Source organism: Henckelia pumila, chromosome 4 (genome assembly GCF_033568475.1).
Source record: "Henckelia pumila isolate YLH828 chromosome 4, ASM3356847v2, whole genome shotgun sequence".
NCBI classification, from domain to species: Eukaryota; Viridiplantae; Streptophyta; class Magnoliopsida; order Lamiales; family Gesneriaceae; genus Henckelia; species Henckelia pumila.
In genome coordinates, this window is record NC_133123.1 from 126,164,303 (window position 1) to 126,236,391 (window position 72,089).

General features: G+C 34.5%; 1 protein-coding gene across 1 annotated transcript; it reads right to left on the bottom strand.

Moving 5' to 3' along the window:
- Window positions 1-6,749: 6,749 nt before the first annotated feature.
- Window positions 6,750-9,966, bottom strand: LOC140865597 (uncharacterized). Its single transcript, XM_073270277.1, has 6 exons — window positions 9,735-9,966; window positions 9,585-9,638; window positions 9,387-9,460; window positions 8,785-8,902; window positions 8,004-8,062; window positions 6,750-7,692 (listed from the first exon to the last, which is right to left on the bottom strand). The coding sequence occupies exons 1-6, from the start codon at window positions 9,822-9,824 to the stop codon at window positions 7,614-7,616; spliced, it is 474 nt and encodes a 157-aa protein (XP_073126378.1). The 5' UTR covers window positions 9,825-9,966; the 3' UTR covers window positions 6,750-7,613.
- Window positions 9,967-72,089: the final 62,123 nt, after the last annotated feature.

Here is a 72,089-nt window from a genome sequence, read left to right on the forward strand (position 1 = left end):
CACACAAATTTAAAATATGACATGTGCATCTAATATGAAAAAATTTGCCACCTAGTGATGGTTTACATATTTTAATAAGCTCACTAATACTAGAAGTATTTGCACTAGTATTATCAAAAGACATTGAAAAAACTTTGGTAGTTAGACCATATTCTTCAAAAATAACAAATATAAGTTGCGAAATATTTTGTGCCGTGTGTGATTCGTTGAAACATCTATATACAAGCAACCTTTTTTGAATGTTCAAATTATTATCAATCCAATGACATGTAATACCCATATATGAACAACTTTGCCAATGATCACTCCAAATATCGGAACACAAAGAAACTTTATTATTCAAACTATAAAATTCCTTAATTAATTCTTTCTTTTGATCAACGACTAACTTTTTCATTGTGCGTTTGAGACTATTTCTTGGAATACGTCTAATAGAAGGATTTGCACTTGTAAAAAGCCAATTTTCAAAAGATAATTTATCGCTAAAAGTAAAATAAAGTTGTTCAACCGCACAAAATTTAGCCGTTTCTTCTCTAAATCTAGCTTCGTTATATATTTAAATAGTTGAGATTCATTATCCGATTGAGAAGAGAATGCCAGAATTTGAGTGTTTGACCACGATCAATACCAATTTCCATCGGATGATTTTTCTCGATATGCCGCGTTAAAGTTCCATAACCACCTCCTTGTTTAAATTTGTAACATTTTGAACAATATTTGCATTTGGCTTGCAAATCACCGGAGGAAAGCGTCACCTTGTCGAAGTGTTTGGTGAAGATATCGGATGTCGGGCAAGGCACCGCTCGAGTTTGTCTTTGAGAGGTCGTCGAATCGTTCATACTTTCTTGACTTGCATGATGACGTGGTGGTGGTGGTGGTTGTTGTTGTTCAACTTGTTGTCTTTGTTGCGCCTCTTGTCTAATTTCTTGAATTTCATCATCGGAATATTCAAGATCAAATCCATCGACATTGAATTGAGGATACTCGACCTCAGGTGGTATGATGCTCTTTTCCTTTCCTTTTCGTTTGTCACCCCTATGACTTGATCCCGCTCCGGACATTTGTAATTGTATAAATATGAAAATAAATCAACAATTGACAATAAACCAATAATCGAAACTTGATATTTTTGATAATTCAAGAAATTAAAAGGAATTGAGAATAGAGAGAATGAAGATAGAATTGTGTAAAAAAAATGAAAGAAGGTTGGGGGTATTTATAGATAACAAATAGGTTTAAAAAAAAAATCCGATTGACCCGCCGGGTCGGGCGGGTTTCAACGGCCACGAAATCGTGGCCGTTGAGAGATCCAACGGCCACTTGCTAGTGGTCGTTGGATCATCTGGCGCCCCGATGGGGTCACGTGTCCAACCCGGCGGGTCAGACCCGCCGGGTTGCCGGTTTTCCTAAGGGAAAACCGGGACCGAACCGCCTAGTGTCCGGTCCGGTCCTAGTTATGGGTCGGGCCCGTTGACCCGGTTAACCGGCCCGTTGACCATGGGTCGGTTCCGGGCCGGCTCCGGCCCTTGGCCAGGTCTAATATTAACTCCAACTCGTATGCAATATGTAGAATCGAGAAACCACCTGCTATTCATGTTTATGCGGAATTGGAGGCGATTAGAGGGGGGTTGCAGTTTGTGGTTAACGTAGGAGTGCAGATTCACCAAATATCAATAGATTCTATCTTGGCGGTGCAAACAGTTACTAGTTTTGAGAAAGATTTGAGTTACACGGGTTCCATGGCCGATGAAATCCGAATTCTACTTGAGATGAGCCCCGTCACTAACTCAGGTGCGCATGACGACAAATGTAGTGGCTCATTCTCTTGCTTCTTTTGATATTTCTTCCCCTATTCCGATTGTTTGAGAGTAGGGAAACTTTTCATTTTGGTTGATAGATCTTGTAACGAAAGACTTGATTCTCGATTAATAAATTAGCAACCTTTACCGTAAAAAAAGGAGGACGAGATCATCATGAGGATGAGTTAGTCTGTTGTGAGACGGTTTCACGAATTTTTATCCGTGAGACAGGTCAACTCGACCCATGTTTACAATAATAAGTAGAGTAACACTTCTGTGAGACGGTCTCATCCGTGAGATTAGTCAACCCTACCCATATTTATAATAATAAGTAATACTTTTGGCATAAAATGTAATACTTTTTAATGGATAACTCATATAAGAAACCAATTTCAAAAAAATGGCCTTTGAGACCGTCTCATAGTAGTTTTGTCTAATAAGTAATATTTTGTCCATAAAATTTGATATTTTTTTGTAATGACCCAATTAAAATATCCGTCTCACATGATTTTTTTTTTTTTTTTTTTTGTGTGTATGAGAATCGATATTGGGTACAATATGGAGTTTCAACATGTCATCATCATCACGATGATAACTTTCCTACAATAGGAGAAATACTACATACGATAAGATAATGTATTCGTGAGCTCGCAACCAATTCAAGGGGTGGGGTTATGTTAGGAGTGCTACTCTGTAGTTAGGGCTGATTAAAAATTTTTAAAAACCGTCTGAATCGACTGCACCACATTGTATCACACCACACTGTACTGCACCGTTATATCTCATTTTTTTAAAATAACCGCGGTTAAGGAAAAAAAAGATAAAAATATTTGGCCAAAACCGCACCGTCCCGCACCGCCATGTACAATTTTATTTAGCTAGAGTTGTATTTAATAACGAGCACTATACATAATAGATTTTCTACTTTCGCCGCCATCACTCTCTCAACTCTCCTTCAATTTTTTTTCCTCTTTCTCTCTTGTTATTTTGTCGCTTGATTGTTATTTTATATAGTTTTATTTATTTTGTTTATTATAGTTTTCATTCATTATTCTAAATAATTTGAATAGTTTTATTTTTTTAAATTATACTTATCATCCAAAAAAAATCGCGAACCGACCACCACCACCACTTAAAATCGCCCAAAGCCGCGAAATTGATTTTACATACAAAACCGCCAAACTGCAACTTGCAGTTTGGTTTGAATTTATTCAAAAAAAAATTACAAAACCGCACTATGATCACCCCTGTACACTAAAAAAAGGTTTGAATTTCTTAAAAAAAAAAATCGCAAAACCGCACCATGGTCACCCCTGTCTGTAGTGTAGGTCATGGTACGAGAATCACACTTGTTGAGTTTTGTGCTACTTTTGGTTCTAAGTCGCAAAACTTGTTATTTCTTTTAAATTTATTTATTTAGAAGTATAAATTTAATTTGTTTGAAATTTTAGTTGTGCAATTGTTTCAGTTAATTAAAACTAGCAATTTTGCACACGTACGTGTGTTATATATTGTATACAAATATCAAAATATAAATGAATGTAATTTAGATGAGTTATTTTAAATTGATAATATACATAGAGAATGTTATCTTAAAATAAAGTGATGTAAGAATAATTTTAAAAAAGAGAAATAAAATTTATTATATAAGACGATAAGAAATGCAAAAAAGTTGGAAAAAAATTTAAAAAATTGCAAGCGGTTTGCAAATTTGATGTGGATTTTTGGATTAAGAAATGGGTTAGTGGGATTTTCAAATTTGATTTAGGTTTGAAGTTTTAAAGTTACGAAATTATATTCAAATATTACTTGTGAAATATCATGACAATTTATTATTAAAAAAGACCAATTTAGTCTCACCGCTTAATTTACCATGACAGTTTTTCTAAGGAATTGATGTATTATAATATGGTAAGATGAAAGTATTAATAAATTTATACATTTATAATGGTATGAAATGATTTCAAATACAAATATAAATATTATATAATAACTTACTTATATATTAACGTATATACGGTGTAACTAGGGTCCTATATTTATATTATATATTATATTATAAGCATCATAATATCAATTTTTAGTATCTTGGTGTAACTAAAAAAATACCTCTATCAAACTGAAAAAAAAAAATTCAAATTTTATTTTACAAAATGTTTTAAAAACGTATTTTAGTAAATATCTATTATTTATTATGACTTTTTACTAAAGTTAAAAATGGTCTTTACTAACTACTTTGTTATGGTGGTGAATTTTTTTAAAATAGTTCATAAATACCTTGCAACCTCCACTATATATTTACACTACATTTAAATCAAATTTTGGTTTGAATTATCCTCAAAATTTTGGTTTGCTCATCCGATATCATTAGAGCCGTCAATTTAAAATAACTCAATTTGTGAAATGGGTTAGGCCTGTTGGGTCGGCCCGGTCCGCCACATAATTTAAGTGGGTTGGATTGAAATTTTTTTAACCCACCAAAAGGTGGGCCTAGATGGGCCAACCCGTCAAGGCCCGCGACCCGCGCGGGTTGGCCCGCGGGCCTGAAGAATTAATAATTTATTTTTATTTTTATTGTGATATATGTATTTTTTAATAAAATTTGTGAATTTTTTTTGTATTAATTACTTTATATAAAATTTACACACATGAAATCAATAATTAAACTTTTTATTAATATGTTTTTATTAATATTTATTTATGAAATGATATTTATAATTAATTATAATATTTATTTATTTATTTTTATTTGTCGTAAGCCAACCCGCGGGCCGGCCCGCCTAACCCGCAACCTACATTGGGTTGGGTTGAGTATTTCCAGCCCGCTAGGATGGTGGATCGGCCCGCCATCGACCCGCCAAAAGGTGGATTTTTGGTAGGCCGCCCCGCCCCGCCATGAGTTGGCCCGTTTGACAGCTTTAGATACCATCTTCCATAATTTTTACCCTCTTTTGAATTCTTTTTTTATCTCATACGGATCAAAATACCTGCATGTTCATATGTATTCATAAAAGAAAAAAAATTGTCGATTAACTTGTCAATTTTTTAATTTAGTCCATTAGTTTTTCAAAGTTTGATTTTTGGTACACCAACATTTATTTCGATCATTTGGTTAAATTGCTAATGTTACACCAGAAAATGCTGACATGTCAAGCTGCGACGAAAACTGGATCAAATAACAGAAAATTAAAATTTAGTGTATAAAAATCAAACTTTGAAAAGTTAATACAATATAAAAAAAAAACTGACAGATTAATAGATAAAAAAATCATTTTTCCTTCAATTTTTTTTTTAAAAAAAACAACACAATATATATACATGCATATATATATGTATATGTAGAATAGAATATTCTCAAATCCTCATTTAGTCATTTATTTTAAACTTTCTTCAAATTTATCTCCAATAATATCACATTACTTATCCATGTTGGTTACAAACCATTATATAATCTACATCATCTGATTTATTAAATTTTCAAATATTTATTTTCATCCAAATTAAATGATTTTTTTATGATAAAACTTTATTACAATAATATATATAAATATAAGAAGTTTATGCATAACACACACACAACATATGTTGAGTACGAGTATATATATAATTATAATAGAAACCTACGTAGTCACTAATTTTTAATTGATTTGGTGATTATTTATTTAAAATTACAATCATATCCTCATCATATTTTTTATTGGTGGGGTGAGGTTGAATATCATTATCACAAAATTGACACGTGAACTCATGGAAGTTTTTGTGCGAGTAAGTTTCGTAGAAACATATCTATATCCGTTAGATGGATCGACCTAATCCATAAGAGTTTTTTTGCATGAAGAAACGGTGCCGTGGTTAAATGTGCAACTTTTAAAGACCTCGGTACAATCAGATCAAGACAAATTGATTAATCTTAATAGCATAGTTAAAATTAATTACTTTAATAATATCAAAACTTTGCCTTCTAGGGCTTTAATATCTCAATAATATATTAATGGTCAACTATTAGGTACTTCAATCACATTATTATTAGCTCTTGACTTTACCACAAAGATCTTTCTTTATGCACCAACAAATTTCCCAGAACTAACCCAAAACGTTCCTGATAATATTACATCCATTTGCCTCTTTTTGCCCCACCATATTATTTCTTTTTTTTTTTTTTAGAATTTTCTCCCAGTTAACTAATATTTTTTCCCCATATTTCATAATTTTCAACATAATTCTCGACCAAAGGACAAATTAAGTTCACTATATGAAAGTTTTGTTTCATGGTCAATCGTTATGCTTGATCTTTCATGTCATTAATCAAATCTAATAAACAAATAGATACTACCATATGTTTCTTGGTTAGTTAATTCTATACCAATAAGGAAGAATCATAGATTCTAATGCTTTGATCAATACTACGAGTCTACTTCCAATCACCATCAAAATTTCAACTATATAATTTGATATATTCTACGCCGAAAAAAATTTAATTTCGTGTTGGTTTCTATAGTTTAAAAATTTATCATAGTATCTATATATAAGATTATGTACCGAATATTCAGTCAATGTAATAAAGACTGTTAATATATTAATACACACGATTAACCCAACAACTAATTAAGAATACTTAGCAACTTCACCTACCAATTCAAGATCTACTATGCCAACCACCCAAATGACCAATGAATGAACGAATTATCGATTGAATGGATCCTTGGTGGAACAAACCACGGTCAATGTGGGGTTTACATTCTCAACATCAACATACAACTATGACAACAAAACCGCTTGATACGTGCGATGAAATGATGATTGATGAAAGATGAAAAGATAAATTGAAAGATAAGGATAACATATCTATTTTTAAACTGTAATTATTATAAAAGATTAAAATCAAACAGATATGATGCAAAATTAATCAGATGCATACATTGTCAAATGCAATTTCTTGAATAATAGAGAATTTTGGAAGATATGTTCTGCATCCTTTCGGGTCCTCCAAAGTCGTGGGGACGCTTTTGCTGCTTTTTTCTTTTGACCCCTATTCTTTTTTTTGGTAAGGATGTGTAACACAACCCGAAAAAGCATGCTGGCAACTCCATTTTCTTGGTGGTTGAGACTAAGACTTGGGCACCTACTATCTAGCTCACCATGGTAGGTGGATGTGAGTCATTGAAACACGTTTTTTCTTGGGTAGTTATCCATGGAACGACAAATATATTTGACGTCGATTGCCACACCTTTGTCTCTTGTCCGTGGTACAGTAGCAAGCACGAGTTTGCTACACCATTGTGCTTGATTTGCTAGCATGCAGTTCTAAGATGAAATGATATATTATACTTCAAATCTGTAATCAATAGCAGTGTCAAACAACAGTATTTCGCTTTAACATGTTCCTTCATGTGTAAACCAGAACGTATGTAGGTTCGAAATGGTAAAGAAGACTTAGAAATAAGCACTGGAGATGGTATGAACGTAAAAGCTCAAACAGAAAAGATGTCTTGTTGCTTGAAAGTTGAATATATATAGCAGGATATATATACCAGAAACATTGGAAATAAATATAATCAATCTTTCAACATGATTGCTTTTTTAATGTTGTGAATCACTCTCCAAAAAAAAAATGTTGTGAATCAAACTCCCCGGTGATGTAAAATGTTTGAAATCACAAAAAATCAGCAGTCCCATGAACCAAACTCGAACACTTATTAAACATGACTGTGAAAGAATCAAAAGGAACTCGTCACATTAGAGAAGGTCAAGAATTGTTAAAACAACATCACTTCACATGTATATGACCAAGAACACCGTCGTACAACGAGTCATCTATATCTCAGTGTCAAAGAGACGGATGGTCAGTCCAGAAACCATACTGCGAGCGAAAGGAATGTAGCTCAAACTGTACCTGAAATTTCCAGTAATGGTTGTGAGAATGCAAGTGTTGTCGTTAAGTCAACAGACAATACGTTTAAGAAAAACTATTGGCTCAGATCGAGCAACATATTATTTTCTAATTCCCCACTAAAGGAATTTTTACGAAAAATCAACTCTGGAATGAATACTCTAGCTGGTTTGTACAAGTGATAGTAAGTGACTAATTGTACATTGTAAAAATAGTAAAACATGTTAATAAAAGTGAACTCCAAAGTAATCCTAAGAGTTGATTAAACTGCAGGAAAATGATAAGGATAGAATTAATGTTTTAATCTGACTTACCAAATAAGAGCAACTATTTCACATATGATGGCAATGATTGTAAGAATCTTGCTGTGTATCTGCAAATTTAGAACATGAATCTCTAGTGAAAGTACATCCAAATGCTACATTGACTGAAATTCGCATAAAATATTTCACGTTTTAATATCTATCTTAATTATGAGAAGGAGGTCAACAGACTAAAGCGAGTGCAGTTTGGATATAATATAACTTCGTTTTAACAAACTATTTCAAGTGCTTTACAAATAGCAGCCAAACAAGTTTTATATTTAGTTCTAAGGTTAAAAGTATAAAAATGGCTGTGTTTCTTGGCTTATTAATTTCTTGGCTGCTTTACAAATAGCAGCCAAACAAGTTTTATATTTAGTTCTTAGGTTAAAAGTATAAGCACTAATGGCTGTGTTTCTTGGCTTATTAATTTCTGTGTTCAGGGTTTCAAAACTGTGGAAAGCCCAGCAAATCATCCATATGACATTTAAAAGTATTTTTAATTATAATAATAATCACTTTTTTAAAATGAAAATCAGTACATGTCTCGCACACATTCATTTCTACAAAATTATGATAAAATAAGATTGTTCAAATAAAATGGATAGCTGGACAATGCAATTACAAAGTTGGATAATACGAAAATTCTTATTGAGGCCTAGCATAAATGGAACTAAAACAGTTTTTATAGCAAAAAAGTTCCAAACAAATGTGTCAAGAATTAACCTCTTCCTACCCAAACTCTCGACTATTGACAGTTCTGAATAACTGCAAAAGTATAAGATAAACTTACCAATAGAGCACAAATGAGAGCCACAACAACACAACCAATATAAATTGCTGTAGCATATACTCGGACAGGATCAAGCATCATTCTTAACTGTTGGGCAGGCCCAATGAGGAGAGCCGTGCTGCCAATGCATATCCAAATTCAAAAATTCAAGAAAGAAAACACAAATACAAAAAAGTCCAGGAGCATTGAAGAAAATGGCCAATGTACAAAAGCAAGCACTCTGCTTATCTTCACACAATGTCAAGAATACAATAAACAATGTCTATCCAACATTTGCCTGCTACAATCAACTTTCAGTTAAGTATTTTCATATTATACTTATATTTTCCATTGACAAGCTTTGCCCAGAATACTAATATCCACTAGAATACAGACTACAGTTTTTGCAAAAAAAAAAAAAAAAAGAAGTGAATTTGTGGGTGTAATTTTTAAGATACACATGTTTTGCCCAAAAAATCTATTGAATTGCCCCAACATCTCGATCACCTTTCAGTCTTGCTGAATCCTAATTTCACATTCATAATCTAAGCTGATATAGTTTCTTCCAATGCAGAGCCCAAAAGAAACAAAACAACATTAATTAGCATATCTGAGCAATTTACCTTCCAACAGCCAGCACATTGCCAAAGGTGAATAATAAAGCAAATTTGATGGGCTTTGCAAACACAATCAGCGACTGCAAAGAAACACCATATATATACTTTATGTATTCAACTCTTAACTCGTAATAATAGTAAGTTTATGTAATAGAATTCGATCATCAGTCTATAAAGATTCAAAATTTCCAAGGGATTTCATACCAGGAACATACAAACAAGTCCAGCTAGCAAAAATGCAGCAAACCCATAAACCCTCTGCTCATGGGAATCGAAATTGCAAAAAAGAAAGGGTAAAAAATCAAGAAATTTCCAATCATCGCGAGCTGTTAGAACATTAAATTCTGATTATACCTGCATTGGGGAGAGAAAGCAGAGGCTCTCTGTCCCTTCCAGCAAGTAATCTTGCTGTTCTTCATCTGCATCTTCTGTAAACTTCCACATTACCGAAGATTTACCCACTCCTTTTGATCATCAATCGCTGAGTTTTAGATCATCTTTCATGGCTGGTCGGGGATCCAAAAGTCGTGTTTGCAGATTCGTTGGGGCTTTTCTGCAAAAACGGAAAAGTATTACAATAAGTCAATAATCACTAAGAATCCAACTGTCCAAGTGCGTTTTTCTTTTAATATTTTATTTTATTTTTTCTCACGCAACAACATTTCACATTTAAGCACGGATGTAAACGAGCCGAGCCGAGCCGAGGCGAGCCGAATTTTTGAATGTTCAAGTTCGGTTCATTTATAAACGAGCCGAGCCCGAGTTTATTTAACGAATATATTCATGGCTCACGAGCTTAAACGAGCTTTTATCGAGCCTAAACGAGCTTAATATATTTAAACTATAAATTTAAATATTCATTAAATTAATTAAAAAATAAATTATATATTTGAAAAAAATATAATATTATTATTAAAATTTGTAATTTTATTATAATAAATTAATTTTTATAGATTTTTCAATATTTTTCATAAGTTAAATGTAAATTTATATATTAAATATCAATACTATTATTTTTTGCGTCTAATAGATGACTTACAAGCTTGTTAACGAGCCTGTTAACGAGCATGTTCATGAGCTAACGAGCTAAATATTGTAAAGTTCGAGCTTGGTTCGTTTGCCTTAACGAGCCTCATTAAACGAGCTCGAACGAACTTTTAACGAGCCGAGACCCGAACTGTTCGCGAACTGTTCGTCTCATTTACATCCCCACATTTAAGGGGGGGAGTTTAGATATATTTAACTTAAAATAAATACTTAAATAAATTTTTTTTAAGGTTTCATCTTGAAACGACCCTAACTCTATAATAAATAAATATGCGGAAATTTTTTTTTTTTTTTCTACTAAATAAAATATGTACATATATGCCCATACATATATGCACAGAATAAAATCTTAAAATAAATTCATGACTAAATAAATAAACAATTTAAATACTTAAGAAAAATTGCATTCTTGAAAATAATTAAACATCTGAGTCAAGCCTAGAATTAAAAATCTACTGCATAAATAAAATAATTAAAATATGTGCATGCACTAAAACATTTAATAAAATATTCCCATAAACCTCAACCACTAAAAAAATATAATGTATCATGACAACATGCACGGTGACTCAGAGGCTGTCACGGTCACGGGGCTACTGCAGCGCTGCTCATACGTCCTCACCACCGGTAGGAGTAACCTGCTCCTCTACGTACTCACCTGCACCATATCAGTGTAGTGAGCCTAGAGGCCCAACATGCATACTAACAAGGGTTTAAAATAATTTAAATCAATTTAATACTAATACCTACATATACATGAATGAGCATGCTTAAAAATTTCATAACATAACTTACATAAATAAACATAAATAACATAATACATAACAAACATAATATCATACATACTGAGTTGTTGAGCACTTATTTTCTTAACATCGAATGGTCCTATCCGTAAGTGTGACCCATAGTGCGACTGATCAGTCTAAGAAACCATCGTACGAGGCTGGTGGCGAACCACCCATACATAAATGGCAGAAAACTGCCCATACATAAATGGCCACACTACTTCAATTTCCACCTAAAATATTTTATTTGCTCAACCATAGAAATTAAATCATAGCATAAAAATTGATTTCATGAATGCATGTACTTAAATAAATTGTGTGTCCTTCATATATATTTAATTTAATTTTCTTACTAACATATAAATATTAAAATAACTTAAATGCATAAAAATAATTAAATATATAATCAGGACACATGCAATTTTTCTCATGGATGGTTCTGGACTGCTGGCCCTACACTCATGCCCAATAACTTAACTTTAAGACTTGGCCCATTAAGACTAAATTAGGCCCAATAACACTGACCCTGGCCCAATGGGCCCAAAAACCCATTAACATGCCCAATAACTTTCATGGGCTCCCAAGCCCATAAAAATTTCTGGCCAACTTAAAAATTTAAATAAAAATTATTAAAAGCCCAAAAATAATTAAAATAACCCAAAATAATTTAATGTAACCCAAATAAATTAAATGGTACTAATTAAATTTTTTGGGAATTTAATTAGTCCATTTAACTCCTAACTAACTTAAAAAAAACTTAAAAATAAAGATACCCGAGCCCAATTAAAATAGCCCGGACCCGGACCCACTTAGCTTAACCCATATTATTTTAGACTCGACCCGGACCACATGACCCGACCCGGATCCACCAACACCCAAAAACCCGAAACCCTAATCTTCCTCTTCCTACCCTCTCGGCCGCCGAGGGCTTGGGCAGCAGGCCTTCAACGCCTGCTGCCGCCCTGCTCCGGCCACGACCGGCCGGAGCGCCGCCGGCAGGACCTCCCCAGGGTCCTGCCGGTTCGAACCCCACCATGGTTCCAACCCCATGCTTACCCTACGCTGAACCCGATGCTTCCCAACCCAAAACCCTAATCTGCTCTCGGCCGAGCACTTGAGTGAAGAAGGTGACCACCTGGGCTCGTTTGGCTCGAACCACTCGAGCCACCCGAGCCCAGACCACATACCCACACCCCAGGAGACCTAGCCATCAGCCGAACCATGCATGGAGAGAAAGAAACCGTGAGCATGCCATGAATTCGAAGCACAATGCACAAACAACAACATTAAATCGATTTTTTTTTCTGAAAAATACTAAAAGGATTTAGATGCCTACCATAACTTACATGATATATATACTGATATGGCGTAAAAATGAGAAAAAGATCATGCCTTTCACCGTAGATATGGATTTAACACGTGTAGGAAGGACTTCGGGACGACGGGACGACCTTGGCTTGCTTGGAACCTTGAAACCGATCTTCTATGGAGTTTTAGGGCTGAAGATCGATGAAGAAGATGATGAATGGTTGGGGTGGGTGTCGGCTGAGTGAATTATCGTGGGAGGTAGGGATAGGGTTAGGTTTTGGTTTATTAGAAAATAGGGTAATTAAGTATATAATTAAGGATATAATATATATATAAAATATAACTTAACCAAAACTCTAAAAGAAATCTTTAAAAATCTGAAATATTATTGAAAATCCCGAAATTAAAATTTAGGGAATTTTTAAAAGTGATTAAAAGTCATTATCTTGACTAATTTTGGATAAAATGACCCCTAAAATTAAATAAAATTAAATACTTAAAATTTTGAGATAATAAAACTCAAAATAATATTTTAAGGCTCCAAAAAGGCTCATAAAATAATTTGGCTAGAAAGTTGTCATCTCGTCCGTCCACGGTCCCGTCTACGCGATTAAATAATAAAAATACTAAAAATCATAAAAATCACTAATTATGGGTTAAATGCTTAAAAATAAATTAAATCATGCATAACTAATTCACATAATTATTTAACCCATAAATCATAAATTTAAATAATTAAATATCCTAATTATGCAGGCGGATTTATGTAATTAAAAATACCGGGTATTACAGTTCTCCCCCCCTTAAATTGAATTTCGTCCTCGAAATTAAAGTACTTACCCGAACAACTCCGGGTAGCGAGTCCTCATATCCTCCTCGGTCTCCCAAGTAGCTTCCTCCTCCGAGTGATTCAGCCACTGGACTCTGACCATCGGTATGACCCGCGTCCTAAGCCTCCGCTCCTCCCTAGCCAAGATCCGCACTGGTCTCTCCTCGTACACAAGATCTGGTGGCAACTGTAAGGGCTCGAAATCCAACACATGCGACGGGTTGGAGACATATCTCCGAAGCATGGATACATGGAAAACGTTGTGCACTGCCGCTAGCCCTGGAGGTAGAGCTAAACGATAGGCCAACGTGCCAACTCTCTCCAAGATCTCGAATGGCCCTATATATCTCGGATTAAGCTTGCCTCTCCGTCCAAAACGCGCTACTCCCTTCATAGGTGACACCTTCAAGAATACGTGATCACCTACTGCGAACTCCAAATCGCGTCGTCTGGCATCTGCATAACTCTTCTGCCGACTCTGCGCAGTCCTCATCCTATCTCGAATCTGCGTCACAATGTCAGCTGTCTGCTGCACAATCTCCGGACCCAACAAAATTCGCTCACCAACCTCATCCCAATGCACAGGAGATCTGCATCTCCTCCCATAAAGTGCTGCATAAGGAGCCATACCTATAGACGACTGAAAACTGTTGTTATAGGTAAACTCCACTAATGGCAGTCTAGTCTCCCAAGATCCTCGAAAATCGATGACACAAGCTCTCAAAAGATCCTCGAGAACCTGGATCACTCTCTCGGACTGCCCATCTGTCTGGGGATGAAATGCTGTACTGAACAAAAGTCTAGTCCCCAAAGCTGTGTGCAGACTCTTCCAAAACGCTGAGGTGAACCTCGGATCTCTGTCTGACACGATAGACACTGGTATGCCATGCAGTCTAACAATCTCTCTGACGTAAAGCTCTGCATACTGTGTCAAAGTGTAAGTAGTTCTTACCGGCAAGAAATGAGCTGACTTGGTGAGTCTATCCACAATCACCCAAATCGCTGTACACCCTCTGGTACTCCTCGGTAAGCCAACCACAAAGTCCATCGTAATATTCTCCCACTTCCATTCCGGAATAGGGAGAGGTCTAAGAAGTCCTGCTGGACGCTGATGCTCTGCTTTGACTTGCTGACAAGTCAAGCACTCTGACACCACTCTCCCGATGTCACTCTTCATCCCAGGCCACCAATACAATAACTGCAAGTCTCGGTACATCTTCGTACTTCCGGGGTGAATGGAGTACGGAGATGCATGAGCCTCTGCTAGAATCTCGGCTCTCAACTGATCAACGTTCGGTACCCACATCCTCCCACGGTACTGAACGATGCCATCCTCCACTGTATACAAGAGATTACCTCTGGCCTCATCTCTCTGTCTCCATCGCTGTAGCTCCTCATCAGTGGACTGTCCCTCTCTAATCCGATCTCGCAGAACTGGCTGCACCGTCAACACTGACAAGCTCGGTGCATGGCCACTCGGATAGCACTCCAAACCAAATCTCTGAATCTCGGTCTGTAGTGGTAGCTGTACAGTCAAACATGATACCACTGACGACTTCCGACTCAAAGCATCTGCCACTACATTAGCCTTACCCGGATGGTAGCTAATGTCACAGTCATAGTCCTTAACAAGCTCAAGCCATCTGCGCTGCCTCATGTTCAACTCCTTCTGGGTGAAGAAGTACTTGAGGCTCTTGTGGTCTGTGAAAATCTTGCACTTCTCGCCGTAAAGATAGTGCCTCCAGATTTTCAACGCAAATACCACTGCTGCAAGCTCCAAATCATGCGTCGGATAGTTCTGCTCATGAATCTTCAACTGTCGCGACGCATATGCGATAACTCTGCCACTCTGCATAAGTACTGCGCCCAACCCAAGCTTGGACGCGTCGGTGTAAACCACTAACTCCTCATGTGGCACTGTCATAGCTAACACCGGTGCTGAAGTAAGTGCATCCTTCAGCTGATCAAAGCTCCTCTGACAATCTGGACTCCAACTATACTTCGCGTTCTTCTTGGTCAAGGAAGTCAAGGGTACTGCAATAGAGGAAAAACCCTTGATGAACTTCCTATAGTATCCTGCTAAACCCAAGAAGCTACGAATCTCCGAAGCATTCTTTGGAATCCCCCAATCCCTCACTTCCTGCACCTTGGACTGATCCACTGCAATCCCATCCCTAGAAATAATGTGGCCTAGAAACGCCACCTGCTCCAACCAAAACTCACACTTACTGAACTTTGCAAACAGTCGATGCTCTCTCAAAGTCTGCAAGGCTGTATGCAAATGCTGTGTATGCTCCTCAATGCTCCTCGAGTAGATCAATATGTCATCAATGAATACAATGACAAACTGATCTAGATACGGCTGGAAGACACGATGCATGAGATCCATAAAAACTGCTGGAGCATTGGTCAACCCAAAGGGCATCACCAAGAACTCATAGTGCCCATATCGTGTCCTAAAGGCAGTCTTAGACACGTCCGAATCTCTGACTCTCAGCTGATGGTAACCAGATCGCAGATCGATCTTGGAGAATACCGAAGCTCCCTGCAACTGATCGAATAAATCCTCTATCCTCGGTAGCGGATACTTATTCTTCACTGTGACTCTGTTGAGCTCTCGGTAGTCAATGCACAATCTCATGCTGCCGTCCTTCTTCTTCACAAACAACACTGGAGCTCCCCATGGAGAAAAGCTAGGACGAACAAAGCCCTTCTCCAACAGCTCCTGAATCTGCTCCTTCAACTCTCTCATCTCTGTAGGAGCAAGTCGATACGGTGCCTTAGAGATAGGCACAGTATCCGGCAACAACTCAATACTGAACTCCACCTCTCTCACTGGTGGAACTCCTGCAACATCGTCAGGAAAAACATCTGGATAGTCACGTACCACCTCTATGTCTGATAAAGATCTGCTAGAAACGTCTGAGGTAGTGACCACACTAGCAAGAAAACCCTGACATCCATTGCGCAACAGTTTCCTCGCACGAACAAGTGATATCATCTGAGGAATACTGCTAGACTGAGATGCAAAGAAAGTAAACATCTCACCTCCTGCTGGCTTCACTGACACTGTCCTACGTCGGAAATCAATCGAAGCTCCATTAACTGATAGCCAGTCCATACCCAAAATCAAGTCAAACCCAGTCAATGGAAGAACCACTAGATCTGCTCGAATGGAGTGTCCCTGCAACTCCAATGCCAGATCCCTGATGACACTAGTGGTAGTGATAATCTGTCCGGATGGCATGGTAACATCGTAATCACTGTCTACAACCTCCGGTGAAATGCCTATCCGTCTGATAAAATCTCGGGAGATAAACGAATGCGTGGCTCCTGAATCTAGCAACGCAAACGTGGAGTTGCCTCCAACTAGAATTCTCCCTGCACGCAGAAGATTCCCAACAATTCATACCACTATGCTCCCAAGGTTAAAACACTAAAATCCTTAATTCTAATCACAAAGAAACAAAATTCTTATTCTAGCATGCTGATAGTTAAACTCAAGTAACAGGCATTCAAATATAATCGCAATAAACAAAAGCAAAGAATTGAAAAAGGTTCTAGGGGTTAGGTATACCGGTGATCAAGGAGGTATCTGGGTCAGCCTCCTCTGCCTGCATCACATATACTCGCCCACTGACGTTCTGCCTCTGCGGGCAGTTGGCAATCTGATGCCCCGGCTCTTTGCAACGATAGCAGACTCCTGCTCCCATAAGACACTGCCCGGAATGCATCTTCTGACACTTCGGACATACTGGATATCTCCCTGGAGTAGGGGCCCCGCCCCTAGTCTGCTGCTGTGGCTTCCCCTGAGGCCTCTGCTGATTCGGGCCCTTAGATGGCCCTGTAGACTGCTTCTTCGCAGGTGGCTGCGAAGATGGTCGCTGATACCCTGTCTGCACAAACTGCCTCTTACCCTGCTGCTCTCTCTGTATCTCCCTCCGTCCCTCCTCGGAACGCAAGGCCCTGCTGACTGCAGACTCATATGTAAAGACGTCTGCCATACGTACGTCATGCCTGATCTCAGCCTTCAGGCCCTCCACAAACTGCCGCAGCTTCTCCTGCGGACTATCAGCAATCATGGGCACAAAGTGACAGCCCCTCTCAAACTGGCTCACGTACTCCACAACAGACCTGTCCCCCTGACGGAGACTCATGAACTCCCGGATCATGCGACTGCGCACATCCTCAGTGAAGTACTTGGCGTAGAAGATACGCCTGAACTCAGCCCACGTCAGTGTAGGTAAATGGACCCCTCTAACTGCACCCTCCCACCAAAGGGCTGCATCGCCTCGCATCATGTACGTAGCACAGCTCACCCTGTCGGCGTCTGTGATCCCCATATAGTCGAAGATGGACTCAAGAGAGCGAATCCATCCCTCAGCCACCAACGGATCGGTGGTCCCCACAAACTCCTTAGGCCCCTTCTTCTGGAACCTCTCTGCGACGTCCTCCTCGTGGGACAGTCTGGGACGGGCAGCCTGCTGCTCCAGCAAGGCAGTAATACCCGCCATCATCGTGGCACTGGTCTGCTCCAGTGCTGTCATGGGGTGCTGCTGAGGTGGCGGTGGAGGTGGAGGTCTCCCACGTCGATTCACCTGTCTGGGAGGCATTCTGCACCACCACATATTTATTTACGTAAATCGCCTTGCATAACTAAGTGTTTAAAATTTAAGGCTAACTTAAATTATAGAAATTAAATCATACTATAAACATTTAAAACTTACAGACCGGTAGCGTGGATTTCTGAGCTCGCAAAGCAGTAGTGACCCTCCAAGAACCTGGCTTTGATACCAACTGAAACGACCCTAACTCTATAATAAATAAATATGCGGAAATTTTTTTTTTCTACTAAATAAAATATGTACATATATGCCCATACATATATGCACAGAATAAAATCTTAAAATAAATTCATGACTAAATAAATAAACAATTTAAATACTTAAGAAAAATTGCATTCTTGAAAATAATTAAACATCTGAGTCAATCCTAGAATTAAAAATCTACTGCATAAATAAAATAATTAAAATATGTGCATGCACTAAAACATTTAATAAAATATTCCCATAAACCTCAACCACTAAAAAAATATAATGTATCATGACAACATGCACGGTGACTCAGAGGCTGTCACGGTCACGGGGCTACTGCAGCGCTGCTCATACGTCCTCACCACCGGTAGGAGTAACCTGCTCCTCTACGTACTCACCTGCACCATATCAGTGTAGTGAGCCTAGAGGCCCAACATGCATACTAACAAGGGTTTAAAATAATTTAAATCAATTTAATACTAATACCTACATATACATGAATGAGCATGCTTAAAAATTTCATAACATAACTTACATAAATAAACATAAATAACATAATACATAACAAACATAATATCATACATACTGAGTTGTTGAGCACTTATTTTCTTAACATCGAATGGTCCTATCCGTAAGTGTGACCCATAGTGCGACTGATCAGTCTAAGAAACCATCGTACGAGGCTGGTGGCGAACCACCCATACATAAATGGCAGAAAACTGCCCATACATAAATGGCCACACTACTTCAATTTCCACCTAAAATATTTTATTTGCTCAACCATAGAAATTAAATCATAGCATAAAAATTGATTTCATGAATGCATGTACTTAAATAAATTGTGTGTCCTTCATATATATTTAATTTAATTTTCTTACTAACATATAAATATTAAAATAACTTAAATGCATAAAAATAATTAAATATATAATCAGGACACATGCAATTTTTCTCATGGATGGTTCTGGACTGCTGGCCCTACACTCATGCCCAATAACTTAACTTTAAGACTTGGCCCATTAAGACTAAATTAGGCCCAATAACACTGACCCTGGCCCAATGGGCCCAAAAACCCATTAACATGCCCAATAACTTTCATGGGCTCCCAAGCCCATAAAAATTTCTGGCCAACTTAAAAATTTAAATAAAAATTATTAAAAGCCCAAAAATAATTAAAATAACCCAAAATAATTTAATGTAACCCAAATAAATTAAATGGTACTAATTAAATTTTTTGGGAATTTAATTAGTCCATTTAACTCCTAACTAACTTAAAAAAAACTTAAAAATAAAGATACCCGAGCCCAATTAAAATAGCCCGGACCCGGACCCACTTAGCTTAACCCATATTATTTTAGACTCGACCCGGACCACATGACCCGACCCGGATCCACCAACACCCAAAAACCCGAAACCCTAATCTTCCTCTTCCTACCCTCTCGGCCGCCGAGGGCTTGGGCAGCAGGCCTTCAACGCCTGCTGCCGCCCTGCTCCGGCCACGACCAGCCGGAGCGCCGCCGGCAGGACCTCCCCAGGGTCCTGCCGGTTCGAACCCCACCATGGTTCCAACCCCATGCTTACCCTACGCTGAACCCGATGCTTCCCAACCCAAAACCCTAATCTGCTCTCGGCCGAGCACTTGAGTGAAGAAGGTGACCACCTGGGCTCGTTTGGCTCGAACCACTCGAGCCACCCGAGCCCAGACCACATACCCACACCCCAGGAGACCTAGCCATCAGCCGAACCATGCATGGAGAGAAAGAAACCGTGAGCATGCCATGAATTCGAAGCACAATGCACAAACAACAACATTAAATCGATTTTTTTTTCTGAAAAATACTAAAAGGATTTAGATGCCTACCATAACTTACATGATATATATACTGATATGGCGTAAAAATGAGAAAAAGATCATGCCTTTCACCGTAGATATGGATTTAACACGTGTAGGAAGGACTTCGGGACGACGGGACGACCTTGGCTTGCTTGGAACCTTGAAACCGATCTTCTATGGAGTTTTAGGGCTGAAGATCGATGAAGAAGATGATGAATGGTTGGGGTGGGTGTCGGCTGAGTGAATTATCGTGGGAGGTAGGGATAGGGTTAGGTTTTGGTTTATTAGAAAATAGGGTAATTAAGTATATAATTAAGGATATAATATATATAAAATATAACTTAACCAAAACTCTAAAAGAAATCTTTAAAAATCTGAAATATTATTGAAAATCCCGAAATTAAAATTTAGGGAATTTTTAAAAGTGATTAAAAGTCATTATCTTGACTAATTTTGGATAAAATGACCCCTAAAATTAAATAAAATTAAATACTTAAAATTTTGAGATAATAAAACTCAAAATAATATTTTAAGGCTCCAAAAAGGCTCATAAAATAATTTGGCTAGAAAGTTGTCATCTCGTCCGTCCACGGTCCCGTCTACGCGATTAAATAATAAAAATATTAAAAATCATAAAAATCACTAATTATGGGTTAAATGCTTAAAAATAAATTAAATCATGCATAACTAATTCACATAATTATTTAACCCATAAATCATAAATTTAAATAATTAAATATCCTAATTATGCAGGCGGATTTATGTAATTAAAAATACCGGGTGTTACACATCTGTATAAATATTTAAAAAAAATTGGGTATGTTTTATAAGTTTGAAAAAACTTAAACTACATGTTTTAATAAAATTTCGTGATATAGCTTTTATTTTTATTATTTTTTTAAAAAACCCAAGTGTTTTTCAAATATAACTTTCAAAAAAATAATTGAGATATGTTTTATTAAAAATAGCAAAAAAGGTTTGACGTTTGTATAATGTTGGAAAATGTTTTTATTTGTTATTTTAATCTTAGGTAGAAGCAAAAACTTAATAATAAACAATAAAATATAGAAAATTATTTTTAAGTGTTTTCTAAAAACAATTTTGTAAGCAATAATCTAATCTAATCTAATATTTAACTATTTTTTTTCTAATCTTCTAATATAAAAATATGAATAAGAATCTAATTGTATATTTATGTATGTGCCTTTCATATTGTTCATTTGCCCATTTTGCCCCTCAGTTTTGAGGACGTTTGTTCTTACGGATTTCGAATATTCATTCAAAGTTGTTTAATTTGTTACTCTTTTGAGTATGTCGTTTGGTATTCCGTATGGATTAGATACATTAATAAATTTTTCTTCTAGTATAAAACCATGAATAAGAATCCAATTATATATTTATGTGTGCCTTTCATATTGTTCATTTGCCCATTTTGCCCTTCTGTTTTGCTGACGTTTGTTATTTCGGATTTCGGATATTCAATCAAAGTTGTTTAATTTGCTACTCTTCTGAGTGTGTCGTTTGGTATTCCGTATGAATTAGATACATTAATAAATCTAATATATAAAATTCAATTGTGTATTTACGTATGTGCTCTTCATATTGCTCATTTGTCCACGTTTCCCCTCCGTTTTGCTAACGTTTGTTATTTCGGATTTCACATATTCATTCAAATTTGTTTAATTTCTTACTCTTCTGAGTGTGTCGTTTGGTATTCCGTATGTATTAGAAGCATCAATAAATCTAATCTAATCTATCTATTTATCATATAAAAGCATGAATAAAAATCCAATTGCGTATTTATTTATGTGTCATTCATATTGTTCATTTGCCCATTTTGCCCCTCTGTTTTGTTGACGTTTGTTCTTTCGGATTTCAGATATTCATTCAAAGTTGTTTAATTTATTACTCTTTGTTTAATTTGTTTCTTTTTTGACTGTGTCGTTTGATTGATATTCAAATGGAACATTAATAAATGATCAAACATATATGTGTCATTTGATATTCCGTATGAATTAGATAAATTAATAATGATAAAGAATACAAATAGATCCGTTTGGTAGACTATATTATTAATCTACGCATAACTTATCTTATTAAATCTCGCGTTCTACTCGTCATATTATTTATTCATCTATTAATTATTTATTTTACATCAATCAAATCATTAATTATTTATCTTACATCAATCAAACATTTGAATTTAAATTATTATATTACTCATTATAAATAATATTATTTATATTTTATTTATTGTTAAAAGAACAAAATGATAATTTATCATTTTATATAAAATTTAATCAATCAAATCAAATAAACTATAATTTATCAATCAAATCAAATATTATATTCACTATCATTTTTTATTTATTTTTATTACATTATATTATTTATCTATGTATTATTTGTCACATCATATCTACCAAACGTTAACTAATATAACTAATAAATGATAATACCCGCACGAATTATTAGTCAACTATTATTGAGGGTAATCAAAGGACATGTAATCGTAAACTAAACGAACGGTCGGAAACCCAATATAAACAATATTAGGCCGCAGAAGAGAAACATTGTGGGTGGCTCTAATTTTGCTTTTCTTCGTTTCTTAGGAAAATTCCTGCGCGTATCCATTGTTTTAATCAAATCCTTGGGTTTGAATGGCATATTCTTTGTTTAATATTTTTGTTTATTTAATATTCTTTGTTTATTTAATCATATTCTTTGTTTAATATTTTTGTTTATTTAATATTTTTTCTTTATTTGTGTTTTTGTTCGTCATTCTTGATTGATTGTTAGTAGGGGTGGAATCGGATCGAGACCCGTACCGTAACTCCCTTATGTGATTTTCGTCCCGATAGGAATTGATATATATTTTTTCTCCCGATCCCGCACCCGAGAAGTGTCGGGATCCGAATGTTCGGTTCGGGATCCGATCGGGTCGAGAGAGGATAATCCCGAATAATATTTTTTAAAAAAATAAATTCTATGAAAATATTTTTAAAAAAAAATTATGTAGAAAATCAAACAATTTCTTAATACATTACAAATAAATTAAATTTTTTTTGTATATAACCATTAAAAAACTAAAACATCTTTTTAGTACATTACAAATAAAATAAAACAACTACTTGATTAATGCAATATATATATATATATATATATATATATATATATATATATATATATATATAATTATTCATAATAATAAAAAACAAAATAAAAATTTATAACTCAATGTTAATATTAAAAAAGATAAATATAAAAAAAATTATGTGATATATAATTATAAACATTAATATTAAAACATAAAATTATAAAAAAATTATTGTTTTAATTTAAAAATATTTTTAAAAAATATTATTTTTATATTCGGGAAGAGTTGCGTATCCCGATCCGATCCCAAAATTGATCGGGTCGGAAAAAATCCCGACCACCCGGTTCGAAAAAATTCGAGACGAGAACGGGTTGAGAATCGGGATGGGTCGGAATTTATGTGAAATTTGCCACCCCTAATTGTTAGCAGGAAGGTTATTTTGTTTCGAGAAAGAGTTGGTTGTAATAGGATTCATGCTGCATGTAGGTATGGCTATATTCATTTAGTATTCAACATTCTTGCTCTATTTTTGCTCTTCTTCATTTCCTTAGGAAATTATTGCATCCAATACTGGGAGTCTACTGCAGACGAGGTCGTTGAAGCATACTTGAAAAAGAATTGATGAACGTTAAAAGAATTGATTTGTTAGACTAATAATAATGACTATTAATGGGAGTTTGATTCCAAAATAACACGGTCTTATTCGAAAAATTTTAATTTTGAATCAGACAAGAGATTATTCAACTAGACACAAGTACATATACGATATAATTATTTGTTATTAGGGCTGTTATATTTCACTTTTAGATTAGATAAATTCTCTATTTTTTTTGTTCTTATTTATCGTTCTAATATCTCCGGGAAGGCGGGAATGGTCATGTTTTCATCAAGGTGTCGCCTATTTTTTTTTAACAAGAAAGACTATCTATTTCCGCGGACTTTAAACATTGCTGAAAGTAAACGAACTATTTAATATTGTGGTGGCGAATTAGCTATGTGAATATTTTTCTAGATGAAATGAATATTTTATTCCCTCGATATTTCTTAAGTTTAAAAGGATTTTATTTAAAGTTTTTTGTGTTTTTTGGACAATAAATATCTTTGAGATTAAGTTTACAACTATTTATTTCCTTATTAAGTAAATTGAGATATTATTGAGTTCATTATACTATTTATTATCATATCTAATTGATTTATTTCTCAATATTTGTAGATTTGATATGATCAATTTTAGAGAAATCCTAGTCATACAAGAAAACAATGTGAAGAAGGATTTTTGTTTATTTAAGGAGATGGATGTGCTCAAGGATTAAGAGAGGACGACCGATACAGAGATTGGTACAAGAGCTTTATGTGCTTGCCACATAGAGAATTCTAAAGATTTTCTAAAGCTCGATTTGTGGTCGTTATTTCTTGATTGCTTTGAAAATTTGAGAGCATTGAAAATCGAAGATTTGTGTTGCTCTCATGACTCGTGTTTTGTCATCAAGATTTCAACTCCTTGCTTCGTTTTCTTTATTCCATCTTGCATAAAATTTTTAGAAGTTGTTTTTATTGTTTATTTTCTCATATGTTTTGAGAAATTTATTTTGAGAATAATTCACTGGTTTTAGGATTTTGTAAATTCTTTGATTTTTTTTTCTAGTGAAAGTTTTGCTCTGAGGCGTTGCAAAAGTATTTTATACTCTTGTTTCAATATCTGAGTCTATTTATTTGGTTACTTGTTTATTTTATTCACACTTTTATTATTTCCGCTGCATCTTACTCAAAAGGTATTATTGAAGGTGTAACATGCGAAATTTTTCTACGTGAATGTCGCATGCATAATTAGGAAATTAATTAATTTAAAATTTAGGATAAATGAGTTAAATGATTTTATGTGAATTTTTGTGAATAATTATTTACTCAAATTATTTTACGAATGCTTTATGAGCCATAAATTATTATTTTAAGATTTTATGTTCTGAAAAATAGTGTTTTAATATGTATATATTATTATAAATCCATTTTTCACCAATTAAAGCCATTTTAAGGGCTTTTAGTACACTTTTAAAATTAAATCAATTTTTTTGGACGAAAATTAAGCATAATTTGTATTATACTAACCATTTCAAATCATTAAATAATGGCTGATGGTGCATGGTTGAATTAGTGATTAATAATGGAGACTAACATGAACGCCAACCACCATGCATTATATTTTTATAAAGGATTCCATTTGTCCACTCAATCATTCATTTTCTTCCATGTGCTCTTGTTCCCCTCATGAACCACCTTCTTCATCCTTTAGCAACTTCGGTCAACAACACACACACACATCACACGAAAATCTTGAAGAAAAATCAAGGTGGTGTACTCCCGTTCGTCCCGGAAAGAAATCATACGCATCGGTATCGCATTTTTGATTGAAATATTCACAAAAGCACGTTTGAATTCTCTTCTTGGGCACCATTTAAGTTCTATTATTCTGAATTCATCATGAAATATTTAACCATGCATATTGGATATGGCTTAGATATGAAATTTTCATTTTTATGTTGAGCTGATTCGTTTTCTTACCTCTTCAAGATTTTTCCTCACGTTTTTCTTGATTGGATCGTTCAAGGTATGTTGGCTCATGACTAAGAGATGTCTAAGGGTCCTTAGGATCGAGCTGGGTCAGATTTTTAAGGTGCAATAGGCTGGAACCGTGGCATTTCTTTTCTGGTGCACAACTCGCGCAGGTTCAGGGTTATGAGGAAGAAGACTTCGTTCTCCTTCCTCAGGCCAATATTTTGGGTGAGGTCTGAAGGGTTTGAACCCTAGATGTTTTCTAGGATTGAGAAGTGGTTTCACACAAAAATATGGTCGGATTAGGGAGAACGATTGAATTTACGACAGACGCTCAGGGCTGGACGCGAGCTGGGGGAACAGCATGTTGCAAGACTTTGTTCTCCTTTCTCTGACCACCGTTTGGGCTGATTCTTGTCTTGTTAGAACCGCCTAGGAGTAGGTTGGTTTTGTGTGGTGATACTCCGGCCAGTGGTGGCCGGATTTGGCCGGCCGAACGTCGGGAGTGACTGATGCTCGCCCAGCCGAGAAGAAGAAGAAAGGGGGTGTCGGGTTGGGGGTTTTGGGTGGGTTCCGGGTCGGGTCTGGGACTGGGTCGGGTATGTGGTGTCATGGGTCGGGTCAGTAGACTCCTCCGGGTCCGGGTTAGATGGGCCGGGCTCGGGTATTTTAATTTTTAAAGTGTTTATTAATTTAAGTAGTCTTTGAGCTTATAATATTAATTAGAAAATTATTTGGACTTCCAAATATTTTTATTTGGTCCTTAAATAATTTATTTAAGTTAGTCCAATGATTTTTATGGGCTCGGAAGCCCATGGGAAATTTTGGGTCAGTCAGTGAATTTTGGGTCAGTCTAGAAGTTATTGGGCCTAAGTCAAATGAGTCAGCAGCCTGAACCAATCCATGAATAAAATTATGCTTAGTCCGTAAATATATAATTATTTATTGCATGAATATTTTAAATATGTAAATGTATTATTTTTATATAAAATAATTAAATATATATATTTACTGGCAAAATTTTATATGATCATGAAAAAATTCTTATGATTGTGCATGATGAATGATTATATATGTATGATATTGGGCATAAGAAAATATTTTAAGGAAGTTGAAGTGGGTGTGTGACAACTACGGGATGAAGATGGGATGCCTAGGCCCGAAGACCATCCATATGCCACGGGACTGTGGGTCGGGGTACTGGAACCCGATTGCCTTTCCATATGATTATGATTATGTTTGCCTACGGATCCGGGGTCAGCCTGGTGAAGGGGCCAAGAGGTGGAGATCCCACCGCCACGTACGTTGGTTCTTTGATTGATCAATCACTTTCACGGTCACACGACATGGATATAACCTTCAAAAATTTTAAATTATGATATGCCCTAAGTATGATATATGATGAGTATGTTATGATATGTCATGATTATGATGAATATGCATGTTAATATTATGTATAATAAGTCTATGTTATAATAATGAAATATAAATTTTAAGAACATGCATATATATAATATGTATATTGCATGTATTCTATGATGCATGGATATTTTTAGCATGTTGTTATTATGAGATAGAACGTATTGAGTCTTTAGGCTCACTAGACTTAATTGGTGCATGTGAACCTGCAGAGGATCTAGAATTTATAGCTCTGACTGGTGGTGATGACGTATGAGTCTTTTTGCAGCGGCTAGCCCGTGACCTATGCTCAAGTTTACGTTGTGAATGATTTTGAATATTAATACATTTTCCGCACAAGTTTCATTATATATTTATGAGTTTATGAATTTTATATGGAGGATTTTAAGGGGTTTTGATTTGAATGTTTTATGCATTAATTTATGTTTATTTTAAAAATACTTAATTGCATGCAATATTATGGAAAAATTTTAAGTAGAGTATTTTATGGAAATTTATTTTGAGTTTAAACATATTTATATATAATTATTATTTTTATATGTTATAGGTAAAATAAATAAAAATAAAAATTTATTTATAGTAGTAGTCGTTTCAGAAGGTGTTGTCAACACCTGGTGACAACACCTAAATCTGTTTACGTGCAACCAACTTTCTCTTACAAGTGGCATCAGAGAAATATTCTTGATACACTAAGAACTGATCTTGGTTTGTTTATATTATTGCAGGGAATAAGATGGACTCATCTACTACTTTAAACTCGTTTTTGAAACCTCCGGTTCTTGATGGCACGAATTATGCTTTGTGAAAGATAAGGAAGCGATTTATCATAAAAACTATGGATGAACGTGCATGACAGAGCATACTTACTGGTTGAACTGCTCCAAAGATCATGGACAAGGATGGTGACTACGTCATTAAGACAAAAACCACATGGACAACCGAAGAATCACAAATTTCAAGCTTTAATGCTAAAGCCATCAACACCATATTTTTCAGCATGGACATGATGATGTTTGACTTTATTGTTGACTGTGTTACTTCCATGGATGCATGAGATATTCTACAAGAGCATTGTGAAGGGTCTGAAAGTGTCAAGAGAACAAGGATGATGTTACTTAATTCAAAGTTCGAGAATCTTCGTATGAGTGAAGAAAAAACTATTTTTGAATATGATCAACGTCTTCGAGAGCTTGTTACCGAGGCATTCACTCTTGGATAACCAATTTCTAATGAAAGACTTGTGAATAAAGTCCTTCGGTCACTACCTGAGAGATTCAATGGTAAGATTTGGGCTCTTGAAGAAGTTAAGGACACTTCAAAGATAAAGCTGACATAACTGATAAGCATCATCGCTACACTTAGCCATACACATCATCGCTACAATTAGCCATACACATAATCGTTAAGGACATAGCTGTAAAATATCTCAATATGTACTGCTTTCACATCATCGCTACACTTAGCCATACAATATTATAAATTTTTAACATTGATAACAATCACTCGCTAGTAAAAACGCTCATTTATATCTTATTTATCAATTTTGGATTTTAGAAAAATAACATTTATGCATATTTAATAATACTTGACATGGTCAACCTATGTCTGACAACTTTTGGTCGAAGCGAAGCGTTTTAAGAAAGCTTTAAGCTTAAATGAGATTAAGAAAGACTTAATCAAACTTTTTAGAACTTTGTTTTTTCCCTGGCTATCCAAAGAATTTTCTATTCCTTTGGTTCGAACCACATAGGAACTTTGCACACAACAATTCTAACACTATTGAACTTAGAAGCTATGTAGATATGATAGTTAGACTCAGTTTGATGTAATAAAGTGAACATGAGAACATAATTCAAATAAATTTCTGGAAGCTCGAAAACTAATCCTCTACATCTCACATTCTTCCCGTTCAGGAGAAGACTATGATCAAACACAACCTTGATACAAACTCACTTCAACTCGATTCACAAATCACAAACTAATGAGCTGAGACTCCTAGTAACAATAAATCAAGACTTACAAAAGAGTTATATTAAGAAACACGTTTTTTTTGTAAATTATTGACTCACTTATCATATCAACTCAATTACAATGTGTTGAGTGAGTGATAGAAATATGTACAGATGTAGATCCTTAATTATCGCAGCGATTTACTTCAAACAACATGTGCAAAACTTAAAAGAATTTGTAAATGATTTTCTTAGAGTGGAAAGAAATTTCAGAGAGAGTTTTTGAATGCAACTTGACTCCTTTTATAGATGCAGGTGCCAACGTTAATAATTTTTTGAACCGCTCACAACCGTAGTGAATAGTTGACATTTGAGTAGAGCATGTCACATTTTTATCTTTGTTCCAAAAATAGTACGAGACAATAATATATTCATGGATACTAGCTAGATTTGGCAATAACGACTCTTTTACACACATACTGGCCGGAAATGATCAAACCAACCAGTTTGATCTTGAGGCAGCTGGACGACTTCTTTTCCTTTGAATCAATATGACTTGATTATCTTTTATAAATAGCTCAATCTGATATATACTATCAAATCTAGTTCCGGCTGAAACTTATATGTAGTTTCCATTTCTCTTTAAGCAAACACGAACTGGCTGGTTTTTGTCCTTTAGCACAGTGGTCCTTAAAGTTTCAACTGTTTTGCTTTTTATTTATTTATCATCAGTCCATCTGAATCTTTTTTCTTTGTCATACAGATTCCAGCTCAAGTTTGATTCTAATTAAATCTTTTAATTTATTGTCATTGGCGAAGCTACATTGGCGAAGCTACATGGTCCTGAAAGTAGGCGACCGCTCCCCCATAAAATTCTAAAAAAAGTTAGTACTATATATATAATATATTTTTAAAATATAAATTTTAATGAGTGATGCTACAAGTACAACGAAATTTGTACATTAAATCTTACGACATAAAAAAATTCAATGCAAGAATTTAATTTATCAAAATCTCACGATATATTAAATATAAAATCTCACGATATTATTGTTGTAAATATCGTTGTACGCGATATTTATTGTACCTTTAGCATTTTTCAATTTTAATTGTACAACTTTCTCCTCAATAACAAAAGATTCACATCCATCTTGACTATCAATGAAAAAATATCATCTTAAGTAATATTGTTTTGAAAGATTTTATGAAGTGACAGATTTTTAGAGATTTAAACATGTATGTCTATTGGATGAACACAAATTTTTTGTCATGTATAACATATTTTGATCCATCAAATTCATTTTTTTTACTTATGATAATAAATATTATTTCAATTTGCTCAATTTTATCATTTGATTTCTTTTTAATAGAGTTAGCGCATCTTGAGCACCAACGTCATACCTTTATATGATATATGAAATATCAATCAATTTTTTGATTTTGCAAAAATTAGCGCAATTGTTAAAAGGATCGTTTAATAGAAAAAAAAACATCAATTATTTCATTGAATATATTTACTTTAAAAATTGACATTGTTTTATATCTGTTGTAACTGAAATTATAGATAGCGTTTTTGAATATTGAAAATCATTAAAATATTACTTCGTAATCGGGTGAAAGATGATCAAATAATTATTTGGTACCTTATGTGTTTGATACAGTTGATAAAAAATATTATTTATTATTTTCAAAACATGAAATTTAAGAGAGTTCTATTGTAAAAAAAACAATAAAGTTAATATATGATACTTTATTGTACAATTTGAATTCGACTCCTCTAATCGAAAATTCTGGATACACCACTAGTTGTCACTAAAACCTTAAGTCCAAACATTTTATCTTTACAAATGGTCATCAAAAACTGTTAAAGTGTTGATAAATATTGTTGACGTGTTCTATGTTGTGTTATCACTCAAGTTAAAAATGATAACATTGAAAGAAAAAAGCGCAAGTTATAGGACGTGAATTATATCACTCAAGTTAAAAATGATAACATTGAAAGAAAAAAAGTGCAATGTAAAAGACTAGCTAGGACCGTGAATTACCGATAACATAACAGAAAGGAAAAAAGTGTAATTACATAGCAAAATATAATTACACACAAACTGACAAACATATATATATATATATATATGTATGTATATATATAATATATATGTATGGAGATCCAAAAAAAAAAAAGGATATACACGTGACACTCGGCCGGAGGGGTTTTAGACAACAATATCTAATAAACAAGCATCAAATTAACATCAATTTAATTAAAGCATAACAGAATAAAAAATAATATGGGATTATTTTTTAACAAGATAAATATGAACAAAAAAGTGGCCAAGTATCAATAAAGAAGTAGGATACTTTTTATTATTTTTTGGGTATATCATAGAGGAATAAACGGTCACTAATTTTTTTTTTAATATCTCTTCGAACTTTCACAAATTTAAGTGGTGGAACTTGAAACACGAGATATTTGAGAATAATTCCATTTAAGTTCATCGAAAAATACTCTAACTTGCGAAGAGATATGATTTATGATATACAATGAAAATACATATACGGTTATATATTACATCTTAGATTATATTATAACTATCTCAATTGCACTTTAATTGAAAAACTATTTAAAAAGTGATAGTTTTGTAATTTTAAAGATGACGTGTAACCGTGTATATATGCTTATTGTTCATACAATATTTATCCGTTTAAAAACCTCCAATCGCTCCTTCTTACAAAGGAAATTTCGTGTCTACAAATGAAAAAAAAAAATATGTTTATCTTGTAAATAAAACCATTTTGGGAATATATAATAAATTTCAAATTTCCTTATCTGACAAAAAGCAGAACTACCTTTGCATCTCTTTGTTTCCCGCTTTTCTTTCTTTTTTAATCTTTCTTCCCAAAGATGAAAGATCGAAAGGTATAGGATGCTTCACCATTTATTTTTTTAAAAAAATTATCTAATTTTGTAAAGCATTTGCGTAAATGATTTTATATTCATGGAATATCATAATTAGGTAACGACGTGTTATTCGTGTATACTATTATAATTTCAAGAATAGATTGTCTAGTTATTGATCGTTATCGCATTCTAAGTAGATAGTTTTTAGTATAGAGGGTTGTGACACAAGTGATCAAGTGATGCTTGTAAGTGTACGTTCTAAGGTCATCTCCTACCGATTGCACTATTTTAGCGCAAGTTTTGCATCAAAATAGTGTAATTTCTGCATCAAACACAACATTCATCTCCAATCCATCTACTTCAAATTTTACTCTAAAAAGAATATTCTCTACTTTTTTAATTTATCTACAATATTTAATTTCAACAAAATACAAATCAATATATTAATATAATGTTTAATTATTTGACTATTAATTAAATTAATTTAAATAAATAATACAAAATAAATATATTTTAATATTTAATTAATTTTTCTGTCATTTTGCAAATTTTTTAAATATTTTTTTGTTTACGTTAATGTATCTAAATTTATTAAATTTACACAATTCCTTCATATTAAATACCTGATTTTCTGAAGCATTATGTCTTTTTATTTTAACTTATGTGTGTTGCATTACTATCGTTGTTTTTATTTTAATTTATGTTTTGCTGTATGCATATAATTTTATGGTTGGTGTATGTTGTACTGATATCGTTTTTTGGTGTTTTCTTATTGCATAAATAATTTGTTTAATTAATACATTTAATTTTAATCATATTTAGTATAATTACCCATAATTTGCAAAATATTTTAAAAAAATTGGAAAATAATAATAATAATATATTCAATGTATTTAAAAATATAAATACGGTTCTTTTATTAAATGATTTGAAAATTTTAATTGTTAATTGATTTTTTAAAAGATATAAATTAATCAACATAGAAAGAAAAAAAAAAAAAAAAAAAGAAACCGCAAAAAAAAAAAAGAATGGCGCAGCTACAGTGTTGCGCCAAATTTGGCGCAGCACTGTAGCTGCACACCAATTTAGAGCAAAAGATGGCGCTGGATTGGAGTGCTATTTGAGTATTTTCCTTCAAAATAGAGATAAATCAGTGGATAGAGCATGCATTGGAGATGTTCTAACTCTGGTTTAAGTCAAAAAAAACCGTAAATCCAAAATGAAAGAAATCAAAAATTGATTTGAATCATAATTTTTAAATTTGGATATAAAAGTTAAAAACTGAAGTTTAAATTGTTCGATTTCAAATCATATAAGTTAAAAATAAATCGGCTGGAAAAAAACAAAATTTAATTAGATCGATAATATTTATTATATTTTTATTTAGATTATATATTCTACACAAAAAATGAAAAATTAGGGTAATTTTTTAAATAATAATAATAATAATAATAATAATAATAATAATAATAATAATAATAATGAAATTTATCAATTTTTAAAGTGAAATGTTAGGAGAGAAACGGCTTATAAAAATTCTTAACCAATTTACTAAAAATTATAGTTATAGATAATACATGTTTAATATGTATATATATATATATTAATAATGTAGATTATAAATGTTTAACATAGGTATATATTGGTATGAGTTGTTTGTTCAAAACAAATACGTCATACGAGATAATAACAATATATTACAATAAAATCGATGTAAACATAACTAGGGATGGGAAAAAATACCGAAATATCGAAATACCGAAAATATCGTACCGAAAAAATACCGAATTTACCGAATTTTCGGTATACCGAAAATTTCGGTACGGTACGGTACGGTACGGTATCGATACCGAATTTTTCGGTACGGTAACGGTATGACATTTCAAAATTTCGGTATATACGGTATACCGAAATACCGAAAATTATTTTTAAAAAATAAAAATATATAATATTTATAAACAATAAATTTAATTTTTTTAAAAAAAATATAAGATTTTTTCGGTATAAAACGGTATATCGGTATACCGTAAAATTTCGGTATAATCAGTATGCTATTTATATATACCGAAAATTTCAGTATACCGATTTTTCGGTATACCGAAATTTTTGATACGGTATCGGTATGCATTTTCTTATACCTTATTTTTTGATACGGTATACGGTATGTGATTTTCGGTACGGTACGGTATGCCATCCTTAAACATAACTAAATTAATCATACTGCACACTACAAGAAAACCCGATTTTTAGCTACTGAAGTATTGCGAATTTTTGTCAGTAAAAACAATCGCAATAAATATTCGACGAAGAAAAAGACAAAACCATACTTTGGATGAACCAAACGGCCAAGTGTCATGGAACTAGGGATGATAATTTTCTTCGAATCCGATGGGAAATTCGATCTCCAACCCAAATGGAGGAGGATATGGAGATCCGATTAAATAAATGAGTAAATGGATATGAGGATCTCGTATATAGGGATGGAGGATGATGTTGTAATATTGTGAGACCTCGATTCTAATCATCTAATAAAAAATTAATCTTATCGATAAACATAAAAAGGTCCAAGAGATAAATCAATAAAAAAAAATTATGAATAGTGATCTGCTCGATCGGTAAGATTTTACCAATCGATCGGGCAAGTTTTCAAAAAAAAAAAACATAAACTTGGCTAAAACTCACTCGCTCGATAGGTCAAGTTCTACCGATCGAGCGGTGACAGCTCTGACCAAGAAATTCCAGAATTTAACTCAACAACTCGGTTCCGATACCCATTCAACACATAGTAAGGTATAGAAACATTCAATCAACACCATACAAGCTTCAATTCAATATAGTTCTAGAGTTATACAATCTCAAACTAGTAGAACATTCTTCAGTCTAGATTATTCAATGCAATACAATACAAACGAGTCGAATGCATACTCGACTTCTAAACACCAAGGCCTCACTTCTATCAACTCTTCCACATAGCCATGTGGTCTCTAATTCGGTCTTGCCCCACCTGTTGCCAAGCACACATACAAATACAAGACAACAACCGGATAATCCGGTGAGAATAACATTTCCAGTATAAGCAACATTATGCCATATCAAATAAGCATCTCAAAAGAAATACATCAACTTCAAATTATCTAAAAATCAACAATGCAATTCAAGAGGAATCTAAAATGAAATGCATGTCTTTCAAATCCGGGATTATCAAGTCTGGATAATCAAAAGGTACTCCGGTTATTCTCTTATTATTCGATTGGGAACCCGAGGATAAAATACCACAAACAATCACACCGAACTCCCCTTTCGAGGTGGATGATGTGTACTTCAATCCTCCAGACTCTGAAGCAACTATAAAAAGTTAAGTCGGTCATTGCAGTAATTCATCTGTCAATGCCACCTGCTATAATTCTTAGAACGTCTAATTCAAAATGAAATAAATCATTTGGCTCAATATGAATGCAATGCAAATCATAACTCATTCAACTAAAGTCAAGAAAATCACTTAACATGAAAGTATGTGATTTTTTCGAAACACTCGAATCAAGTCGGATTCGAGTTAATCGTTACATTCAAGTCTAAGTCTTCTTATACCTCTTCTTTAGTTCGAAGTAGCTTCCAATCTCGATCAAGCTACAACAAATTAGAATTCCAAATCAAAATTATATTCCAAACAAAAATCGACAAAGAAGGTAACTCAATACCAAACCTCAATCCACTCTTCGACGATTCGAATTCTACGAACTCTGAACTCCAAAATCTCCAGTCAAATCTGTACGGATATATAAGAACATTCAATATCAATTAATCCAATTTAAGTCCATTCAAAGACTTAGTTCCAACTCCTAAAATCCAAAAATCTCAACCCGACGGCATAACGATTATAAATTCAATCATTCGAAAACGCAGACATCAATATATCAATCTAAACTCCTCCAAACAACCATAATTCATCCATTTTCATCCAATTCCATCAAATCCCGAAAACACCATTTTTTGAAATATACTTCCAAAAATCATAAAAAATTTAAACGACGCTCTTTTTCAATTTTGTCTGATAATAAACGATATATCTTAGCTCAAGAACAACATATCTAAATTTCATTCGATTCTAACAACATTAAAAAATTGAAGTATATTGGATCGAAGAAAAACTTACGGCATAACGGAGCTCTCGCAGCCGTGATCGTGAATATGTTTTCAGAATGAAATTCTATCAAATGGATCGAGCTCGGGATGAAATCTGAAAGCTTGAGAAAGCTTGGAGTCGGCTTCTATGGAGGGAGGCGAGTTGGGGTAGGAGGTGGAATGAAAAAGAAAGGTCAAACCATGTATAAATATCTAATAAAGTCCAATTTTGCATTTTAGTTCCTGAAATTTTTGAAAATTGCAAAGTAGTCCCTGATCAAATACAAGTCGATCCTCGAATTCTATAATCTCTGATTATCTCAAATAAAGTAAATTAAGATAATTTCGAGGCGTCACAAATATCCTATCCATACCCGATCCGATATCCGATTATATATATATATATACATATATATATATATATATACACACACATAGATATTAATTTATATTAATTAAATTTTAATTTAATTTTTTTGTTGAATTATGTTAGTTGGATGGAGCAATGAAAATTGTTCGTATAAATCTAATGCTATTTTGTAGGAGTAACACTCCTGTGAGACGGTCTCATCCGTGAAACGGGTTAACCTTACCCATATTTATAATAATAAGTAATATTTTTGACATAAAATGTAATACTTTTTAATGGATAACCCATATAAGAGACCCGTCTTTAAAAAATGACCATTGAGACCGTCTCATAGGAGTTTTTGTCATTTTGTAGAAGTTATGTTTTATATAATTTTTTGGTTGTAGATTTTCTACTATGGTTCATTTTTTTATTGTTCTCTTAAAAATTTTGGTATAAAAATCTAGTAAATAAGTATAATTTTATCGAAATAGTTAAAATTTAAAAAAAATGTATTTGTATGGAGTAAATATGATAAATGAGTATATGGGTAGGGTATGGATATCTGATTCTCTGACGGATATGAGGATGCAGATGCAATTCAATACCCGATGTGTATGTGTATGGGTATGTGGATGAATTTAATAAATGAGTATGAGGATGAAGACACAATATACTACCCATACCCGAATTATTGTCATGCCTACATGGAACACCTCATAAACTTGAAAAGGAAAGAAATTTGACTCTTTTTATTTTTACTGTAAGAAAATTTACTTTCTATGCATATTACATATAGTGCGAATTTTTAATAATTGCACACCCAATAAGTAGGAATTGCTGAGTTTTTTTCTTTTTCACAAAAAAAAAATAGTAATAATAAACAAATAAATAAATAAATAACAAAACAATGTGAAGTATAAATAGATAGTATAAGAAATAAAATTTTGTGTTAAGTTAGGTAAGGGTGTGACGGTTCTGTCGATGCTGGCTTTAGGGTACTGCCCTGAAGCCAGATTGGACGGCCCAGATGGCCCTGCAGGTCAAATGATTTGACCTGTAGGGCCATCCGGGCCATTCCTACCCTACCCGGGCACTACCCGAGTAGGGTAGCATCGACAAATCCGGGTGTGACACCTACGCTCTGACCAAGGAATCCATTTAACCTCAGGTTTGGGTTATTTTGGTGTACCCACCTCATAATCAAAGGAATCTTTTGGTATATATATATATATATATATATATATATATATAATTTTGATTTTTAAAATAATAATAATAATGGAGGTCTATATATATATATATATATATATAGACCTCCATTATTATTATTATTTTAAAAATCAAAATTAGAGTAAAATCCAACTTCTCCCCGACGTCTTTTTCCAAGCTGTTGCCTTTATTTAGTCGAGTAATTACGTACGCTCACGACAAATTCATATGATTTGTTGTATGGTCATATATATTGAATTACTTTGAGACAAAAATTCATATAAAATCATATAACATATCAATTTTATGGAACATATCTCTATCTGAAACTAAATGTATTAATTTATTTCGAAAAAATTATTTTTTAATAGAGATAAGAATCTTATCGAACCATCTAAATATATATAGATTTGTAAGGTTTCTTAATTTAGTAATCACTGTTAGCCAAAATGCTAAACTCAAAACGTGAATATTATATAAATAATATTACAAGAAGAAAGAATGATCGTATAAAAATTCAATAGTATAACGAATACACAAATACTGAAAAGTATAAAGCAAACAAGTAAGGAAATAGTAAAGCAAACTGAGGCTTGTAACTGGTACAGTTTCCTTAAAACAGATTCGTCCCCTCCACAAGATGTTTGAGGATCAACACGTACAGACGTCTGTTTCCCAGGATACAAGGAAAAACCAGTAGCAAACTAAGCACAAATTCACTACTCCGGCGAACTTGAATCGTACCTTCACTTTATCATCAAAATTTAACGGAGGCCAAATGAAAAGCTAACAATATGAAATGCAAGAGACTACTTGAATGAGATCTTCAATCTTGTGTGTAGAAATTGTTTTCAAAAATTGTGTGGATTGAGGAGGTAGACACTCTATTTATAAGCTTCAAAAAGCATACCAAGAGTCATACAAGTTTAATTGACTCAATTAATCTTGCAATAAACTCAAGAATATGGAGAGTCAAAAGTCTCCAATTAACTCAAGAATGTGGAGAGCCAAAAGACAATTCCACATTCATGAGACATAATTTTTCATTCAAACCTATTTTTTAATTAAAATTTCCAACAATCCCCCACATGAATGAAAAATTGATACAAATCTTGGTGATAAAGCTCTACAGTTGAATCCTGCAAAGGATAGGTAGATGTTATCCTTTGAACCTTCCCTTGTGAAAGCATAGTAATGTACTGGTTGACAGTAGACGCGATGTCTTTGAACTGTACATCCGTTCGTGTAAATTAAGATATACTTCACACATGACTCTCCCTGATACAATTCAGTTCTCATGATTTTGTTTGTTTTGGCCATGAACACCAGCCTGGTTCTGCGAGAGGTTCTAGAATTGAGCCTTGCAATTCCTTCGAAGCGGCCCCACTTCTCTCTCACATAGGTGATTCTATGTTGAATTCCATCAGAATCATTAAAATCCTTGTGCTTATCCTCAACATTCACTGTTTGCAATAGGAATGAACTAGGGATAACCCCCACAGTGATCTACCAAACCAGTACGATTAGGTTGTCCCATTGAACCTAGTTTTTGGGATCTCCAGTCAGCATATGTTGGATTTTCCTTCGCACCAATTTAAACCATAAGCTTCAGCCCCATTGCTTTTGAAGATTTTTCAACTAACTCTATGTTTAACCCTTTGGTTAACGGATCCGCTATATTATCCTTTGACTTTACATAGTCAATAGAGATAACTCCATTTGAGAGTAGTTGCCTAATGGTATTGTGTCTACGACATATATGTCTAGATTTACCATTATACATATTCCTTTGTGCCCTTCCGATCGCAGATTGACTTTCACAATGAATGCAAATAGTCGGTATAGGTTTCACCAATCCTGAAACGTCTTTTAAGAATAGACGCAACCATTCAACTTCTTCAGCACACTTATCAAGTGCTATAAACTCAGATTTCATCGTGGATCTGGCTATTACAGTTTGTTTAGAAGATTTCCAAGCAATTGTTGCACTTCCTAAAGTGAATGCAAATCCACTTGTAGATTTTGAGTCTTTCATATCAAATATCCAATTTGCAACATTGTATCCTTCAACAACAGCGAGATATCTGGTATAGTGCAGCTCATGGTCACGAGTGTATCTCGCATACCTTAGCAATCTGATAATTTCTTTCCAGTGTTCAGCTCCTGGATTACTCGTGAATCTGCTCAATTTACTTACTGCATAGGCTATGTTTGGTCGTGTACAACTCATTAAGTACATCAGACTACCAATTACTCGAGAGTATTCCAATTGGGAGATAGTCTCACCCCGATTCTTTGATAGATGTTGACTTGTATCTATCGTGGTTCTAGCCAATGTAGAGTCATCCATATTGAATTTCTCAAGAATTTTGTCCACATAATGTGACTGACATAGAACCATCCCTTCTGATGTTCTATAGATTTTAATTCCAATAATGACATCGGCTAATCCCAAATCTTTCATGTCGAATTTTGAGTTTAACAATTTCTTAGTGAATTTGATCATCTTATCATCGCTTCCGATGATAAGCATGTCATCTACGTAAAGACATAAAATGACACTTTCAGTGTTTTTTACGTATACACATTTGTCACACTCATTGACTTTAAATCCAATTTCTAGCATGGCTTTGTCAAATTTTTTGTGCCATTGTTTTGGTGTTTGCTTTAAGCCATACAAAGACTTTACCAATTTATAAACATTATTTTCTTGCCCAGGTGCAGAAAATCCTTCAGGTTGTTCCATGTAAATTTCTTCTTCTAAATATCCATTTTGAAAGGCAGTCTTTACATCCATTTGATGTACTTAAGATTCCGCAATGCGGCAATTGCAAGTATCACTCAAATGAAAGTTATTCTCGTGACTGGAGAATAAGTGTCAAAGTAATCAAGTCATTCACGTTGACGGTAACCCTTGATTACCAATCTGGATTTATACGTATCTATTGTTCCATCTGATTTCATTTTCCGTTTAAAAATCCATTTATAACCTAGTGGTTTTCTTCCCGGAGGAAGGTCCACTAGTTCCCACTTATGATTTTGGAAAATGGATTCTATTTCGGAATTTATAGTCTCTTTCCATTGAGATCCTTCAGATGAATTCACAGCTTCCTTGAAGCTTTGAGGTTCACTTTCCATCATGAAAGTGATGAAATTCGGACCAAATGATTTCTCAGTTCTAGCTCTTTTGCTACGTCTAGGTTCAACCTCGTAGTTAACCTCTTGTTCTTTTTCCATTGTCTCATGTAATTTTTTGTATGAACTTGGTTCTTCCGTAAATTTGCAAGGGAACACATGTTCAAAAAACAAAGCATTTCTTGATTCCATTATTGTATTCTTATGAATGTCAGGAATTTGAGATTCATACACAAGAAATCAATAGGCACTACTGTTGTGTGCATATCCTATGAAGATGCAATCAACAGTTTTTGGTCCAATTTTTACCTTTTTCGGAGTACGTACGACTACCTTGGCTAGACACCCACACACTCGCAAGTATTGGTAGGAAGTGTTCTTCCTTTCCATAATTCATATGGACTTTTATCTTGTTTCTTTCGGGGTACCTTATTTAAAAGATAATTAGTTGTTATAACAGCTTTTCCCCACATGTTCTGTGGTAAACCAGAACTCAGTAACATTGCATTCATCATTTCTTTCAAAGTGCGATTCTTTCGCTCTGCAACACCATTTTGTTGAGGAGAATAAGGTATAGTTCTTTCGTGTCTGATACCATGTTGAGCACAAAACTCAGCAAAAGGTGATTCATACTCACCTCCACGATCACTTCTTAGCACCTTAATTTTCTTGCTAAGTTGGTTTTCAACTTCGCTTTTGTAATGGACAAACTTTTCAATAGCTTTATCTTTATTTTTAAGAAGATAAACATAACAATATTTTGTGTTATCGTCACTAAAAGTAATGAAGTATTTGTTTTCACCACGTGTTTGTATTCCTTTTAAATTACATAGATCAGAGTGAATCAAATCAAGGGGTTCACTTTTTCTTTCAATTGTTTGAAAAGATGATTTTGTTAGTTTTGCCTCAACACAAGTTTTGCATTTGTGTTGTGTATCAATTTGAATGTAGGAATGTTTTTTAAGTTAATTAATCTACGAATCGTATAATAATTAACATATCCTAGTCTATCATGCCACAAATTAGAAGACTCAAGCAAGTAAGCAGAAGATTTCATTTTATTGATCACAAGCTTAATAGCCATTACATTGAGTTTGAACAAACCATTTCTTACATAGCCTTTTTCTACAAACATTTCACTCTTAGACGAAACAACTTTATATGACTCAAACACAATGCGAAAACCATGCTTTTTAAGCAGCGACCTAAACACCAAGTTCTTACGGATGTCTGACACATACAACACATTGTTCAAAGTCAGCTCTTTTCTAGAGGTCATCTTCAAAACCCCTTTTTCTTGTCCATTGATTTCAGAAGTTGCAGAATTTCCCATGAACAACATTTCCCCGTTCTTATATTCCTCAAGATTTGCAAACATATCTTTGTTAGAGCAAACATGGCGAGTGGCACCAGTGTCAATCCACCACTCCCTTGGGTTTGAACCAACCAGATTCACTTCAAAAATGACAGCACAGAGGTTCGTGTTTGAAACCTCATGGGATATGTTCTCCACCATATTCACCTCTTGGTTTTTCTTTGGCTTCTTGCACTAAGAGACCCTGTGACCAGTACCATCACGGTTGAAGCATTTTTCGGAGAATTTCTTCTTCGTAATGCCTCCTTTGGTCCCATCTTCATCCTTTTGTTCGAAGGATTGAAGTTCTTCTTTTTCGAGCTTTGTCCATGCTCGAAAACATTTTCTTTAGCAGCAATCGGAGAAAATAGTAATCTTTCAGAGCTCTTGTTGTCTTCCTCGATACGAAGTCGAACAATGAGTTCTTCAGAATTTGTCTCCTTTCGCTTGTGTTTCAAGTAATTCTTGAAATCCTTTCACGCCGGTGGTAACTTCTCAACAATGGTCGCCACTTGGAAGGATTCGCTCAACGTCATCCCCTCAGAGTGAATCTCGTGAAGAATCACTTGGATCTCTTGAACTTGAATGATAATTGGCTTGGAATCCACCATTTTAAAATCCAAAAAGCGGCCTACAAGAAACTTCTTCTTGGCCCCCGCATCCTCGGTTTTGTACTTTCTGTCAAGGGATTCCCACAGCTATTTGGCCGTTTTATTTTCGCAGTACACATTTTAGAGCGAATCTGCCAATACATTCAGTACGTAATTTCGACAGAGGAAATCAGAATGATTCCATGCCTCCAAAGCACTGACGAATTCAACATCTCCCTCACCCTCCTTGAGCTTAGGAGCATCCTCGGAGAGGAATCTAGCCAGGTTCAGCGTAGTCAAGTAGAAGAACATTTTCTGTTGCCACCTCTTGAAGTTCGCACCAGTAAACTTCTCTGACTTTTCTTCATGACTGTTTGGAACAGGAACGGCAGCACCACGTGGGGCAACAGGAGGAACGACACGATTTGGAACCGTGACAATAAGGGCAATCGGAGTTGTAACGACCCACTGTATCAAGACGGATCTTTTCAGCGTGCTTATGTCCTCACTCACACGCACCCTGAGAAACTTCCCAGGGGGTCACCCATCCTATAATTGCCCCAAGTCAACCACGCTTAACTTTAAAGTTCTTATGTGATGAACTCCCGAAAAGAAGATGCACCTTCTTGATATGAGCAGTACATATGAAATCTTTTAAACCCTCCTCAACTATGCAGTCCCATACCTACACAGCCTCAGAATCCCTCTCATTCCGACAGGATTGGTTCATTCATGTCTCCCTCCGCCTAGAAGCCTACCAGGAGCCGCTCATTGTCCGTGCAACCTCTTGGCACCGGCGATCACTCCTCGCCTCATCACCCCCGGGCGTCACATGCCCACCAGCTTCCGCTTGGTTCGTCCCCGAACCATACCGTACTAAGAGAGGTCGGCTCTGATACCATTTGTAACGACCCACTGTATCAAGACGGATCTTTTCAGCGTGCTTAAGTCCTCACTCACACGCACCCTGAGAAACTTTCGAGGGGGTCACCCATCCTATAATTGCCCTAAGTCAAGCACGCTTAACTTTAAAGTTCTTATGTGATGAGCTCCCAAAAAGAAGATGCACCTTATTGATATGAGCAGTACATATGAAATCTTTTAAGCCTTCCTCAACTATGCAGTCCCATACCTACACAGCCTCTGAATCCCTCTCATTCCGACAGGATCGGTTTATTCAGGTCTCCCTCCGCCTAGAAGCCTACCAGGATCCGCTCATTGTCCGTGCAACCTCTTGGCACTGGCGATCACTCCTCGTCTTCTCAGCCCCGGGCGTCACAGGAGTAGTCTCACTTGACGCAAAAGTCATTTCTGAAACAAATCACGTAATGAGTACAAAAAAATCTGTTTTAAGTTTGTTAGCCAAAATGCTAAACTCAAAACATGAATATTACAGAAATAATATTACAAGAAGAAAGAATGATCGTATAACAATTCAATAATATAACGAATATACAAATACTAAAAAGTATAAAGCAAACAAGTAAGGAAATAGTCAAGCAAATCGAGGCCTGTAACTAATAGAGTTTTCTTAAAACAGATTCGTCCCCTTCATAAGATGCTTGAGGATCAACACGTACAGACGTTTGTTTTTCAGGATACAACGGAAAAACCAGTAGTAAACTAGCACAAATTTACTACTACGACGAACTTGAATCGTACCTTCACTTTATCACCAAAATTTAACGGAGGCCAAATGAAAAGCTAACAATATGAAATGCAATAGCCTACTTGAATGAGATCTTTAATCTTGCGTGTAGAAATTGTTTTCCAAAATTGTGTGGATTGAGGAGGTAGACACACTATTTATAAGCTTCAAAAAGCATACCAATAGTCATACAAGTTTAATTAACTCAATTAATCTTGCAATAAACTCAAGAATATGGAGAGCCAAAAGTCTTCAATTAACTCAAGAATGTGGAGAGTCAAAAGACACTCCCACATTCATGAGACATAATTTTTCATTCAAACCTATTTTTTAATTAAAATTTCCAACCATCACAATAGTACCTACTCATATATATAAATCGCATGCGTCTAATTTTATATGATACATAATAGTTAATCGAAAAAGTATAAAAAAACAATAATACAATTTTATTTTTTTAAAATCGTACAACAGTATAAATGATATCACATATATTATATATTTATAGACACACACAAACACGGGCAGAAAGGAACAAAAGGATTTTTCAGAGTGCGGCACAAGGGCTGGCATACCGGATCAAAATACCGAATTTTTGGTATACCGTAACGAATTTTTTTCGTTAAACAGACATTTTTTCGGTATAGAAATTTTTTTATCAATATCTATACGGTATCAATATGGTTTTTTTTCGTACCAAAATTTTAGAATTTTTGTATCGATATCAATATGAATTTTTTTCATACCATTATTTTTGATATGGTATACCGAAAAACCACACGTGAGCCACACAATGACCAATCAACTTTGGATTGTAAACTAACGACTTTGATTATATAAATCTAATTGCTTGATTACTAAGCATTAGTTGGCTTATGTTCTTGACCGAGGTGGTCCCACTGATTTAATTATACTGTGCTTGGACTAAGAATAATTCATATTTTTACCATATGATGATTTTATAATATACTTTAATGATTATATACATTTTAATTTTAACTACATAAAAATATGATCTATATGTGTCATTGTCTTACATTAAATTCACGCCCGATTTTCGAAACTAATTTACGAGGCTTTAAAATAAAAGTATATTTATAGTCAAGTAATTGGAAACAATTTCATGCCATTTTATTTTATTATGTAATTTGCAAGACATCTATGTTAAAATCAAATTACAAATCAATCCAAATTTTTTTAATTCGAATCAATTTATCTTTCTTTTTTTTATCATTGAAAAAAATGCCCTAATTAGAACCTTTTATCAAAACCCATTCTTTTAGCTCACCAATGATTTATATAGTTTATCTCCTACTAAGATCTTATAATATTCCAGATTAGATTTTGAATACGAGACACAACTATTATACATACCAGCAAGTCATGTGTTCGATAATTTAATTATTTGAAAAAAAACATAAAAGTATAATAGAAGAAAAGCATGCGAGTTTAAAAAAGTAAAGATAATTTGTAAAAATGTATTTGGATAATTTAATAAAACGAATAATGAAATTTGAAAAATAAGATAAAGATAAAATAATATAATGATTTTAGAGAAAAATAAAGATACATTAGTCATTTGATCTTATATAAATTAAAATAAGATATGTGTTAAATTTAGGGATAAAATGAGAAAAAAAAAAATTTGGCGTGATTTGACACACAAAAAACGGTTAGTATATCCACATATATTATAATATATATACTAGCAATTATGCACACGCGATGCGTGTGTTATATATAATATACAAATATCAATATCAAAATATAAATGAATGTAATTTAGATAATTTATTTTGAATTGATAATATCAATGTTCTAAAAAGCGCTAGGCGGTAGTAGGTGAGCGGCGACTCACAGCCTAGCCGCCTAGGTGGTCTTTTTTTAAAACCTAAAATAATAAATAACTTGAAATATTCATTAGTTTAACTATAAAATATAATTTTCATATCTTATGTTTTTTATTTTTTTGTACGATATAATTTTAACAACAACAACAACAACATAAATATTAATAGATATCAAGTCTTCATATGTAATATGATATTTAACTTTTTTCTTGACTTTCTTTTCTGCACTGATTTTTTTTTTCTATGTTTGTTTTTCGTTTCGCGTCTCTCTTTTAGCTTTTATTTTTATTTTTTTAATAAAATAAGTAACTGCCTAGGCATATTTATGTCCGCCTAGGCGGATTGATATTAGGCGGGCAACGCCTAGAGACATAATCTAGCAAAAAAACGAGTCGGTGAGCAACCGTCTAGTGCCTAGGCGACCCTAGGCGGGTCTAGGCGAAACTTTTTAGAACACTAGATAATATACATAAAGAAAGTTAGATTATAATAAAATGAGGTAAGAATAATTTTAAAAATGAGAATAAAATTTATTATATAAGACAATGATAAATGCAAGACGGTTGGAAAAAAAATTGAAAAATTTGTCATCGGTTTCAAATTCAACGTGGATTTGTGGATTAAGATAAGAAGTGGGTTAGTGGGATGTGGAATGAGAGGTGAGAGGTTAATGAACCAATTGAAAAGTGATAAATCAAATAACAGAGAAAAGGAAAAAAAAAGAAATAATAAAGTCGGTGTCCTCAAAAAATAGTTTTTATAAGTTTCTCAACTATTATAAAATAGTAGATACTAGCAACCGTTGCATATTTAAAAATGTAAAAAAGTATCATGGTAAAAAACATGGGAGTTTTGATATAAAATAAAGAGAAGTTGTAAAAAATTATGTAGATAATTTAATAAAAATTTATCCATGATGGAAGTTAAAGAAGAAGATAGATAAAAAAAAAGATAAGGATGTTATAGAAAAATGAGGATAATTTAATTATTTAATATTTAACATAAAAAAGATGTATGTTAAATTTAGGGATCAAATGAAAAGAATTTTTGGTGTGATTTGACACACCAAAAATGATTATTATAAGGAGTGAAACTAATATATATATATAGTATAATATAGATAATATAGTATAGATACCTAAATTAAAATTGGCATAAGACTCGAAATATATGTTTAATTTAGGGCAACTTGTAGATAACTCCCTAAGTCAAACATAAGTTTCTATTTACTCCCTATATTTGTCTTTCCGAAAATGCCCTTCTTTATTTTAATCATTATTATTATGAGATGTGGAGTCGGATTCGAAATCTGATTCACTTGATTCATCAAGATAATAAATATTTTCATCGTCGGATGAAAATTTATTTGTTTCTGCTGGATAGAATCCAATAGTATATATTTTTTCAAGAAGTTTAACTTTATTTTTCTTTTTGTTTCGTTTTGGACATTCATTCGCATAATGTCCTTCGTTGCACAACCAACATGTGCAGTTCTTTCCTTTACCCTTTGGGCAAGGTGGTTTTTTGTTATCAAACTTTTTATAAAATTTTCTTTTATAAGGTTTTTTGAAAAAATTTCTTTTAAATTTCTTTTTCTTATAAGGAATGAATTTTCTATTAAAAGATTTATAAGGTTTATTAAATTTAGTTTGTTTTTGTCTTTTTAAATGTTTATAAGGTTTATTAGTTTTGCAACCATACTCTTTTACTGTGAATTCCATTTTATCACAACAAAGGTTATTGTTTTGTTTGTATGATTTAGAGATTCTTTTATTTAGTGTTACTTCATGACATTTCTTTGTTATTATGTCTTTGATGAATTTAATAGCTCCTCCTAAAGTTTTAGCATAAGGACTAGTTAAGAATTCATCTTTACAGTTTATTGGTATATTAGGTATTTTATTAAAGATACTTAATTTATAATGTTCCTTTTTATCAGCATCTATTAACTGATAATAGTTTGTTTCATAATCACAAATAAATTCTTCTAAGTAACATAAATTGCATAATTTAATATTATCTAAAATAAAAATTGCTCTATTTTGTTCTATGTTCTTAGCTACCAAATTAGCATCATTGTTGGATACTCCTAAAAATTCTTGATACAGTGCATCAACGAATAGTTCAAAATATCGATGTCCTGTCATTCCTTGTGGTAGATTAGTAATTACTAGGTTTTCAGCCCAAGTTCTGACTGCTCCTACCAATGCCATCTTTATCATCCCATGAGTTAAAACTTGAATATTCTCACTTTTATCTAATAATGGTGTTAATTGAATTTGTACTGATAGTTCATTTGCCCAATGATCTATCTTTGATTTTCTTTCCTTAGCTGTTGAACAACCTAAATCTAAAATATTTTGTTTCACAAATCCTGATGTTTTTGATTCTCTAAGAATGTCTCTAACATCTTTATAAGATCCAGAGTATTGGTCTCTGTTATATTTAAATTCTTCATCATTTCTTCCGCCACTACCTTCTACATTCGTTCGTAGGTTTAATCGTGGTCTAGAATTATCTTCAGACTCTGATTCTGAAATATCCATATCTCTGTATTGTTCTGATTCCTGATGTGAATGATATAATTCTTCTGTATTTACTCCTATTTGTTCAAAATCAGATTCGTCTGTTTCACTAAACATCTCCATATTTATGTTTTTCATAACTAAGGGGATTTCTATACCATGATTCAATTTTGAATGGTGGTTCGTCTTCCATTTTCCTTTTTCCTTTATCTATTGGAAGAACTTCCTTAAGATAGTTTAATATTTCATTGATATGTCTTTCTTGTTCAATTATTAATCTAGTCGTTGCTAAATCAATATATTCTTTGAAATTTTTCTCTAATTCTTGTATTGATAGTTTGATCTTATTAATATTATTTTTTAAATCTCCTAGATCTTTTTCTAATTTTATTAAGGACGTCATTGGGATGAGGTTGACTCATTAACAATAGCTTGTTTTATTTTAAGAATATTTTGATTCATGGTTCCAATCTTTTCAAGAATATCTTCATCATTTCTAGCAAATGATAATGATCTTCTTGGTTCAGACTGTTTTGTGATTTGGAGGTCATCTGAACTCCATCTTTTATAGGGATTTATTTCTTCAATAAATGCTTTTCGAGGGTGTTCAATTCTTGTAATGTTTTCAAACATTCTTTCAACAGAAATAGTTGGTTTTGTTGAAATTATTCATGTTTGAGAATTATTACTTATTGCTAAACCGACAACATAGTTTATATTGATTGGATGGTTTTCTGTTAACATAAGATTATTTCTATAAAAGTAATAATCTAATGTTAAAACGTCGTTTATGTTTTTATCAAAAAGAGATATATTGTATTGTTGATAAATACAAAATTTCATCTTTTTGTAACATAAATTTCCTTCAATTTTTCCAAGGATAGAATCCTCAAAATTACGTATCCTTTTGTCACGAACTGTGATTTCAATTGGTGTATCTATTCCTTCTCGGTAGTGAGCTGATACTATTATTTCAATTCCTCCGATATGAACATATTTTAATTCAGATCGTTCTTTTTCACTGGCTTTTTCCATGATGGTATTAATATCTTGAGTTGTTAATAATTTCAGAGTATTAGACCTTAATTCGTTATTTATTTTACAAGATCGTTCTTTTGTACGAATCGAATAATAAATTAAATTTTTTCTAGGATTAATAAAATTCGAAATTTTACTTAATATTCCCGGTTGATCTATTAGATTAGTTTTTGAACTAGAAAATCCTGTTTTCTGTATTTCAGCAAACTTGCTTTGATTAAATATAATATTCAAATTATATTCTTGGTTTTCTTCAGATTCATCAATCTGGCTGTTTTGATTTGGAATTGTTACTTCTGTCATTTTAACAGATGATAGAACTTCTTAATTTTCTTTAAGTTATTAGGAGTCTTTTTGTTGAATTTATTTGTTCTAAAAGATTCTGAAAATCTTCGAAATTATCAATTGAAGGTTGACAATTCTTGAGATGTTTCAAATTGTTTTCACAATTCTCTATATTAAAATTTATATTTTGAGAATATAAATTAAAAATATTTTCTTTTGTATTTTCATATATTTTCCATTTTGTAAAAATTGTTACTTTTATTATTTTGTTTTTTTTAATCGGGTTTCGATAACAAAGTTTATTCTTATTCATAACAGATCGTTATTTTTCAATTTCTTCATTTTCAGAAATTTCTATAATCATTTTCCAGGTGCTTGAAAAATGTTCTTTTTCATGATTTTTGAAATATAAGATTTGTAGATCTTTTATTCTATTTCAATATTGGTCTATTAGTCGTAAATCTTTTAGTAATATTATTTTATCAAATAAATTTTTAATCTCAATGTCTAAAGTTAATCCAGGCATTTTTAATCTTCTTTAACCGCTCTGATACCAGGTTGCGAAATTCTTATGAATTTCTTATTATCTTATGAATTTCTTATTCATGATTTATAGATCTGATTCATTTATAACAGATGGTTGTTTTCATATGGATTTGGTTCCATTCGTTGGTTATTATTACAAATTTTAATTGATAAATTGATTCGAATATGGTTAAATCAGAATTATTTAAACGATATTCATAAAATGTATCATATTCATGATCATCTTCTATTTCAAACCAGTTTTTTATTATTAATCTTCCATTTCTTATAAAAGAGAATGACATGATTATAGTATGATGAGTTTTCAAATTTTTAATGAGGGCAGCAGGAGGTTTTAGGAAGGTTACCTTGGTTGATCAATCCTTGATTTAAAGCATATGCCAAATCCTTGTTTTTCCTTAGCGATCACCTGATCAAACGGTACTCACTTTTGGATCTCCAGGTTTACTTTGATCACGGATCTTTCAATCCTTGGCTTCCAGCCTTCTTCCTCCTTACGCCCGACTTGTTTAGCTAGTTGCCATAAGGCTAGATTTGTTTATGATTTTATGTTTCCTAGTTTTTGATAATTTTCATACGTCTTGTATGAACCAGATTGTAAGAAACTTATGAAGAGACAGAGATACTCAAACTTCAACTTGTTCATTTACAGCACAAAACATCTCCTTTTATAGGCGTGGAGAAACGCGTACAGAATAAAGAAAAGAGGGGGACCACCCGACACTACATAGTGGTCCACGATTTCATTTGTTTTTACATTGTGTCACTTTCTGAATCACAGGTACATTCAGACCATTTCTTTATTGGTTTGTCTTCTTTGACAGCTTCTTCTTCTGTCTGAATGGGTTGGCAATGTCCACATTTGTGAGTGGAAATTATTGTTCTTAGTCTTTGACATAGCATTTGTTGGGTTTCTCGGGTCATGTCAACTCTTGCTTCATAGATTGGAGCTTCGAATTGAGCTAACATGGCTTGTTCTTTCTTTTGGATTGTCTCCTTGTGTCCAGTGGTTAATAAAATTTTACTGGTTGCAAAATTTATTTTAACCTTTGAGTTTCCATCAATATTTCCTGTCTTTGAGATCATGTCAATCAATGTCTTTACTCTTATCTCGGGAAGTGTTGAGATATCCATTACTGGTTTCTCTTCATTTGATCCTTCGAATAAGAACTTGTCTTTTTGTTTTCGACATTGAATATATATCATTGGTTGATAGAATTTGTTATCATCCCAATCTGGAAGGGTTGAATGAATACTCAATGTGAATACTGGATCGTCCTTAAAGACTGCTTTCTTGAACTGGATGATACTATTTCTCAACTGATATGGAAATATTTCTATTTCTTGATTGTTGGGACTGACTTCCAATCCACTTAATAATCCATTTGAAAAGAATCTTGCGACTTCATGCGCTGGAGCACCTTGTAGTGTTATTGCTCTTGATATGCTATGTGTGTCACAAGTTTGTAGCCAAGATTCTGCAGATGGTTTGACTATTCTCAAATAGTTTAGTGTTTCAAAGAATTCAGTCCTGAGTTTTTCTGGAAAATTTGTTTTTTCAAAAATTGGTTTGTGTGGTCGCAGATTGATCATCTTTCTTTCTCTTGTTTCAAGGGCGCTTTTAAACGTCCTTTCTTCCTTTTTATTTTTCTCGGTGTTGGCTGTGACCACCGGTTCTTTCTTCTTTTCTTTTTCTTTTTCACTTTCTTTTTCTTTGTTATCAGTGTTGGCTGTGATCACTGACTGTTTTTCATTTATCTCCATTATTTTGTCAAATGGAGTTGCTAACTTGATTGGAGTTTTTGGTGAGGATGATGATGATGATGTTGCCATCTTTTCTTTTATCCTTTGAATTTTTCCGTTTATATTCTTTTTCTTTGTTGAAGAATCTGAATTTCTTCATCTATGTCAATCAACTGTTCTTCTAATTGATTTAATGTATCCATCTTGCACAAGAAAACATATATATATATACATATAATTGGTTAGAAATTTAACTCTTTATCGTGAGTAACTCGGATAGTTTTATTATGCGTATCATTGCATTTATAAATTCTTTTGCAAGAATTGAACCAATCTGAGATTGATTGTTTTACTCATAGAGTAATTTATGTTTCTGAATATAAATCTTATTTCATCAATTTATATTCCCCATGCTTTCTGAGGCATGTTCGGATGACTGAAAGTCATAAAATAATTCATGTTTCTGAATATAAATCTCATTTCATCAATTTATATTCCCCATGCTTTCTAAGGCATGTTCGGATGACTCGTGGTTATTTTCTGGATCACTTAGGATCTCTTTTGTTATTCCATTACTAAGGATAGTATAATTTGGATGAAGTTCTCTGGTTAATGCGTCGGGTAATGAATTATCCGTTTCTTTGACATGTTGAATCTCGAACTGATAATGGTTTAATTCCAATTGCCATCTAATTAGCCTTGCTGCATTTTTCCCTGCATTTCTTGATATTTTTCTTGTCTTGAAATATGTCAAATTCATATTATCTGTTCTTACCAAAAACGGTTTAGGGATAAGATAAATTTCATAAGTTCTTATTGTAAATATTAAAGCCAATAATTCTTTTTTGTTTGAATGATAATTTAGTTGTGCACTTTGGAAAGTTCCTGATGTGTAATTACATAATTCTTCATTATTTCTGGTAGCTATTTTAGTAAGTTCTTCTAAATATCTTTCTCCTGTATAAGCTTTTAAACATGCTCCCCAGTATTCATCTGAAGCGTCTGTTTCAATTATTATTATATCTTTATTGGAAGGAAAATATAACTCAGGAAGATTACTAATTATTTTCTTTTTAATAGTATCTATGTAATTAGTATCTTCTTTCGACCATTTCCACTTATAGTCATGTTTAAGTTTTACCTGAAGAGGTTTTCTGATTTCTGCAAGTTTCTTAATATAATTTCCAGAATAAGTTAATAATCATAAAAATCTTCTTAATTGATCTTTATCCTTGATTTCACTAGGAAAATCAAGAATTTTCTTAAGTATATGCGGTTGTAAACAATGTTTTCCATCTTCTATTTGTAATCCTAAATAATTTATTTTTGTTTTGAATAATTGTGCTTTCTTTTCAGAAAGTATAATTCCATCTTTATGACAAATATCTAATACTGTCATGAGGTCTTTATAATGTTGATCTAGTATTTTTGAATAAATTAATATGTCATCTATATAAACACAACAAAAATCTATATATGTTTTAAAAGATTCATCCATATATCTTTGAAAGATACCTGGTGCTTGTTTAAGTCCGAAAGGTAATACAGTCCATTGATATTGTCCTTTTGGACAACTAATGCTGTAAGTAATTGTGTTTGTGGTTCTAGCTGGATTTTCCAGAATCCCGATTTACAATCTAGACTGGAGAAATATTTTCCTCCTATATAAGATAGTAAATCATTCTTGTTTGGGATGTAGTATCCATCCATAATTGTTGCATTATTCCTTTTTCGATAATCAATTACCATTCTTTTCTTATCAGTATCTTTCTTACTGACATAAAAGGCTGGTGAAGAGTGTGGACTCTTACTAGGGATGATTATCTTAAGTTTTAATAATTCTTGAACTTCTTTTTCAAATATTTTTACATCATCCATGTTACATCTTCTTGGTGCTTCACGGATTGTGATATTAGGGTCTTTGAGTTTTATTGAAGCAATGAATTATTTTCTTTTCTTAATTTTGTCTTGAAGATTTTCAGAACAAATATCATGAAATTTCTTCATGATTTATTTTTCAGGATTAATTGTTAGAATATTTTCTATTTTTAGTTCTTTTGGATTTGTATTTCGTTTATGAAAATTCTTTGTAAATCCTTCATTTCATACACGAAATGCTGTTCGAATTTTAGGAATGTAAATCATTGATGATCCTTTGTTTAAAGTTATGTGATCTTCAAACTGTGTAAAAGGAAGATATTCTCTTAAAAAGTTATTTCCTATTATAATGTCCATTCCTGATTCTATTTGGTATATAATGGGTATTACAAATTTTGTTTCCTCAATTTCTATTTTTAATTTTTCCGCTACTGTATCAAGCATGATTATTGATTCATCTCCTATTCGAACTTTTAATCCTTTATCGTATTTCTTTCAATAATGATTTGGAAGTATATGTTTACTTCCTAAACACATACTTGCTCTTGTATCAACATAAGCATGTATATGATACGATTTATGCTCTTTTATTTTAATTTGAATTTTTATATAAATACTATTTGGATTTGTTTTGTTTTTATTATCCATTATCTCAATTTTTTTTTAGTGATTTATGAGGATTTTGAATAGATAAGGGTATAATTGGTATTTTGGAACAAAATTTTCTCTCTCCAGGGAGTAGAAAATAAGTTTTATTTGTGTAGAGATTTATAAATAAGATGTAAATTGATTTAGGGAGTAATTAGCAATTAACCCTTTAATTTACATGGCAATATGCAACATGAACTGGTCGTTACCCACCTGAAAACCTAGTGCCTCCAGATATCTTACATTCGAGGGGCCGCAAAATTGTTTTAATATATTTCACTCAAAAAAAATATTTTAAAATATTATATCGAAGGAATCTTCTGAGAAATTCGTATATTTTAATTTAATATTAGTAGAATTTAATATATGGTTATATTTCAGTGGTTTCATAATTTATACTGTTTAGTATCAATTGTTACTATTTAATTGTATTTTATATTTTACATTTTATTACTTAGTTTTTCCTACTTTAGAATAAAATTATTTTTATATAAACAACAAATATTTCTGCCTTTTTAGTAAAATAATCAATGACGCGGCGAATTGATATTATCGCCTACAAGATTGTCCGATGAATATGGACGACATATGCGGTTAGGAATTGCAGAAGTTTGGTTATTTTTTTGAAATGACAATGTTTTTTTCTTAAAATAAAAAAAGCAAATTAATTCAAAGTGTATATAATTTTGGGATTGTTTTGAAGAGCTTTTACTTATTTTAAAGTGATTTTAGTAAATATATTTTGAAGTTGTTGATAAGCTAAAATAGAAATTGCTTGAAAATATAAGTTGAAAGCTAATACAAGCTAAAGTTTAGTGTTTGAAGAATAATTGCTTTTAAGCTTAATTTTTTAATTAAATGACAACTACACCCTTATTTGATTATTTAATTTTTGATACTCACACTATAAAAAATAAGTTGATATAATATTATTATATTATGAATTTTTTTATCAAAAATATTTTATTTTTTATAAGATGAATAATTGAAAAATATATAAAATTAATAAATATAAAAATATAAAAATGAAAAAATTTGTATAAATATACAACTTATGTACAAAAATCTATGAAAATGCAATATATATATATATAAATAAATTCTTGTAATAATAATATGAAATTATAAAAATATATATTTTTAAAAAATTCTTGTAATAATAATGCAAAATTAATATTTTTTTTTAAAAAATACTTGTAATAATAATGTAAAATTAAAAAATAATAATAAAAGCTTATGTAATATGATAAGTTTATTAAGAATATATATGTCAACTTGTAATTTTATATCTTAAACAAAAAAGCAAAAGCAAAAAAAAGTATCAAATTAATTTTAGCTTCTTGCTTTTGGGTAAAAATGGTAGAAGTTAAAACAAAATTTAATATTCACAAACACACAATAACATTTTTATGCAGCTAGAAGCTAAAAAACATTTTGTAGAATCTATATCAAAGACTCCCTTAATAAATTTATCTTTCATAGATAACCATTTGACTAATAAAATAAATATAAATACCGTCATTTCAATATATGTTCGAGTTGTTGAAATTGATTAACGTTTAGTCACTTGTCATAAATTTGATATCACTTACTAAATTTTTCTCGAATAACTTAACTGCGATGCGATTTTTCTAATCAGAGGATAACATTAATTGTAACTATATCAGTCATCAATGCATCACATACTATTTCTTTCTTTTTTTTCTTTTAATGTATCACATACTATTTCTTTAGCTTGTAATTTTTTTTAATAAAAAAATATGATCGCAATGTTATAATCATGTCGGGCAGATAAGAGACCGTGTAAATTATAATCTCGATCGTGGCGTGCTATGAAAGAAATAGTCCAATTCAATAACGACATATATATTTTGGACACTTGACTTCTTTCCCCTTTCTGTTCTCAGAGGGTCGGTGGTCACATCACAACAGAAGCCGAGACTTCACTAAATATATATTTAATTTACTTATTTTATTATTTGCACTTTTATAAATTTTTTGAGAATATTTTTTTTTGAATAAAATAAAGGGATAAAAACACACATTTAGGATTTTTATTTAATTAATATAAAATAAAAAAAATATTGCATTCTACAAAATTTTATCATTCTATTATAATCCGGGACAGACCGTCCCGGATTCAACAAAATTGTCGAATGAATCTGGGTGAGTCTCAGATGAATCCGAGACTATTTAATAATTATGGTGTGTCATGTGTGCTAATGCCTAATGGAGAGCCATAAATTTATTACTAGCTAAGACTTTGTAGGTTAAAGTTTGGGAATTAATTTTCTACTCCATTTTTTTTGTACGATTTCTTTTACCCGATTATGTGCTATAAAAATTTTAATTGTATTCAATATTTTCTAGACGAATAAAGAAAATTAAGGGTCAGACATACCATATGTGTGAATAATTAAGGTTTAAGCATATATATTCAAAATTTTCTTTTAAATAAGTTGTGTAAAAAATTATATATTATATTAAAATTTTAAAAAAATTTGATAATAATTTTTTATTTTATGGTAATATGACCATGTTTACCGTCAAAATCTATAGTTTCAAATTTTGAAAAAATTAATCACTTAGTTGAAAATATTTAGAATTATTGTTGTTGCAAGTATTATTAGGCTTGTATTGATATTTTTTGATTTAAAATAACAAAAAATTGGAAAATTATGAGGTTTTAAAAATAATTATGCGTTAGAATATTTGGGATGATTATATTTATAGTACGACAACTTAGAAAATGAAGAAAAAAAATTAATCTTTGCTCTTTTAATATATGTAAACCGTCTGAAACCACCCAAAACCGCATACCTTTCATCTCCGTATTGTTTTGCAGACCTTGCGAGAGCGTCAGTTGTATGCTAAACTCAACAAGTGTGACTTCTGGATTGACCGAGTTGTGTTCCTTGGTCATGGGGTATCAGTGGATCCTAGCAAGACAGAGGCTATTCTTAATTGGTCGCGCCCGACGACAGCATCTGAGATTCGTAGATTCTTGGGTTTGGTCAGATACTACAGTCGATTCGTGGAGAATTTCTCTCAGATAGCCAGACCTTTGACACAATTGACACGAAAGGATGTTTCTTTCGAGTGGTTTTCCGAGTGCAAAGACAGTTTTTGTGAGTTGAGACGTCGATTGGATACTACTCCAGTGCTTTCTTTGCCGACTGGATCTGGTTGTTTCGTAGTCCACACCGATGCTTTTCTCCAGGGTTTGGGGTGTGTGTTGACTCAGAATGGGCATGTGATTGCTTATGCCTCCAGACAGCTGAAGACTCACGAGGGAAATTATCCCGTACATGATCTAGAGCTTGCAGCCATTGTCTTTGCTCTGAAGATATGTCGTCATTATTTGTATGGTGAGCGATTCCAGATTTTCACTGATCATAAGAGTTTGAAATATCTGTTCACTCAGGCAGAGTTGAACATGCGACAGCGCCGTTGGATGGACTTGATGAAGGACTATGATTGCGAAATCAATTACCATCCAGGATCTTCTAATCCGGTTGCTGATGCGCTTAATCGCAAGATTTATTTGAGTTCCCTTCATACCAGTGTAGTGTCACGAATGGTCGAAGAGTGTTGTTCCTTGGGTTTCACTTTCCGTCATAAGAAGGAACAACAGGGAATTCGTCTTGCGTCTGTGCTTGCCGAGCCAGCCTTGTATAGACGTATCCGTGAGGCACAGGGTATTGATCCAAAGATTCAGAAGTTAGCCCGATTTGCTGAGGGTGAGAATTCTTCTGGTTTCCATTTTCAGGCGGATGGTTTGTTGTGTCTTTCTGGCCGTGTGGTTGTGCCTGATGATTCCACACTTAGAGACGAGATCTTATCGCAGGCTCATCACAGTAGGTTCTCAGTACATCCTGGCAGCATGAAGATGTACAAGGATTTACGTACTAGATTCTGGTGGAAAGGGATGAAGCGCAGCGTTTATCAGTTCGTGTCCCGATGCCTTGTGTGTCAGCAGGTCAAGGCAGAGTATCGTCGACCCGGAGGTCTACTTCACAGTCTCGATATTCCATAGTGGAAGTGGAAGCATGTGACGATGGACTTTGTCACCCACTTACCTATGTCTAGGAATTGCAACGCGATCTGGGTTATTGTTGACCGATTGTCGAAATCCGCGCATTTCTTACCATATAACCGGGATTTCACTTTCGACAGGATGGCACGGCTGTCTGTGCAAGAGATTGTCCGTTTGCATGGTATTCCACTGAGTATTGTGAGCGACAGATATCCTCGTTTCACCTCTAGATTTTGGGGGAGTTTTCAGCGTGCTCTTGGTACTACTTTGAGTTTGAGCACATCGTATCATCCAGAGACTGATGGACAGTCGGAGAGGACTATTCGTACCCTCGAGGACATGCTTCGAGCTACAGTGATTAATTTTGGTCCAGAGTGGCATGACCATTTAGCGTTAGTGAAGTTCGCATATAATAACAGTTACCATCGCAGTATCGGCATGGCACCATTTGAGGCTCTTTATGGACGTCGTTGTCGTACACCTTTGTTTTGGGACGAGGTTGGCGAGCGTTAGGTTGGGGGTCCTCAGATGATTCAGCAGATGACTGATGCAGTGGAATTGATCCGACGCAGGATTAAGGCAGCCCAGGATCGACAGGCTAGCAATGCGAACACTCACCGCAGGCCACTTCATTTTGAAGTAGGAGAGTATGTATTCTTGCGTGTGTCACCTTTCCGAAAGGTGATGAGGTTTGGTCTCAAGGGTAAGTTGTCACCGAGATTTATTGGTCCTTTTGAGATTCTCGAGAAGGTTGGGAACGTGACTTATCGTCTAGCTTTGCCACCGAATCTTTCAAAGATTCATGATGTGTTTCACGTGTCTTTGTTGAGACAGTACGTGGCGGATCAGTCCCACATCTTGCGTCCGATTGAGGTGCAACTGGACCAGGATTTGTCATATGTGGATAAACCTCTCAGGATTCTTGACAGGAAGGACAAGGTGCTTTGTAACAAGCACATACCTTTGGTGATGGTATAGTGGCAGTGTCGAGGTACCGAGGAAGCTACTTGGGAGTTGGAGAGTCGGATGTTAGCCGAGCACCCCGAGTTGTTTTGAGATTTTGTACTTCTTTGTATCGAATGTATATTGTTCAGTCGTAATAAAGAACATTTGGTTGACTATTATTGTTTTCCTCTAGACTTAAATTTCGAGGATGAAATTTCTTAAGTGGGGGAGAATGTAGTGACCCATAATTAATCAAAGTGATTAAGGTAATTAATTACTAAAATATGCCTAAATTGTCCAAAAGAGATCGGAAGGCCCAAAGAGGAGTTCGGAGGATCCGAAGTGGATCGAAAGCTCCGAAGTCAGGTTCGGAGGCTCCGATCGAGATCGGAAGGTCCGTCGCCAGGATCGGAAGCTCCGATCGGACTCAGGGCATATGTCATCGCTTACGTCAGCAAGTTGACATCTTGGCTGACATCATAAGGGGGCGATCAGACGCTCCGAAGGTGGGTTCGGAGGTTCCAATCGAGTTCGGACGTTCCGAACCGGGTTCGGAGGCTCCGAACGTTGTCTATAAATAGAGGGTCCGATTCCTCATTTTAGTGCACCTTCTTCTCTCTTTTCCTCTGGTTTTCGAACCTTTTTACTTAGATCTACGAAATTCTAGGCATCCTATTGGAAATCCGGAAGTTTCCTAGCTATCCCGGCGAGGTAGCGGAGGTGTGCCTAGGTTTTGAGGCGATTCTACACCAGCGGGCTGACGACGGACGAATGTATAATTTGGCTTCCTAAAAATATTTAGGAGTATGTAATAGCTTAGTTAAGACTTTTAGAGCGTTTATAGTGATGCATGGACTTTTGCATGTGTAGACGCAGTAGAACAGACTTGTAGGCTTTGGACCTAGATGGGTGTGCTAGGAGTTGACCTGCAGTGTTAGAGGTACGTAAGTACTGACCGAGATAGCCGGCATGATATTTGTACATATATGTGTGATGCATGATGTGTGTGCTGTATTGACTATGTTTTATTGTTTTAGCACATGCATATATTTTACGGAGACTGCATCGGGTGTGATGTGAGTCATGACAGTTTCCATCGGTGATGAGTTACTCCTTATGGATTCATGTCTTGGGAATATACGAGTACCACGCGGAGTCTCTCTCTTAGCCCGGTACTGTGTATTCCAGGCGCCTTGAGTATAGTGATTTAACCCTGATTTTTTAAAGTCATGTGCATGCTCATATTTGTATTTATATCATTGCTTCTGTATTGAGCGTAGTCGCTCACGCCCTTTATGTTTCATGCTTTCGGACATCTTGTGGCGGGTCAGGTTTGAGGCTGGACGGTCCGGGTGGTTCCCAGCAGGGTTGAGGTTGCTACCGTGCAGAGGTAGTTTGTTAGGGATTCTGATACCCTAATTTCGATTTGGTTGTATAAGTATTATACATTGTTCTATCGTCGGTTGTATTCTGCCGATGGGATTTGTTGTAATTTGAAATTATCCGCTATTTTAATGCTTTAATTATTTTGCTTGCGCTAATCACTTTGATTAGGTAGTGGATCCGGGTTGGGTCGCTACAATATTAATATATCATAAAATTTAAAAAAAATATTTATTTATTTAAGCGGCGCGACTGATGCGATTTTCACCAAAATTGCCATCACACCATATTATGTGGTGTGTTTTGCCATTTTTTTTCAATCGCGGTTTTGGTAAAAAGAAAGTTTGAACATAGCGATGTGGTGATTCGATCGATTGGGATGATTTTTCATTAAATTTGATCGTCCTTATTAAAAATATTGAAGCAGAAGTATGAAGATAAAATTGTTTATTTGTCATATTTTATTCGCAAGTGAAGCAAACAATTCAAATAAACATCACATTTAACACTACTATTTATCATATTTATAATATATTTCACAAGACAAAAAAATATTTTGGGGACAATGCATATATCACCTCAGTGATATTTTGGGTTCGCTTATAACCCCTTGTGTAATGTTTTTGAGTTAAAAACCCCTTGTGTTTTCGGATCTGTAACACAGGCATACCATTCATATGGTGGAGAGCTACTTCTACTCTGTTTATTTCAGCCAGGGGTACCGCTACTTGGGCCGAGTTTAAGTCTTCTTTTGAGAAGCATTATTTTCCTCCATCTTTGCGTCAGACGAAGGCGAGCGAGTTGCTGGGCTTGCGACAGGGTTCTATGGCCATCGATGAGTACCAGCAGAGATTCTTTGAGCTTCTTTCTTTCAGTCCCCATATTGCGAGTATCTCAGAGACGATGCACGATCTATTTCTTCAGGGTCTTAATCCTGACAGTCATCAACTGGTGGCTGTGGGCAAGGAGAGGAACTTCGAGAGTTTGGTGAACAATTGTCACCAGGCAGAGGACAGTCTGCAGAGGAACAAGGATTTTGGATCTTCTGTATCCATACCATCTAGCTCTTTGGGTCCTAAGGCCCAGTCTTTCAAGAAGCAGGGTGGTACTTCTTCTTCTGGATCCGGCGGTGTTCATCGCTTTGGTAATGAGCGACGTTTTCGTCAGTGCAGACGGAAGCATCTCCCAGGACCGTGTCCTCATATCTATGTTGTTTGTTTCCAGTGTGGATAGGAGGGCCACATGAAGATAGACTGTCCCACTTTGGCCGGTACAGTGAGTGGTTCGGGGAGTGTTGGTGGTTCTCAGACCACTATTCATCAACCACCGCAGTATCAGAAGCAGCGTCAGCAGTCGCAGCCATCGCAGCGACATCATTCTCAGTCTTCTTCGAGAGGACAATCATCTTTGCACCCGCGTACTCAGGGGCAGGTGTTTGCGCTGAACCAGGAGCAGGCTCAGGCAGACAGTGAGAACATGATTGCAGGTACCTTTAGTTTGTGCGGTTTTCCTGCTTATCTTTTGATCGATACTGGTGCTTCTCTTTCATTCATATCAGCACGGTTTGTTAAGAGGCATAGGTTACCTTTTGTTTCCTTAGACGTCTTGTTAGCGGTTTCGACTCCGATGGGTCAGGAAGTTTTAGCTAACCATCTTGTTTTGGATTGTATTTTGGGATTTGAGGGACATCTCTTGAGCGCTAACCTGATGGTTTTAGCGATGGATGACTTTGATGGTATAATTGGTGTGAGGTCTAGATTCTAATCATGCAATCTTAGAATAATTAAATTAAACAACTCAATTAAAAGAATAGGATTAAGAAATCAAAGACAAAATTTTTTTTTTTAAAAAAAAGAGGTGCTTGCTCGATCGGTAAAATCTTACCGATCGAGCGAGAACAAATTCCATCAAACACTGCCTCGCTCACAAGGTGCTCGCTCGATCCACAATATATTGATCGAGCGAGACCCTCTGCCCAGAAAAGTTTTGGTTTTTCTTCTACAATTTCAATTCCAATCAATCTACAATAACAACATCAAAATCCCATTCAATCAAAATACAACATACATGCATTAAGTTATACAATTCTCACAACATATAACATGCATAAAAAGGTCCATCTAGTTCGGACTTATTCAAAACAAAAGGAGTTCAATTACACAAAGACTCCTAACTTCCAAGCCTCACTCTATTCCCTCAATCCTCTAGCCATGTTGTCTCTGATTCGATCCTGCCCCACCTGTTGCCAAGTACACATACAAACAAAGACAGCAGCCGGATAATCCGATGAGAATAATATTCCCAGTAAAAGAGACTGACATGCAATCAAATAAACATATCAAGTCATATAAGAACTCATTTCTCATATAATCAAATAATTCAATCCAGTACCATATTTAAAATGATATGCATGTCTTTAAACTTCTGGATTATCAGACTCAGATAATCAATGAATTTCTTCTATTCTTTCTTTCTTCGGTTTGAGATCCCGAGGCTAAAACATCCATAATCACACCGACTCCCCTTTCGAGGTGGACATGACATGCTTTAATCCTCTAGAATCAAGAGCATTATAGTGAGCTACTCGACAAGGTAGTAACTCGCCTACCAAGCTACTCAACTACAATCCCTAGATCGTATAATTCAAATTGAACAAATCAAGGCTCAATATGAATGCATATGAAATCTAATGCACTCAATATCAATTTAATAATATAATCAATTAAGCAATCAAAACATGCAATATGTGATTTCTTCTAGGACACTCGAGTCAATCCTGATTCGAGTTAATCGTCCTATTCCATTTTGAAGTCGTCTTATACCTCTTCTTTGTCGTTTCAAACTCAACAACAATTCTTCAATCAATACAAACTCAAGTCAAACGACAAGTTCAACAATCGATTAAGAAAGACATCGATACAATACCGGCTCAACTCTTCCAAACTGAACAAAAGCTGCAATTCTTGCAACTCCAAGTACTCTCAATCAATCTATCACAAGAATTCAAAGATCAATATCGACATCAAACTCAAATAAAACTCGGTGAAACTCAAAACATCAAACCGATATTCAAACTTCAAACTGACGGCATAACGGCTATAACTGATCAAACCGGAATTGCAGACAGCAATACAACAACTTAATACTCTCATTCCAATCCTCAAACATCAAACCCAACTCAAAATCAACACATCTCAAAATCAATATTTTTGAAAATCATAAAAAAAATAATATCAATTCCGATCGTCGTTAGATCTTCGAGCCGTCTTAGATACACGATCACCGCTAACTCATAATCATTCTCTCCGAATATAAACAAATTCTGACAATATCGATAAAATCAAACTTCTCAGAATTAAGGCATACTTACTTCCAAACGGAGCACTCGTTGCTGTGATCGCAGATATCCAGTCAGAATTTAATTCTATCGGACGGATTGAGCTAAAAGTGAAATCACAAAAGCTTGGGGAAGCTTTTCTCGCTTCAATGGAGGAGGAAACCGATTTGGGGAAGATGATGAAAATGATAAGAGACTTATTCAAGCCTTAAATAATATAACAAAACTCAATTTTGCATTTTAGTCCTTGAAAATTCCGAAAATTGCAAAATAGACCCGGATCAATAAAAATTCGGCTCTCGAATTCTGAAAACACTGATTATCTCAAATAACATCAATTAAGATAAAAACGGGGCGTTACAATTCTCCCCCTCTAAGACAAGATTTCGTCCTCGAAATCATCGATATCAACTCATAAGAAGATAATTAAGAATTCAAGAACAGAATTAAAAACTCACATCAGATGAATAAATTAGGAAATATCTGTCTCATGTCCGATTCTGTCTCCCAAGTCGCTTCTTCGACTCTGTGACGACTCCAATGAACTTTTACCAAAGGTATCGATTTGGTTCTGAGCTGTTTCTCCTTTCTGTCAAGGATCTGAATCGGTCTCTTGAAATAACTCAGAGTTTCATCAAGTTTGGCTTCGTCAGGCTGAAGAACATGAGAATGATCGGGATGGTATTTCCTCAACATTGAGATGTGAAAGACGTCGTGAATACCAGATAAAGAAGGAGGAAGTGCTAAACGGTAGACTAAATCGCCTATCTTTTGTAGAACTTCATACGGACCGATAAATCTCGGCGACAACTTTCCTCTCTTCCCAAATCTAACCGTACCTCTAAACGGAGAAATTTTCAAGAATACACGGTCTCCCTGATCAAAAGATAGAGGCCTGCGACGGATATTCGCATACTTCGCTTGTCGGTCCTGAGCAGTCTTCATTCTCAATCGAATAATTTTCACCTGCTCAGCCATAGCACGAATCATATCTGATACCAAGTCTGGGGACTCAGACGTCTCATCCCAGTACAGAGGAGATCTGCACTTCTTTTCGTACAACGCTTTGAATGGTGCCATTCCTATACTTGTCTGAAAGCTGTTGTTGTACGAAAACTCAACGAGAGGCAATGAATCTTGCCAAGTAGTGCCAAAGTCAAGCACCATGGCTTGTAACATATCCTCCAGAGTATGAATCGTCCGCTCTGATTGACCGTCTGTCTGAGGATGGTATGCTGTACTCAAGTGCAACCTAGTACCAAGAGCCTCTTGCAGGCTGTGCCAGAAGTGAGAAGTAAACCGAGGATCTCGGTCAGAAACAATGGATCTCGGCACACCATGCAATCTGACAATCTCTCTAACATACAACTCTGCCATCTGATCGTGACGGTAAGTCATCCGATACGGAATGAAACAGGCAGACTTTGTCAAACGGTCAATCACTACCCAAATGGCATCGCATCCTCGAATAGATCGGGGTAGTTTCGTGACGAAATCCATCGAGATATGATCCCACTTCCATTCCGGAATAGACAGACTGTGCAAAAGACCTCCCGGTCTTTTTCTTTCGGCTTTAACCTGTTGGCAATTCAAACAACAGGATACAAACTTCGCAACATCATTCTTCAACTTCTTCCACCAAAACTAACCTTTCAAGTCGTTATACATCTTTCGGCCTCCTAGATGAATACTGAACCGACTGCAATGCGCCTCTCTCAATATACGCTGTCTCAACTCAAAAATATCAGGCACAACAATACGGTTATTCACAAACAAAACGTCATCCCTAACCTGAAACTCAGACTGGTGTCCAGATCTCACTTTCTCTATCGACTTCTGAATACTCTCATCTGTTTTCTGTGCTTCTCTGATCGATACAAACAACTCTGGCTCGGCCCGAATCGCACAAACTCTTATCGGATTTCTATCTGACTCAAACTCCAACCCAGAAGTGCAACAGTCATTGATCAACCGAGAAACACCGATCGTCGAAAGAGATAAAGAACAAAGCTTACAACTCAAAGCATTGGCAGCTGCATTCGACTTCCCCGGGTAATTCTTAATCTCGCAGTCAAAGTCCTTCAATAAATCTAACCATCTCCTCTGCCTCATATTCAACTCAGACTGTGAAAATAAGTATTTAAGACTCTTATGATCTGAAAAGATCTCAAAAGACTCACCGTACAAGTAGTGACGCCAGATCTTCAAGGCAAAAACAATAGCAGCAAGCTCCAGATCATGAACTGGATAGCGAGTCTCGTGCGGTTTCAACTACCTCGATGCATAATCTATCACGTGCTTCCTCTGCATAAGAATACATCTGAGACCAAGTTGAGAAGCATCGCAATAAACTGTGAAACCTCCAGAACCCGATGGAATAGAAAGTATCGGTGCACTAGTCAACCTCTTCTTCAACTCAATGAAACTAGCTTCACACTCTTCAATCCACACAAAAGGCGCGTTCTTCTGAGTCAGTTGGGTGATCGGCTTCGCAATAGAGGAAAAACCTTGTATAAATCTGCGATAGTAACCTGCTAAACCCATAAAACTGCGGATTTCAGGCACTGAAGTCGGTCTTCGCCAGTTCATCACTGCTTCTATCTTGCTGGGATCGACAGCAATCGCATCTCCTGAAATAATGTGCCCAGAAAGACAACTCTGTCGAGCCAAAACTCACACTTTGAAAGCTTGGCAAATAACTGCTCAGTTCTCAAAATCTGCAAAACAATTCTCAAATGCTCTGCATGCTCTGTCTGGCTCTTAGAATAGATCAAGATATCGTCAATGAAAATAATCACAAACTCGTCAAGAAAACGCTGAAAGATTCGGTTCATTAATCCCATAAAAACTGCTGGGTCGTTAGTCAACCCAAACGGCATGACAAGAAATTCAAAGTGGCCATACCTCGTTCGAAACGCAGTCTTACGAATATCCTCTTCACGAACTCTCAGCTGATGATACCCAGACCTCAAATCTATCTTCGAATAAATACATGAACCCTGAAATTGATCAAAAAGATAATCTATACGAGGTAAAGGATACCTGTTCTTAACTGTCGCCTGATTCAGTTGGCGGTAGTCAATGCAGAGACGCATAGAGCCATCTTTCTTTCTTACAAACAGAACAGGAGCACCCCAAGGCGACACACTCTGTCTAATGTATCCCTTGGTAATCAAATCTTCCAATTTCTCCTTCAGTTCTTTCAATTCGATTGGAGCCATTTGGTACGGAGCTTTCGAAATCGATTGAGTACCTGACGTCAATTCAATGCCAAATTCAATCTCACGAACAGGCGGTAATCCCGGAATCTCATCCGAGAACACATCAGAAAATTCCCTAACCACTGGTATATCGTTCAACTCAGGGCTATACTTCATAATATCAATCGCATAAACAAGAAATCCTTCGGCTCCTCTCTGTAATAATCTAGTCATAGATAAGACGGATATAAAAGGAATTTTGGAACGAGAACCCTTACCAAAGAATCTCCACTCCTTTGACATCTCTGGTCTGAAACAGACTATATTCTGAAAACAATCTACTGTAGCTCTGTACTTAGTCAAAACATCTATGCCAACTATGCAGTCAAAGTCAGACAAACCAAGTAAAATACAGTCGAATTCGATCAAATTTCCTTCACAACTCAATTCACAATTTCTAACAAAATTCTTCGAAACAATTCCTCCACCCATAGGTGAAGTAACAGAGACTACAACAGGCAAAGGCTCGTAAGGCAAGACATGTATCAACACAAATTTCTCAGATATGAAAGAGTGAGAAGCACATGTATCTATCAAAACATTTGTAGGATAATCAAAGATCGTACAATTACCTGCAATCACATCATCAGGTGCAGCCTGAGCCTGAGCCTGAGCCTGATCCTCATTCAAAGCATACACTCTCGCCTGCTGTCTAGGAGGTTGGTTCAGATTCTAGTTGCCTCCTTGACAATTATGTTGTTGAGGCTGGAAGGAGTGAACTGCATTCAATTGCATCTGAGGCTGAGATGGCTGTCGTGAAGCATTACCGCTCTGTGCTTGCTCAGAGCCCCTTTGAGGACAGAGTCTAGCATAATGTCCCGTCTGCTGACAAATATAGCAATTCCCAAATATTCCTCTACACTGGTCACTGGAGTGACGACCTCCACACTTGCTACAATAAGTACCAGAAGAACTTGAACCTTGGCTGTAACTGTTCGGTTTCGAGCCACCAGAACTTGAAGAACTGCTTCCGAAGTTCTTAAACTGCTTTCCTTTGGGACTAAAGTAATTCTTCTTGTTACCTCCACTGCTACCACCTTCAGTCCTCGGTGGTTGATTCTGATACTGGGGTTGTTGGGTCTGAAACTGTCTCTGCTGATACTGATGTGTATACTGATTCCCTCTCTGCCTTATCAATCCGGCTTCTGCACCTTTGGCATGATTCATAGCATCTGCAAAATTATTAGGCCTCCCGGTATTGACCAGAGTAAAGATATCAGGGTTCAATCCGTTAATGAAGTGATCAGCTTTTGCTTCATTATCGCCAGAAATGTGTGGAGCAAAACTCAATAGACTGTCAAACTTGCTCACATAATCTTCGATACTCAGATTGCCTTGCTTCAAATTTGCGAATTCGGCATTTTTCTCCTTTTGTTAAGAAACTGGGAAGAATCGTTTATAAAATTCAGTCTTGAATAGAATCCAGTTTATAAGAGTACCTCGGTTCTCCATGGATTTCTTAGTTGAGATCCACCATTTCTTAGCCACTCCGTGCAGTTGGTGAATAACCAATCTAACTCGACGGTCATCGGAGTAGTCTAGAGAATCAAAGAGCTCATCTATATCATCTAGACAACCCTCGCAATCCATGGGATTCTCCTTACCTTTCAAAATTGGTGGTTGGAAATATTGAAATCTCTTCAGTAAGATTTCCATAGGGGTAGCCGTGGCATGCATCTGATTCTCAACTGTATCACTCGGATCATCTTGAGGAGTCACTACCGGTGGAGTTTGAGTAGTAGGAACAAACGGAGGAGTATTCATGTTCAACCTTCTTCGAGTACCCATCTAGGACAAAGGGATTAGGAAACAGATATCTCAATCTCAAAATTCCAGTTTCTCATATCCTCTGATCTCTTACTCAATCCAAAAGATGGAACTCGGATTCAAAGAATGATTACAGTTCATATCTCTGTCAATTCATGCTTTATAAATTAAATCACACAATCATGTAATTCAATTAATTCTCAATCAATAAAACGTGCTCGCATTGTATTTAATAAATCAATTCAATAACTCAAACACATGCGAGAATTCAAAACAAGCGGACTCGATCTACCCCGCTCTCTTTTAAATTCAGTCCAAGATCTTATCTCTCTGATAACACTTAATGTGAGGCCTAGATTCTAATCATGCAATCTTAGAGTAATTAAATTAAACAACTCAATTAAAAGAATATGATTAAGAAATCAAAGACAAAAAAAAAAAATTTAAAAGGAGGTGCTCGCTCGATCGGTAAAATCTTACCGATCGAGCGAGAACAAATTCCATCAAACATTGCCTCGCTCACAAAGTGCTCGCTCGATCCACAATATATTGCCGATCGAGCGAGACCCTCTGCCCAGAAAAGTTCTGGTTTTTCTTCTACAATTTCAATTCCAATCAATCTAAAATAACAACATCAAAATCCCATTCAATCAAAATACAACATACATGCATTAAGTTATACAATTCTCACAACATATAACATGCATAAAAAGGTTCATCTAGTTCGGACTTATTCAAAACAAAAGGAGTTCAATTACACAAAGACTCCTAACTTCCAAGCCTCACTCTATTCCCTCAATCCTCTAGCCATGTTGTCTCTGATTCGATCTTGCCCCACCTGTTGCCAAATACACATACAAACAAAGACAACAGCCGGATAATCCGGTGAGAATAATATTCCCAGTAAAAGAGACTGACATGCAATCAAATAAACATATCAAGTCATATAAGAACTCATTTCTCATATAATCAAATAATTCAATCCAGTACCATATTTAAAATGATATGCATGTCTTTAAACTTCTGGATTATCAGACTCAGATAATCAATGAACTTTTTCTATTCTTTCTTTCTTCGGTTTGGGATACCGAGGCTAAAACATCCATAATCACACCGACTCCCCTCTCGAGGTGGACATGACGTGCTTTAATCCTCTAGACTCAAGAGCATTATAGTGAGCTACTCGACAAGGTAGTAACTCGCCTACCAAGCTACTCAACTACAATCCCTAGATCGTCTAATTCAAATTGAACAAATCAAGGCTCAATATGAATGCATATGAAATCTAATGCACTCAATATCAATTTAATCATATAATCAATTAATCAATCAAAACATGAAATATGTGATTTCTTCTAGGACACTCGAGTCAATCCTGATTCGAGTTAATCGTCCTATTCCATTTTGAAGTCGTCTTATACCTCTTCTTTGTCGTTTCAAACTCTTCAATCTGAAAACAACAATTCTTCAATCAATACAAACTCAAGTCAAACGACAAGTTCAACAATCGATTAAGAAAGACATCGATACAATACCGGCTCAACTTTTCCAAACTGAACAAAAGCTGCAACTCTTGCAACTCCAAGTACTCTCAATCAATCTATCAGAAGAATTCAAAGATCAATATCGACATCAAACTCAAATCAAACTCGGTGAAACTCAAAACATCAAACCGATATTTAAACTTCAAACTGACGGCATAACGGCTATAACTGATCAAACCGGAATTGCAGACAGCAATACAACAGTTCAATACTCTCATTCCAATCCTCAAACATCAAACCCAACTCAAAATCAACACATCTCAAAATCAATATTTTCGAAAATCATAAGAAAAATAATATCAATTCCGATCGTCGTTAGATCTTCAAACCGTCTTAGATACACGATCACCGCTAACTCATAATCATCCTCTCCGAATATAAACAAATTCTGACAATATCGATAAAATCAAACTTCTCAGAATTAAGGCATACTTACTTCCAAACGGAGCACTCGTTGCTGTGATCGCAGATATCCAGCCAGAATTTAATTCTATCGGACGGATTGAGCTAAAAGTGAAATCACAAAAACTTGGGGAAGCTTTTCTCGCTTCAATGGAGGAGGAAACCGATTTGGGGAAGATGATGAAAATGATAAGAGACTTAGTCAAGCCTTAAATAATATAACAAAATTTAATTTTGCGTTTTAGTCCCTGAAAATTTCGAAAATTGCAAAATAGACCCTGATCAATAAAAAGTCGGCTCTCGAATTCTGAAAACACTGATTATCTCAAATAACATCAATTAAGATAAAAACGGGGCGTTACAATTGGGATTGATCTTTTGACTTCGTATCGAGCGATAGTGGATTGCTATCAGAGATTTGTTCAGTTTTGCCCCGAGGCTGAGGATGCTTGGTATTTCTACGGTGAGGGAGCGCGAACCCCGATGCCAGTGGTTTCTGCTCTGAAAGCCCGACGTGCTTTAGAGTCTGGCGGGAAGGCTACCTGATCTATGCGATTGATGCATCCTTAGAGGGTCCGGAC

Coding starts and splice junctions, on each gene's coding strand:
- LOC140865597 (XM_073270277.1), bottom strand. CDS start 9,824: ATGTGGAAGTTTACAGAAGATGCAGATGAAGAACAGCAAGATTACTTG. Junction 9,639..9,734: donor GCTTTCTCTCCCCAATGCAG/GTATAATCAGAA, acceptor TCCCATGAGCAG/AGGGTTTATGGGTTTGCTGC. Junction 8,063..8,784: donor CTCTCATTTGTGCTCTATTG/GTAAGTTTATCT, acceptor CTAAATTTGCAG/ATACACAGCAAGATTCTTAC.